The 70,965-nt window shown below is 47.1% G+C and overlaps 2 protein-coding genes across 5 annotated transcripts; both read right to left on the reverse strand.

Moving 5' to 3' along the window:
• Positions 1–16,445: 16,445 nt before the first annotated feature.
• SLC27A5 (solute carrier family 27 member 5) lies at positions 16,446–25,425 on the reverse strand. 3 transcript variants are annotated; one of them, XM_004472726.5, is made up of 10 exons: positions 24,556–25,425; positions 24,085–24,294; positions 23,523–23,681; positions 20,821–20,945; positions 19,549–19,743; positions 19,369–19,459; positions 18,444–18,642; positions 18,087–18,184; positions 17,742–17,872; positions 16,446–17,654 (listed from the first exon to the last, which is right to left on the reverse strand). In XM_004472726.5, exons 1-10 carry the CDS (start codon positions 25,223–25,225, stop codon positions 17,478–17,480), a joined length of 2,055 nt encoding a protein of 684 aa, XP_004472783.2. In that variant the 5' UTR covers positions 25,226–25,425; the 3' UTR covers positions 16,446–17,477. The 3 variants fall into 3 exon arrangements, with proteins under 3 accessions (XP_004472783.2, XP_004472784.2, XP_004472785.2); XM_004472727.5 differs by having other exon boundaries at positions 18,444–18,738; XM_004472728.5 differs by lacking the exon at positions 24,085–24,294 and having other exon boundaries at positions 18,444–18,738.
• Positions 25,426–26,259: 834 nt separating this feature from the next.
• ZBTB45 (zinc finger and BTB domain containing 45) lies at positions 26,260–32,032 on the reverse strand. Of its 2 annotated transcripts, none has more exons than XM_004472725.4 (3): positions 31,914–32,032; positions 28,651–29,920; positions 26,260–27,038 (listed from the first exon to the last, which is right to left on the reverse strand). In XM_004472725.4, exons 2-3 carry the CDS (start codon positions 29,918–29,920, stop codon positions 26,782–26,784), a joined length of 1,527 nt encoding a protein of 508 aa, XP_004472782.1. In that variant the 5' UTR covers positions 31,914–32,032; the 3' UTR covers positions 26,260–26,781. The 2 variants fall into 2 exon arrangements, with proteins under 2 accessions (XP_004472782.1, XP_023438631.1); XM_023582863.3 differs by lacking the exon at positions 31,914–32,032 and adding an exon at positions 31,730–31,798.
• Between the last annotated feature and the right edge of the window lie 38,933 nt (positions 32,033–70,965).

The raw sequence follows: 70,965 nt of genomic DNA on the forward strand, positions 1-70,965 counted from the left end.
CTAGGAATCTGTCCATTTCATCTAGGTCGTTTAATTTGGTGGCATACAGTTATTCAGAGTATCCTTTTATGATCTTTTTTATTTCTGTGGGGTCAGTAGTAATGTCCCCCCATCTCATTTCTGATTTTATTTATTTGCATCTTCTCTTTTCTTTGTCAGTCTAGCTAAAGGCTTGTCAGTTTTATTGATCTTTTCAAAGAACCAACTTTTAGTTTTGTTATTGCTTTGTACTGTTTTTTATTCTTGATTTCATTTATTTCTGCTCTAATCTTTATTTATTTCCTTCTTACTTTGGGGTTAGTTTGCTGTTCTTTTTCTTGTTTCTTCAAGTGTGAAGTTAGGCTCTTTCTCCTTTGTTCTTTTTATTTTTTTTTAGGTACCAGGGCTGGGGATTGAACCCAGGATCTCATATGTGGGAAACTGCCACTCAGTGAGGGAGCCAATCAGTACCTTACATTGTTGTGAAACATTTGTTACAAATTATGAAAGAATATGATCAAAATCTTACTACTAACCATAGTCCACATCTTATATTTGTTGTATTTTTCCCACAACCCACCTTATTCTTTTTTAAACATATTTTTATTACAGAACTTGTAAACTTACAAAATAGTCATGCACATGTGTAGAATTCCATACAATACCCCTTCAACAATACATGACACCACGGCCCACAGTGTACATTTGGCACACTTTTTCCATACTCCCCCATTATCAACACAGTATATCTTTGCCACAGATGCATGAATATTACAGTATTGCTGTTAACCAGTCCATCGGTGTAGAAGTTTGATATTGTTTATGAATTAAAAAAAATAGATATTGGATTGTGTTTGTAAACTGTTCTGTTCCTCTGGGTGTATTAGGTTGTATTAGAAACAGAAGTTCCATTTTTACTTTATTAAATCAAGATTAGGACTTTTATTTGACCATGTCATTAGAGCGACTTGGTTTCAGTGCTGGCCTACAGCTAAGCTATAGCTAGCCTACATCTGTGGGCTATATAAATGGATGCTCAATCAAAGAGGGGAGTAAATACATGGAGAATGAGAACACAGAAGCAGATATGCAGGTAGAGAAAGTGCTCCATAGACATAGCTCCAGGAAGAGAGATGAGCTTGGTAGTCTACAGCTGGCCCTGTGGAGAGACCAGAGCAGCTGAGCCTGGAAAGAGCCTGGGGAGAGTGATGAGCCTTATGCCAGCTGACAGCTGAGATCAGAAGCTGGGACCAGGAAGCCTTAAGAGGAAGGAGGAAGGCTGAACCCACACAGACATCACCCACCATCTTGTATCAACAAGTGGCAACAGACTTTGGGTGAAAAAGTACCTCTTTTATTTATTTATTTATTTTTTACATTTAATAATTGAAAGTGTAAATAATTAAAAACTAAAAAGAAAAACACAGTTGAATAAAAATGTACTTTCTCAATTAAATGCACTGGGTATGTATAAAAATTTTTTTAACCATACAATATTTTACACAATATATTTGGTACATAGTAATGTAGTCATACAGTATTTGTACTTTTGTGTCTGGCTTCCTTTGCTCAACATAATGTCCTCCAGGTTGATCTATGTTGTCATGTGTTTTTTGACTTCATTTCTTCTTACAGCTGCATAATATTCCATCGTGTGTATACACCACAGTTTGTTTATCCATTTATCTGTTGATGGATACCTGGGTTGTTTCCAACTTCCGGCAATCATAAATAATCCCACTGTGAACATCAGTGTGCAGATTTCTGTTCATGTCACTACTCTCAGTTCTTCTGGGTATATACCCAGTAGTGGTATTGCAGGGTCATGTACTAAGTTTATTCAATTTTTTAGGAAATGCCAAACAGTCCTCCACAGTGGCTGTACCATTCTGCATTCCGACCAACAGTGAATAAGTGTTCCTATCTCTCCACATCCTCTCCAACACTTGTAGTTCTCTGTCTTTTTAATAGTGGCCATTCTGATAGGTGTGAAATGATAATTCTCATTGCAGTTTTGATTGATTTGCATTTCTTTAATCATTAGTCATGTTGAGCATTTCTTCATGTGTTTTTTTTTTTTTTTGCCATTTGTATTTCTTCTTTGGACAAATGTCGATTCAAGTCTTTTGCCCATTTTTTAATTGAGTCGTTTGTCTTTTTATTGTTGAGTTGTAACATCTCTTTATATATCCTGGATATTAAACCTTTATAAGATACGTGATTTCCAAATATTTTCTCCCATTGAGTTGTCTGCCTTTTCACCCCTTTGACAAAGTTGTGAGGTGTAAAAGTGTTTAATTTAGAGGAGGTCCCATTTATCTGTTTTTTCTTTTGCACATGCTTTGCGTGTAAGGCCTAAGAAAACATCATCTACTACAAGGTCTTGAAGATGTTTCCCTACATTTTATTCTAGTAGGTTTATGGTCCTAGCTTTTACACTTAGGTCTTTGATCCATTTTGAGTTGATTCTTTTATAAGGAGACATATTGGGATCCCCTTTCTTTCTTTTGGTTATAGATATCCAGTTGTCCCAGGAAGGACCATTTGTTGAAGAGACTGTTTTGTCCTGTTAATATTAACTTCGTAGGTTTTTCAAAAATCGCTTGACTGTATAGGTGAGGGTTTATTTCTGGATTCTTAGTTCCATTCCACTGATTGATGAGTCTATCTTTATGTCAATACCATGCTGGTTTTTTGTGTGATTTTTTTTAAGATTTATTTGTTTTCCCACCTTCTCCTCCTCCCACCCTGCTGTTTTTGCTGTCTGTGTTGTCTTCTCTTCTCATTTTCTCTCCTCTAGGATTCACCGGGATTCAATCCTGGGGACCTCTGATGTGGAGAGAAGTTCTGCTGTGCTTTACCTTGACTCTCCCCTTGTCTCTCTTTCGATGCGTCATCATCTTGCTGTGTGACTCAGTTGCGCAGGCATTGGCTCACCACACAGGCACTCTTGTGGGCACTGGCTAACCATGCGGGCACTTGCTCACCACACAGGCACTCACGCAAGCACACTTTCTCTTTTTCTTTTTCACCAGGAGGCTCTACGGATCAAACCCAGGTCCTCCTATATGGTAGGCAGAAGCTCTATCACTTGAGCCACATCTGCTTCCCAATACCATGCTGGGGTTTTTTGTTTGTTTGTTTGTTTTTTAAAGATTTATTTTATTTACTTCTCTTTCCTTCATCCCCATTGTCTGCTCTCTGTGTCCATTTGCTGTGTGTTCTTCTGCGTCCACTTGCATTATCCAGTGGGACTGGGAAACTGTATCTCTTTTTTGTTGCATCATCTTGCTGCGTCAGCTTGTGGCGTCACTCCTTGGTGGGCTGCATTTTTTTCACGCAGGGCAGCTTTCCTTGTGGGGCACACTCCTTGTGCATGGGGACCCCTTGCCCCTGCATGGCACGGCACTCCTTGCATGTGGCAGCACTGCGTGTGGGCCAGCTTACCACACTGGTCAGGAGGCCCTGGGGATTGAACCCTGGATCCTCCATATGATAGGCGGATGCTCTATCAGTTGAGCTCCGTCTGCTTCCCAACCATGAGGTTTTGGCCACTGTAGCTCTGTAATATTTTTCAAGGTCAGGCAGTGAAATTCTTCCCACATTGCTTATCTTTTTTAGAATGGTTTTGGCTATTCAGGTGCAGAATTCCCTAAGTACAGGATCATGTCATCCACAAACAGAGTTTTACTTCTACTTTTCCTATTTGAATGCCTTTCATTTTTTTTCTTGTCTAATTACCCTAGCTAGAACTTCTAGTACAATACTGAATAGAAGTGGTGACAGTGGGCCTCCTTGTCTTGTTCCTGATCTTAGAGGGAAAGCTTTCAACCTTTCTCAATAAGTATAATGTTGACTGTAGGTTTTTCATATATACCTTTTATCATATTGAGGAATTTTCCTTCTATTTCCATCTTTTGAAGTGTTTTCATCAAAAAAGGATGCTGGATGTTGTTGAATGCCTTTTCTGCATCAATTGAGATTGCCATGTGGTTTTTTTCCCTTCAGTTTTTTAATGTGGTGTATTATGTAGTATGGTTTTCTTATGTTGAATCAGTCTTACATACCAGAAATAAATTCCCCTTTGACATGATATGAAAGTCTTTTTTTTAAATTTTTTAAAATTTTCTTTCTTTTTTTTTTTATTTTTGGTTTTTAAAGATACATAGATCACACACAAAAAAATTACATTAAAAAAGTATTAGGGGTTCCCATATACCCCAGTAAAAGTATTTTGATATGCTGTTGGATTTGATTTGCAAGAATTTTGTTGAGAATTTTTGCATCTCTGTTCATTAGAGAGATTGGTCTGTAATTTTATTTTCTTGTAGTATTTTATCTGGTTTTGGTATTAGGATGATGTTAGCTTCATAAAATATGTTGTGTAGAGAACCAGCAAGATGGTGGCAGAGTAAGGAGCTCCTAGAGTCAGCTCCTGCTACAGGGCAGTTAGCAAACACCCAGAGCTCTCTGGAACTAGCTGAAGCACCTGTTTGGGGGCTCCAGGAGGCCAGAAGAGCATCCTGCAATGTCCTTGGGGGAGTGGAAGGAGGAGACTGCCCTTCTGCAGAGAAGACTCATAAGTAGAGCACTCCATGCCATGGAGGCTGGTGCCCATCCTCCACTGGAGGCACAAGCTGCCTTGGGAGCCGTTCTGCATCTGGAATTGAAAGCGCCACTTCCCCAAAATGGGGGAGGGAGTTATGATGAGGAAATTCAGTGGGCTACAGTATGATCCTGAGAACAGCTAAGGTTTGAGCCTGTCCAGGTCAGAAAGAGGCTGGGAGCTGCCATCTTAACTCTGCACCTGGCACAAGGGGAAGTGGGGCAGACTGAGAATCCCAGTGCTGGTGGGAACCAGCTTCTTCCCATCCAGATCATATTGCAGGTCTAGCCTAGGCCCCAGTGCCACCTCCAGCAGGGAGAAAGCTGCAGGGACCTGTGCAAGCCTCTCTAGGAAATTACCAGCCAAGCCACAGAGGCTGGTGATTGTCCTACTCTGGCGGCATAAGCCGCCCCAGGAGCTGCTCTGTGATGGGAATTGGAAGCTCCATTTCCCAGAAACAGGGAAGGAGGAGACAGTTGGCTGCCAATTTTGGCTACTGATTGGGAGACTTTGCTGGCTAAGAGATAACCCTGGGAACAGCTGGGGTGAGAACCAGCCCAAGTCAGAAAGAGGCCAGTAGCCACCATTCTGACTCCGTCCCCAGTGTGAGGGGAAGCCGGACTGACAGTTTCACACAGATCAGCCTGCAGCCGTAGCCTAGGCTGCAGCCCCACCTCTGGCAGGGAGGAGGCTGAGGAGCCCTGCACCAGCCTATCTAGGTAACTGCAGGGAACCGTGGCTGGCATAGACTGAAAATCAGAAGTCTACCAAGGTAACTACAGTCATCTGGGACCCACACTGCATAGAGTGCTGCCCACACCTGCAGCTCCATCCCTGTCCGAGGCAGGGGAGAAAGGGGCTTGAAGCTTCATCAGTCTCTCTGGGCAACCAAGGTCTAGGGCCGCACATGGATTATGTCTCATAGCTGTGACTCTGTCCCTACCCCTGGCAAAGGAGAAAGTTGGAAGAAGCTTCGTTGGTCTCTGGTGCAATGAAGGCAGCTTGAGCCTCCACAGCTTATAGCACCAACTACATGCTTGGCTCCTATCTCATAACCAGCAAGGGAGAAATGAGAGGAAGCCCTAAACTAAAGAGAAAAACTGCACCCAGAAAAAATACTCTAGTAAGCCAGATGCAAAGACACCAACAAAAAATTAAAATCCACACCAGGAAACAGGAAGCTATGGCCCAGTTAAAGGAACAAGATAAGCCTCCAGATGACATAAAGGAGTTGAGACAACTAATTATAGATGTTCAAACAAATCTCCTTAATAAATTCAATGAGATGGCTAAGAGATTAAGGATATTAAGAAGACATTGGGGGAAGCGGACGTGGCCCTGTGGATAGGGCATCCATCTACCACATGGGAGGTCTGTGGTTCAAACCCTGGGCCTCCTTGACCCATGTGGAGCTTGCCCTTGTGCAGTGCTGATGCACGCAAGGAGTGCCGTTCCATGCAGGGTTGTCCCGTGTAGGGAAGCCCCACGCGCAAGCAGTGTGCCCTGTAAGGAGAGTCGCCCAGGGCAAAAGAAAGTGCAGCCTGCCCAGGAATGGAGCGGCACACACGGAGAGCTGACACAGCAAGATGATGCAACAAAAAGAAAAACACAGATTCCTGTGCCGCTGACAACAACACAAGTGGACAAAGAAGAACACGCAGCAAAATGGACACAGAGAGCAGACAACTGGGGTGGGGGGAAGGGGAGAGAAGTAAAATAAAATAAAATAAATAAATAAATAGAAGACATTGGATGAGCACAAAGAAGAATTTGAAAGCATACATAGAAAAATAGCAGATCATATGGGAATGAAAGGTACAATCAATGAAATTAAAAGAACATTGGAATCATATTATAGCAGATTTGAGAAGACAGAAGAAAGGATTGGTGAGCTTGAAGAAAGGGCCTCTGAAAGTGAACATACAAAAGAACAGATGAAGAAAAGAATGGAAAAAATTGACCAAGGTCTCAGGGAACTAAATGACAGCAAAAGGCGTGCAAACATACATGTCATGGGGGTCCCAGAAGGAGAAGAGAAGGGAAAAGGGGCAGAAAGAATATTTAAAGAAATAATGGTAGAAAATTTCCCAACACTATTGAAGGACATAGATATCCATGTCCAAGAAGAACAACATACTCCCATCCAAAAAAATCCAAATAGACCAACTCCAAGACACATACTCATCAGAATGTCAAAGGCCAAAGACAAAGAGAGAATTCTGAAAGCAGCAAGAGAAAAGGCATGCATAACATGTAAGGGATATCCAATAAGATTAAGTGCTGATTTCTCACCAAAAACCATGGAGGCAAGAAGATAGTGGTCTGATATATTTAAGATACTACAAGAGAAAAATTATCCATCCAAGAATCTTATATCCAGCAAGACTGTCTTTCAAAAATGAGGACGAGGTGGCAGACTTGGCCCAGTGGTTAGGGCGTCTGTCTACCACATGGGGAGGTCCGCAGTTCAAACCCCGGGCCTCCTTGACCCGTGTGGAGCTGGCCCATGCGCAGTGCTGATGTGCACAAGGAGTGCCCTGCCACGCAGGGGTGTCCCCCGCATAGGGGAGCCCCATGCGCAAGGAGTGCGCCCATAAGGAGAGCCGCCCAGCACGAAAGAAAGTGCAGCCTGCCCAGCAAGGGCGCTGCACACACGGAGAGCTGACACAACAAGGTGATGCAACAAAAGAAACACAGATTCCCGTGCTGCTGACAACAGAAGCGGACAAAGAAAGAAGACGCGGCAAATAGACACAGAGAACAGACAACCGGGGTGGGGGGGGGGAGGGGAGAGAAATAAATATTAATTTAAAAAAAGGAGGGGGGCAAAATTAAAATAGTCACATATAAACAGAAACTGAGAGAATTTTGAAGCAAGAGACCAGAATTTCAGGAAATACTAAAGAGTGTGCTAGAGCCTGAAAAGAAAAGACACGAGATAGGAGCCTGGAAGAGTGTCTAGAAGCGAAGATTATATCGAGAAAAGTAACTGAAAGTGTCAAAAGAGTGGTGAAAATAAAATGGCAGATAAAACTCAAATAGGAATAAACTTAACCAATGATGTAAAGCACTTTTATTCAGAAAACTGCAACAAATCAAAAAAGCCCTAAATAACTGGAAGAACATTCCATGCTCATGGACTGGAAAACTAAATATCATTAAGATGTCAATTCTACTCAAATTGATATACAGATTTAATGCAATCCCGATAAATATTCCACCAGCATTAAAGAAAAAATTGAAAACCTGATCATTAAATTTATTTGGAAGGGTAAGGAGTCCTGAATAGCCAGAAACATCATAAAAAGGAAAAGTGAGCCCTCATCTCCAGACTTTAAATCATAATACCTACTTATAGTGGTAAAAACATCACGGTACCAGCCTAAAGACAGACACAATAGATCAATGGAACCAAATTTATGGTTCAGAAACAGACCCTCACATATATGGTCAAGTGATTTTTCACTAGCCTGTCAATCTCACACAGCTTGGGCAGAACAATCCATTTAACAAATGGTACTGAAAGAATTGGACATCCATAGCTGAAAGAAGGAAAGAGGACCCCTATCTCACACCTTATCCAAAAACTAACTCAAAATGGATCAAAAAAACTAAAAATAAAAGCAAAAACCATAAAACTTCTAGAATAAATTATTGGAAAATATCTTCAAGACCTGGTGGTAGATGGTGGATTCTTAAAGGAGATAAAAGAAGTACTGAGTGGACTACTGATGTTTAATGTATGTAGAAGTTTTAATTAGCTTTACTGTAAAATTGTGGAAATGAGTGGATGGTAACACACAGTAACAGTTTATAAATGGGGATGTGATTGAAAATGGTAGTCTAGTTATGTAAGTGCCAATTGACAGAATGCTTGAGAATAATCTAGGAACTGGATAGCACAGTGAACCAAGAGGTGGGTGAGAATTGTGGTTGATGGTACAGATGTAAGAGTGTCCTTTGTTAGCTAGAACAAATGTATATCACTACTGCAGGGTGTTGGGAATGTGGAGAAGCATGGGAAAACCACAGGAGAAGCATGGGGGAAATACAGCTGGAGTGACCTATGGACTGTGGTTAGTAGTAATAATATAATATCCTTGCATCTATGCAAAAGATGTACTGTGTTGATACTGAGGCAGTATAGAAAATGTGAGCCAAATGTACACTATGGACATGGCAATAATCAGATAATATTATTTTATCTGTAGCAAATGCCACACCACATTGTGGTATGTTGATGGAGGGGTGTTGTTTGGGAATTCTGCACATGGGCACGATTGTTTTATAAGTTTACAACTTCTGGGAAACGGACTTTGGCCCAGTGGTTAGGGCGTCCGTCTACCACATGGGAGGTCCATGGTTCAAACCCTGGGCCTCCTTGACCCGTGTGGAGCTGGCCCATGCGCAGTGCTGATGCGCGCAAGGAGCGCCGTGCCACACAGGGGTGTCCCCTGCGTAGGGGAGCCCCACGCGCAAGGAGTGCACCCGTAAGGAGAGCCACCCAGCGCGAAGGAAAGTGCAGCCTGCCCAGGAATGGCGCCGCCCACACTTCCTGTGCCGCTGACGACAACAGAAGCGGACAAAGAAACAAGACGCAGCAAAAAGACACAGAAAACAGACAACCGGGAGAGGGGAGGGGAATTAAATAAATAAAAATAAATCTTAAAAAAAAAAAAAGTTTACAACTTCTGTCTTAAAAAATATATTTAAAAAATAATAGGGTGGGTTGGGGGACAAACACACCAAATGTAAGAGAAGAACTATGGTTATTAGATTTTGGCCGTGTTCTTTCATAGTTTGTAACAGACATCTCATGACAATGCAAGGTGTTGGTGGAGAGTTGATGTATGGGACCCCTGTATGATGTTATGCATGTTTGCTTTGTAAGTGCACAACTTTTACTATGTACTTATTTGTTTATGTATGTTCATATATAAATGATATAAAGATAATAATCAGATTGGTTAGGGGAAAATACTTTGTTTAGTAGTAATATGCTCTTTAATCATTAGTTAAAAAAGGGTTTAAAAACAATGCAAGTTATTGGTGGTAGAGTAAGATGTTATATATGTTTGTTTTATTTTATATATGTTTGTTTTGTAAGTTCACAACTATTATACATTTATTATTTATGTATGTTTATGTATGAGTGATATATTTCAATAAATTTTTAAAATATATGTAATTTTCCCTCCTTTTCAGTTTTTTGGAAGAGTTTAAACTTTTCTGTTCAAGATTTCAAATTCTTCTTTGCTTTCACTCAATGTGTTCTTGATGTCATTTATCTCTTTAGTCATATTGTATTTCAGATCATTAATTTGACTTTGGAAATTTTTGTGTATCTTGCTAATTCTCTCAAATCCTGTGTCTCTTCTGGGGCTTTGATATATTCCTTTTCTTAGGCCATGTCTTCCATTTTCTTAGTATGACTTGTAATTTTTTGCTGATGTCTAGGCACCTGATTATGATGAATTTTACTCAGCTGCTCAATTTCTTTCTTTTTTGTTGGGATTTAGTGGCAGGAGGCTGTGTGTTACCACCGCTCTTTGATTCTTGGCTCAACCTGGATTGTTAGGCTTGTCCCTGCTGGTTGCTCAAAACTTGTCACTGAACCCAATAATTGGTTGTAGACCTTCTTCCTAGGGCCTTGAGGAGAGAGGCTATAGAGGCTGGGAAAAGCCTCTTCTAATTTTTAATTTTTTCACATGCATTTCCTTGCTCTGCCAGCAGGTGGTGATCTTTGGCAGCCCTCTCAGTTCAATGCCTGGTTGGAGTGTATTTGTTGCAACACAGAGTGGATCAACATGATAGAGCTTCCTGTCTGGAGGCTAAGAGCCTTATAGTTACAAACTTTCTCTGAGTCAGTTCTCCAGCCTTCTCTGGCAGCCCCCTCCCTTTTCCTGGCTAGGAAATATTTCCACTCCCCTCTGAGTCCCCAGAAATCAGTCTTGGTTAGTAGAGAAGGAGATTGGGAGGGTTGTATATCTTTAGTCCCTTGCTGTCTCCAAAGGTAAACAATGGTGCGGCCCCACTCGCCCTGGAAGGGCTCCTGGGACACAGCAGACCAAATTTGTGAGTCAAAAGCAGAGTCAGCCTTAGGCTATGTCCCTCTATTTCCCCTTTCCTGAGGCACCCTTAACATTCAGTCCCATCTAGAAGAGAGGGAGATTACAAAGGTCAGATTTCTCCAGTCTTGTGCCAGTTTCCAGGGCAAACCACTCTGGCCGCACCTGGCCTGGAAGCGCTCATGGGGCACAGCAGACCAAATATGTGGGTCAGGAGCTGAGTTGGCCTTAGGCTGGGCCCCTGTCTCCCCTTTCCTGGGGTGGTGGGTCCCTGGAGCCCCCGTTGTCTGTAGTGACAGACCCAGAGGCCTGAGAATCTGGTGTCTTTAGTGTGGGGGAGGGTGCCAGCAGCAGCCATCGCTGGTCTAAACTCACAGTTCTGTTGTCGCGATTTCCCTCCTTTGTCCCTCTCTCCTCTGGGCAGTGTCCAGCCTTCACCTGGTGTCCTAAACCCTAGAAGATCTTTTTCTAGGCTGTTTCAGCCTATCCTCTAGCTATTTTTCTGGAGGAGAAGAGAGTCCTGTGCCTTTCTAGTCTGCCATCTCCCCAGAAGTCCAGTAATAGTTTTATTATATGATTAATAGTAGAAAGTACCTCTTATGGTACCTTGTGTTGGACTCTTTAGGGCCTGGTAACTGTAAGCTTCTACCCCAAATAAGTACCCTTTATAAATGCCAACAGAGCTCTGGTACTTTGCATCAGCACCCCTTTGGCTAATACAATAGGTCACACCAATTGTAGTTTTCCCATGCTTCTCCACATTCCCACCACCTTGCATAGTGATGTACATCTGCTCTAGCTCACAAAGACACTCTTGCACCTGTACCATCAACCACAATTCTCATTTACCTCTGAGTTCACTGTGTTTTTCAGTGCCTAGATTATTCTCTAGCTTTCTTTCAGTTGACATTTACTTCCCCAGACTGCTATTTCCAGCCACATTCCCATTTATTTTACAATCAAGTTAATTAAAATTTCTACATACAGTAAGCATCAGTAGTCCTTCTCAGCCCTTCTCCTATCTCCTAATACCCTATACTATAGGTTCTAACTCCATGCATTTATTCTTTGTATTTAGTTCATATTAACAAGACCATGTGATATTTGTCCTTTTGTGTCTGGCTTACCTCACTTAGCATAATGTCTTCAAGATTCATGCATGTTATCATATATGTGTCCCAATTTCACCTTATTGCAGCAAAGTATTCCATCATATGTGTATACCACATTTTACTTATCCATTCATTGGTTGATGAACACTTGGTTTATTTCCATCTCTTGGCAATTGTGAATAATGCCCCTCTGAACATTGGTGTGCAGATGTCTGTTTGTGTCATAGTTTTCAGTTCTTCTGGATACATTTCCAGTAGAAGAATTGCTGGATCATATGGCAGTTCTATATTTAGCTTCCTGAGGAACTGCCAAACTGTCTTCCACAGAGGCTGCACCATTTCACATTCCCACCAACAGTGAAGGAGTGTTCCTATTTCTCCACATCCTTTCCAGTGCTTCTTGTTTTTTGTTTTTAAATAATGGCCATTCTATGTGGTGTGAGATGATATCTCATTGTCATTTTGATTCGCATTTCTCTAAAAGCTAGAGATATGGAACTTTTTTTTTTTCATGTGCTTTTTGGCCAATTCTTTGGAGAAATGTGTACTTAAATCTTTTGCCCATTTTTAAAGTGGATTGCTTGCTCTTTTATTGTTGAGTTGTATGATATCTTTATATAGAATGGAAATCAAACCCTTATCAGATGTCATCTGGAGGCTTATCTTTTCCTTTAACTGGGCTATATCTTCTGGTCTCTTGGTGTCGCAGTTTGAGATTTATGAATCCCCAAAAAGAGGAATTATATTTGTAAACTGGTCTTTTCCTCTGGGTGTAATGCCCTTTGATTGTATTAGATTCAGTGAGGGGCCTCTGATTAAGTCTCCTTGATAAAATCAATTTAGGGCTTCTGACTGGGCTACAGTAAGGTATAACTTGAATTATGTCCCTGCCCCCTTTGGCCTATATAAACACACTCAAGAAGATACACAGAAGAAGCTACAGAAGAAGGAGGAGGAGGGGGGAGGTCAATTTTGATCTTGGAGCCCCCCCTCCCCGTGAGAGAAGAGCCATTTGACCGATAGTTTGCAACTGAGAAAGCCTGGAAAGAAATGAGCCCTGTGCCAGACTGATATAGGAAACCCTGAGAAGAGCCCTATGCCAGCCCACAGCTGAGATCAGAAGCTGGGCCCACAGAGCCTTAAGGGGAAGAAGGAAGGAGAGACCAGGCAGAGATCGCCCTTCATCTTGCTTCAACACATGGTAACTGACTTTGGTGAGAAAGCAGTCTAGGGTTGAACTCTTTAGGGCCTTGTGACTGTAAGCGTCTATCCAAATAAGTACCCTTTGTAAAAACCAACAGATTTCTGGTACTTTGCATTAGCACCCCTTTGGCTGACTAATATATTTGGAATGGATTGTAACTTTTTGTTGGTGCCTCGGCATCTGGCTTACTAGATGTGTTAATTCTGGGTGCAGTTTCTCTTTAGTTTAGGGCCTTCTTGCCCTTTCTCTCTTGCTAGTTGTGCAGTAAGAGTCAAGGATGTAGTTGGTGCTGTAAGCTGTGGAGACTGAAGCTGCCCATGTTGCCCCAGGGACCAAGGAAGCTTCTCCCACCTTTCTCCTTTACCAGGGGTAGCGACAGAGCCACAGCCGTGTGTAATAATCCATGTCATGCAGGCCAAGACTGTCTGTATTTACCCGGAGAGACTCATGAGGCTTCACACCCCTTCCTCCTCTGCCTGGGGCATGGATGGAGCTGCAGGTATGGGCAGCAATCTATGCCATGCAGGTCCAAGATGACTGCAGTTGCCCAGGTAGACTCAAGCAGCACTGCCCCTGCCCCCCTGCCAGTTGTGGGGATGGAGTGCCCAACAAGCTAATTCATGTGGGCCAAATGTGTCTGCAGTTGTCCTGAGAGGCTGAGGGAGTGCTGTCTCTTCTGCCTTTTAGGGGGTGGGAATGGAACCACTAGCGCTTAACAGTTCAGTCTGTGTAGGTCGAAAGTGCCTGCCAAAGCCTAGAGAGGCTGAGGAAGCACCAGCCCCCTTCTGTCCTGTTGGGTGGTGAGGGTGGAACCACAGGCATCCAACAGTTCAGTCCCTATAAGCAGAGAATATCTGCTATTGTCTGGAGAGGTTGAGGAAACCGCTCCTCTCCTATCCTATTGAGGGGCGGGAATGGAGTCCCAGCTGTCCAACTATTCAGTCTGTGCTGGCAGAATGTGCCTGCAGTTACCAGGAGAGGTTGGTGCAGGTCCCACAGCTTCCTCCCTGCCACAGGTGGGCTGGAGCCTAGGCTAGGGTTGCAATCTGATCTGGGTGGAAAGAAGCCAGTCCCTACCTTCACTGTGATTTTTCGGTTTGCTCTGCTTTGCCTCATGTCTGGGTTGGAGTTAAAATGGTGGCTATCAGCCTCTCTCTGACTTACGTTCAAACTTTAGCTGTTCTTAGGATTATACTTTAGTCAGCCAAGGTTACTAATCAGTAGCCGAAGTTGGTGCCCAACTGTCTCTTCCTCCTGTTTTTGGGAAATGGAGCTTCTAATTCCAGCCATGGAATAGCTCCTGAGGCAGTTTTCATCATGGGCACTGGTGTCCATGGCATGGAGTGCTCTACCCACAAATCTCTGCAGTTGGGCAGTCTCCTTCAATTCTTCCAAGGATGTTACAGGATCCTGGGGCCTCCAAACAGGAGCTTTAGGTAGCCCTGGGTGATTACTAACTGCCCTGTACAATGAGGTGACTCTTCACACTTCTTATTCTGCTGCCATCTTGCCCCTCCTCTGTTTCTGTAAATTTTTAAAACTTTCTTGGTTGTTATCCGAGGGTTTGTATTCTATAACCTATGTCTATAACCTACTAATTTGAAAAGATACCAACTTAGCTCTGATAGCATACTTGTTCTCTATTCCCATATCACTGTCCCTCCCCCCCTTTTTTTTAAAGGAGGTACTGAGGATTGAACCCAGGAACTCATAATGGGAAGCAGGTGCTCAACCACTGCACTACATCTTCTCCACAATGAGAGCTGTTTTTACAAAGTACTGGGGACCTCATATATGGAAGCAAGCACTCAACCCACTTGAGCTACATCTGCTCCCCTTAATATTGTTTATTCCCATGTTATCCACAATGCCCCAGGAGCATTTCTGGTTTTGGAGCAGATCAAACTACCACTTCCCAGAGGTCTCAGCTTCTGCTCACCACTGCTTACAACTCCCACAGTGGGTCAGGAGGCACTTCCAGTCCTGGAGATAGCATGGACTCCAATTCCAGGAGTTCTCAGCACCTGGTCTCCACTCTTCCTAAATTACAGCTCCCACAATGACTAGTCAGCATTTAAAGCACCAGGCAGAGAGCAAACTACATTTCCTGGAGACTGGGCTCCTATAAGACCTTGCCTAGCCTACAGCACCCGTAATGCCTGGCCAGCACTTCCAGCCCCAAGGCAACACAGACTATATTTCTAGAGGTCTCAGTATACGCTTGCCCCTTCCTACAGCTCCTGGAAGCTTGACTGTATCTCCCACAAGGCCATGGATGGCACTGCCAGCTCTGAGCTGGCATGGACTACAATTCCCAGAAGCCTCAGTGTCCCCTTAATCGTGCCTGCAGTTCCCACAATGCCTGGGGGCACTCTTGCCCCTGAGACAGCAAGGACTCCTTTATTAGAGGATTTTACAGCCCAACTAGAGCTCACGGTGCCACAGATGGCAACTCCAACTCAGCTGAGCCAGAGGGGACTATACTGCCCAGCGACCTCAGCACCCACTCACCCCTGCCTACAGCTCCCCCATGTCCCAGATGGCACTTCCAGTCCAAGCTGGCATGAACTATAGTTCCCAGAAGACTCAGGTCTGCTTACCCCTGCTACAGCTCCCACAATGCCCTGGGGGCACTTCCGGCCTCTTAGGCTGCATGAACAACCTTTCCAAGAGGTCCTGGCGTCCGCTCACCATGCTGCCCCCAGTACAGTCCACACAGGGGGCAGCACTTAAAGCCCCTGATAAGGTGCAGACTATACTTCTAGAGGCCTTGGTGAACACTTCTCTCACCTACAACCCTTGTCCCAGGGCCTTTGCACTTGTAAAGAAATTATTTTAAAGAGGCAGGCTCTCTCAGCAATGTTCCTCTCCTAGTCACCTCCTCTTCCATTTGACCTCAAGCCAGCATGCCTCCCTCTTGTCAGACTGCCCATCAAAGCGCTTGTGCCACCTCCTCCAGGATTACAAGTCACCGGGGTAGCAACTGTTACCGATTTTATCTAGGTTCTTGGCTATGCTGCAGAAATGAATTTCAAGAGCACACCAGGTGAGGGAAGAGGACTTGACCCAATGGATAGGGCATCCGCCTACCACATGGGAGTTCCGTGGTTCAAACCTCGGGCCTCCTTGACCCGTGTGGAACTGACCCATGTGCAGTGCTGATGCATGCAAGGAGTGCCCTGCCACGCAGGGGTGTCCCCCGCATAGGGGAGCCCCACGTGCAAGGAGTGCGCCCTGTAAGGAGAGCTGCCCAGCGCGAAAGAAAGCACAGCCTGCCCAAGAATGGCACTGCACACATGGAGAGCTGGCACAAGATGATGTAACAAAAAGAAACACAGATTCTCGGTGCCGCTGATAAGGATAGAAGCGGTCACAGAACACAGTGAATGGACACAGAGAGCAGACAACCATGGGGGGAGGGGGGTAAATAAATAAATAAATCTTAGAAAAAATAAAAAATAAAAGAGCACACCAGATGAGTTAGGTCAGTAATTTATTCAGTTAGGGAGGGAAGAGAAATGGGAGAAAATAACAGAGTAGGGGTCCCAGGTAGAGAGGAAGGGGGTGAAAAGGGATAAAGAGGGCTGATTTACAAGCTATAATTCCCCATTATAAATTATAAATCCCCAAGTTTACTTGCATGGCCATGTGGCAGAGGAAAAATGGCAAGAGCAATGCACAGAGGGCAGGAGCGGGTCCAGAAGCAAGACAGCAGGGTGAGCGCATGCTGTCTTTATAAACTATAAGTTATTCCATTCCTTTGCTAATGGCAGGGGAGGGGTTCCAGCTGTTTGCTGTTTTGATTGATGACTCCACCCATCAATCCCCTAGTGAGGACCCAATGATAAAGTCCCTAGGAAACATCCAGGGCTTTTCCTTGTTCCCAGAAGAAGTCTCTGTTCTGGATTGCAGAATCTTGAGGTTGGGGGTCTTCCAGCAGCCATCTTGGGGGTTACTGATGTCCACGTGGACTCTCTGCCAGGTTCCAGATCCATCTCTTAATTCCCTATCTTACTAGCCTGCTTCACAATTGTTTCCACTAACCCACCCTGGGCTTGGGCCCAGCTTCAGGCCCAGTGCCCTTGTAGTCCCCAAAGACCCACAGGTGGAGGCACCTCTGGTGTTTCACCAATCGGGTGGCTGCAAGGCTGGCTGGCTCCTCTCATGCCTCTGGCTTTGCCGAGCTGAGGTCCCTAGCTGGGAGACTGAAGGGCCTCCTAGGTAAGGAAGGCATCTGGGAGTTGGGGGTGGGGGAAGGCAGGAAGCTGCACATGCATGCATCCCTTGTTCCTCCACATGTGCAAAACACTGTGTACACACATCTGAATTTATTCTTGCTCAGGGCTATAGTACCACCCCTCATGTCTCATCCAGGGCTGCTGGGAAATGGTCGAGTTGTGATTCCTGATGATCCCATGAAAGTTGAGGGCAGAGGAGATACTACAGGCTGGGGTGGTGGTTGGCATGAGGGCCTGCCTCTCCAGGTGTCCTGTGGACTGGCATGCTGGTTAGAGCTTCCAGGTTCCATCGCACACAGACCGGTAGGTTTCTGGTGTCAGGGGCTGGAAGGCTTGGGCTCGGTCATCCAGTATGAACAACGGGTCAGAGATGGCATCTACGTTGAAGCCCTCATGCACCAGCCGGGATTTCACCAGCTTGAAAGTGCCTGTGACCTCCAGGACGTCCTGCCAGGATGGTGTCCATGACCCCATGGCCATGACTCCCCCAGGCCATGATCACCCACCGGCCCAATCCCACCGACCTGAGCTCACCTGGATACGGATGAAATGGGGAACAGCATAGACAGGAAGCCACGCACGGACGTGCTGGTACAGCTGCTGCCCGTCGAAGGTGCGGCCGGGGACCAGCTGCACGGCCGCCATCCCCACCTTGCCCTCACATCCTGGAAAGCAGACCGGCCCCGCTGGTCCCTTCCCTGCACCCACCCACCCTGCCTGACCCACTGCCGACACTGCCTGGCCCAGCTCTGTTCACAGGCGGTGCCCCTGGGCAAGTCTCCACACCTGTCTGGACCCCCAGTGTCCCCTCCTGTTTAATGAGGTACAACCAGCCACCCGCACGGCTGGTGTAGGATCATGAACAGGTGTCTTCCGCACCTGGCACAGACACTCCGTAGACGTTCACCTCCTGGAAGAAGTCCATGAGCGACAAGACGCCCTCCACCTCTCGGGTAGACACGTTCTCCCCCTTCCATCTGCGGGGGTAAAGCCAGGGATTGGCGGCCCCCGCCCCTGCCCACCAAGCCCCACCTCCCACGGGGTGGAAAGTTCTGCCTTCCCAGCCCCGCCCTCCACCGCAGGGGCCCCGCCCCACGGGAGCCCCGCCCCACGGGAGCCCCGCCCCACGGGAGCCCCGCCCCACGGGAGCCCCGCCTTCCAGCGCCACTCCCCGAAGAGCAGGAAGGCCGGGCCGCCCGCCCCTGCCTGCCAGGGAAGCCCCGCCCCGCCCCTGACCGGAAGGTGTCCCCAAGCCGGTCCCGGAAGTAGAGGAAGCCCTCATGGTCCATGACCAGCACGTCCCCGCTGTTGTAGTAAACGTCGCCTGAGCGCCGAACGTTCCGCATCAACTTCCGTTCGGACTGCTCTGGGGAGCCGCGGTAGCCCAGGAAGGGGTTTTGGCTCGTCACCCGGCTCACCAGGAGCCCCGCCTCCCCTGGGGGTGGGATATTAACCGTGAACAAGATCCCCAGGAACCCACAAATCTCCAGCCGGGATTCCCGCACCTGTGGACTCTTCATTACCTGGAACCCTGCCAGAGACAGAGACAGTTTCAGAGACAGAGAAAGACATCCAGAGTCAGGGAGGTCTAGAGATGGGAGAGACCAGAGACCCAGAGATGGGGAGATAGAGAAACTCGATGAGGTACAGAAATGGAGGGAGACCCAGAGATGGGGAAAGATATAGAGACTCAGGAACAGAGAGAGTCCCTGAGAGACAGGCCACAGAGGCAGGAGAGAGAAGGCATCAGAGAGGCCCGTGAGGGCCATGAGCAATGCAGATGGGAAGAGAAAGACATGCCAGGGCCTTACAAGGCCCCAGGAGAGAAGATACAAGAAGGTAAAGGTGAGAGGGGACTGATGCCTGGGAGGATGTGACCCCCAAAGAAAGCTTCAGAGAACAACTCAGAGACGGATGCTAAGTGAGACCATAGTGAGAGGGTAGGCAGGGAACCTGGGGAAGAGCTGAGAAGCAGAGGGGTAGAGGGTCCCAGAGCAGTGGTCAGGGGGGACTCAGAGGCCAAGTGAGGACTGCAGACACTCCACTGGGCAGGTAGGTGTCCAGGCACATACCTCTAGGCTTTGGGTGGCTTGTTCCAGCCAAGGAGAATACTGAGGGTTCACCCCTCTCTCACCCAGGGAAGGTTCCTCAGCAGCCATACCTGGTGCCACCGGGATACAGAAGCCCTGCTTGTCCCTAACAGGCTCCTCGGTCTCTGTGTCAAACTGCACAAGTTCAAAGGGAGACAGCATCTGGGGTGGAAGGTCGGGGTGTCAGCAGGGGTCCTGTGGTCCCAGCCACAAATAGGGCCACTGTCATGCCTGGCACCCAACCCACTCACTCGAAGGAGGCAGCTCGTTTTGCCCAGGGCCCCACAGCGCCCTGGATAGTTGACAAAGCCAGCGTTGCCCTCTGTGGAGCCGTACATTTCCAAGATCCGTATGGGGCCAAAGCGCTGCTGGAAGGTCTTCCACACATCTGCCCGGAGTCCGTTACCCATAGCCAGGTGGACCGTGTGTGTCCGGTCCTCAGGCCGCTGCAGAGACATACAGAGACAAGTGAGGAGAAGGCATCTAAGGGGCATGCCCTGGAATCTTCAACTACCGGGGGTGGATGGGGCAGACCTTGGGTCCTTAACTGGACAGAGTTACCTAAGGATTGCTGGTGGAAGAGGGGGTGAGGTGCAGCGGCTGGGGAGCCACTGCTCCTAGGGAAGCTACCTGGGGTTCTTACTTGAGTTAGTAACCTGCAGCCTTTACCTAAAGGGTAAAGGCATTACCTGATGAGTTTGCCTGAAGGGAGTTTCCTTGGGGGTCCTACTTGAGGGTTACTAGGTTATTTTTACTTTTATCTGGGGGTGTCTGGAGGCTCATCTGGGGGAAATACCTGGGCTCTTTCCTGAGGGCAGTTACCTGAGTCTTTTACCTGAGGAATTGCCCCATAGCCTTACCTGGAGGGGTCACTTAGGGGCCTTTATCTGGAAGTTACTTGGAGGGTGACTGGAAGCCCCACTTGGGAAGAAAGATTGCCTGAGGGCCTTACCTGGGGATTTTCCTGGGGGTGGTTAACTAGGGAGGGGTTTCCTGAAGGCTCTTAACTGGAGGGCATGTCTGGCGTCCTTATCTGGGGGTAGTTACCTGGAACTTTTACCTGGTTGGTTACCTAGAGGCCTTACCTGGAGCCAGTGTTATTTGGGTGCCTTGTCTGGAGACAATTAACCTCGATTTTTCTGCAGGGATGAGGTTGGCTCACACCTAGTGATTTTACCCTAAGTCATACCCTGTTCTAGGCACTTTACATACAATTAGTTTATTTAATCTTCATAGCACCCTCTTGAGGTAGGAGCTATGATTCTCTCCATTTTCCAAATGAGGACAGTAAGACTGAGAAGTGAAGTCATACGCCCAAGACAGCACAGCTGGTCAGCCAAGGAAACATCAGGAACCTTATTTGGGACTCATTATCTTGGACTCTTGATCCCTACGGGTGCTTTATCCGAGGGACCTTGTTTGAGGCCTTTACCTGGGATGTTCGTTGGGCATCTGTACCTTGGGAGTTCAGGACGGGGTCCTAATCTTAGAGCTTCACCTAATGGCTTCTCTGAAGCGCTCACCTGAGGAGTGTTACACAGGTACCGCAAGACCTCGCCCACATATAGTATCACAGTCACACCGTGCTGCCGACAGTCATCCCAGAAGCAGGAGGCAGAGAACTTGGGGGCCAGAACGCAGGTTGCTCCTGGGGTAAGGGAGGAAGGGAGGTTTGTGTTGTGCTTCCAAGCTCTTACCACCTGACTGTGGCCTCCTGAAGCACAGCGATGATGTCGGGCTTATCCCTGAGTTCTGGCCTAGCCAGGACTGCACTCAGGGGAGCTCAGTGGACAGCTCAGAGGGCATAGGTCTGAGTTTGACTTCTGTCCCCAGGATGTGTAAAAAAAGCTTGGTGACTGTACAAAGGGATCACTGCTAAATAAGGGGCTGTGAATATTATCAGTATTGATAATGTTGAATGTTTTATGAATAGCCCAGCTGGTTACCAGGGGAAGAGGAGAAGGGGCAGTGGGAGTGTGTGTTTGGTGAATACGGTGTGTAAATAAAAGTAGTTTAACCAGTTGACCAAGATGGAGCAGTGAGATGTTCCAGGGTTCTATTTCCCTACAAAATCTTTGAACAACTAGCACAAATGGACAGAGCCACCTTTCTCAGGGCTCCAAATAACAGAGGGCTGCAGTAACTGGGAAAGTGCCAACTCAGAAAAAAAAAAAAGGCAACTTAAAAATGGTAGGTGAGGGGAGTAGATGTGGCTCAAATGGTTGAAAGCCTGCCTCCCATGTGGGAGGTCCTGGATTTGGTTCCTGGTGCCTCCTGAAATAACAGAAACACAAGCAAACAAACGAGGAAATTAACTCAGGGAAGCCCATGTGGCTCAGTGGTTGAGTGCCAGTTCCCCACATACAAGGGCCCAGGTTCAATCCCCAGACCCCAGTACTTCGGAAAAAAAAAAAAAAGGTAGGTGTGAGACTTTTATGATGTTCTGCATGTTTGTTTTATAAGTTCACAGCTTTTACTATACACTTACTGTTCCTGTATGTTCATATATGAATGATACACTTCAATAAATTATTTTTAAATTTAAAAAAAAAGTAGGAAACTCCTGAGGTGCCCCTCACTGGCTTGCTGTGGAGACAACCTGCACTTACAGGGCAGTGCGGCCCAAGGCCCCAGTTCTGGAGGGCAGAGTAGCCCCTCTGTGCTTACTGGGGTGCATGTAGCCTGTGCCAGCCTATCGGGTGGCAGTCTGAAGGACTCATCTCCTGTTCACCCTCCTAGATTTGTCCTGCAGGCAGAAATAACTTGCAAACATCTATATCGGTCTAAGAAACAATCAAATTGCATAGGAGTTCTGGCTTTTGAACATATAATAGAACTCCAGGAACCAGAAAGTCTATTTCATAGGATAATGGGGTGCATTCAGATTCCTGTTAATGGGGGAATCCCCAAGGCAAGAGCACATGTCCAGGACAAGATGCATATTCAGGAAAGACTGGAGAGGACACTGTGCTTTCTTAGGCTGTTCTTCAAGGTTCACTGTGAGGAGGACTAAGCTCCAAAGGACAGCACCAATAGGAAGTTAATCTGTAAAGACTGTGAAAGGCAGTTGTGTGTTTTTGTTAGTTCCTGGCATTCCAGGAAATCTCTGTCACATCACTAGCTGAGACAAACTTAAGGAACAGACACTTCAGGAACTAAATTCCAGACTCAACACATTAAAATATTAAAATGTAAGTAGTTGGATCAGGTGTAACCTTAATCCACGTCTGGAGTTATTAAAAGCAAAGGAAATTCAGATGCAGTCAGTAAGTAGAAGTCCAAGTCATTAGAAATCATAAATCAGTGCAATTGAGAGGAACAAACACAAGGTGAGGCAGATGGCCATGTGACAGAGGCAGAGATGCGAGCTGAGGACCCTGAGCACTGCAGCAAGCCAGCACCAGAATGCCACTGGGAGAAAGCATGGCCTACTGAGACCTCGATGTTGGGCTTCTAGCCTCCAAAATCATGAGACAATAAATTCCTGTTGCTAAGCCAGCCAGTGTGTAGTATCTGTCATAGCAGCCCTGGCACACTAAGACAGTATATGTAAAATGCAGTTGGCTATATGTTAACAGTTTGTTGAGGCTGAGTGATGATATTGACATCAAACTATTCTTTTTTCCCAATGTGTTTCTAAAATTTAAAATAGAGTAAAAACATAAGCAGCAGGGGGAGGGAGAAGCAAAGTGCTGATGGTGGCTGAAACTAAGTGGTGGGTCCATAAGAATTTAGGGTTTGTTTGAGTGTGTGTGTGTGTATGTATTCAGAAATTTTTTAGTGTATTTAGAAATTTTCATAAGAAAAATGTTAAAACATAAAGAACAGGCTGTATAGAGATCCCAGTCTGAATACTCAGGGGTCCAGGGGAGACAGCCTGAAGAAACTACTTGGCAGTCATCCCTCACCAGCACTTCCTGGGGCCATGTCCCAACTCTGGCACCAGCATCCCTGTCACCTCCCAAGCGCTCAGAGGCTTCCATGAAAGTCCACGACCACACTCCTGCAAGCCCTTGTCACCTCATGGCCAGAGCACGTGGCCCAAAGCCATTAGGGGCTGTGTAGGCATCCAAGCCTCTGTCCAGGTGGCCCTGGCACTTCCTGCTATATATCCCTTATCAAAGCAGAGACTGGGTGCTGTGTAGCCTATGGGGTCTTGTCAATGGAGAGCCCCACCGTCACACCCACTCTGGTGGTTTGGAGAGGTCCTCAGGGAAAGGCTTACCGAGATCCAGACAGCCAAGAACCCCAATGACAAGCCCCACCGCATGGTACAGAGGCAGGACCACGTAGACCACATCCTTGGCTGTGGCCCCTGCCAAGGACATCATCTTGCACATATGCAGCACCCGCTCATGGGTGAGGATGACCGGCTTCGGGAGTCCTGAGAGGAAAGGGTGGTGAAAGGATAGCACTGATGTGGAGTAAGTCAATAATGAACCCGCAGACGGGTAGACTCCCCATGATCAGGGATTGATTGGGTTTCGAGGTTCCCTGAGTGAGATCAAATGTGGGATTCACAGTGGGGTTAGGGAGAACAAACTGGGCTTGAGGTTCAGAGGTTGACTTTCAACTGGAATAACAGGTCAAAGATCAGAGGGTTTCAGGGGCTGTTTACTGGCAGTGGCAGGATTTTGGCATTGAATGCGTGAATCACACTGGGAGTCAAGAGTTCAGGCCAGGCATCAGGATCAGAAAGCGGGTAGGATTCCAGAGATCAAGTTTGAGACACAGGTCAGGCTGGGGGTCGGATCAGGGTGAGAGTTCAGAGGCTGCTGGGCCCTCACCGGTGGTCCCTGAGGTGTAGATGTACAGGGCAGGGCTTCGTGGCATGATCCCGGCCTGGAGGTCAGCAGGCACAGGGTCCGAGGGCGCAGCCTCCAGGGCAGCCTCCAGGGCCCCCACGCCCGGGGTTGGCGAGGAGTGACTGAGATAGAAGCAGCAGATGTTCTTAGCCTGCAGCTCGGGCAGTATGTCCTCCAGGCTCTCGCGGAGGTCTGCAGGGGCCAGAGTGGGAAGTGAGGCAGGCCCACCTCCGAGATGGGAAGGCTGAGGAGGGCGTGAGCCCCGGAGAAGGGGCAGAGGCAAATTACTGCGTGCCAAAAAGGGATTGAAGCTGCCTTTGTGACACCCTCAGAATTATTTTCCAGGGAGGGAGGGAAGTGGGGAGTGCTCCCACCATGACCTCTGACCTCCTAACCCCTAGTCCGCACCTGTCCTGGTTCCCCTCACCCTCCACTGGCCCCTGGGGTCCTCACCAGGATCCACCACGAGTATTCTGGCGCCGGAGCTGAGCACAGCGTGCGCCAGCGGTGCCCCACGGTTGTGCGGGTTGATCCAGACCGTAGGGCAGCCCAGCTTGGCCAGCCCCAGCCACACGCCCAGGGCGGGGATGGCCCGGGCGGCCTGCACCAGGAGGGCGGCAGACTCCCGGGTGCCTCCCACGTCGGCCTTGAGGGCCCAGGCCGCCTGACAGGCGCGGGCGTCCAGCTCGCCGAGGGAGACAGCACGCTTCCCGGGCCCCGTCCACACCACAGCCGCGAGGTCTGGCTGGGCTCGCGCCCGTCGCTCGAAAGCAGCGACGAAGGTGTCAGGAGGCCGGCGCCTCAAGCGGGCGTGGACCCCTAGTCCCAGGCAGATGATGCGGGCCACGTAGGTCACGTCGGCTGGGAGCCAGCGCAGTGCTGGGGGCAGCCGTGCTGGCAACAGGGCCAGTGCGAACACCGCGGCCACCAGGCCCAGCCAGTGGGGCGTCCAGGGGCCGAGCCAGGGCCAGGCCAGGCCGGCCAGGCCGAGCAGCGCGCAGCACGCAGGGTCCCCCAGCAGCCAGCGCAGCGCCAGGGCCACGGCTGCGGGCCACACGGGCTGCCCCAGCACCCACAGCAGAAAAAGCAGCGCCAGGAGGGCCTGCTGCTGTCTGAAGCCCATGGCACTGGCCCCTCCGCAGAGAAGTGGCCACGGTGTGTGCCGGCTGGCTTCTGCCGCCCAGGCTGGCCGTCCCTGACCTCGGGCTCCCCAGGGCAGCCTGCCTGGCCTGCCCCCATGGGGTGGCCCAGGGACTGGTGATAGTGGCCCCGCCTCCCCCTCCTGTTTGTTTTGCTCTGCCTGGCTCCAGCCTGGGGAGCCCTGTCCTCGGGTGCCAGCCGCCTTGTCCACTAGACCCAGGACCCTGTGCTCCAAAGTAGCAAGACGCGGGAACTCAGCCCCCTGCCAAGTAGGCAGCAGGGACTCAGCAGATACCCATTGGCACCGTGGCCTGGAGCTCAGCACCTATATGGACGGGCCAGCTCTGGCACGGCATGAACGGAAGGCCTTGGCCCCTCACCTCTGGAAGCAGTCATAGGTGAGGCTCAGAGACCCGCTGCCATTGGCCCAGGACACAGCAGGTCCCACTGGCACCTGTTCCTTCAGGTGGCACCACACGTCCAGGTTCCAAACCTTGGGGCAGGGGCAGGGAATCCAGGCCAGGAGCCCTGATACGCTGGATGTGTAAGACAGAGTTGCTGGGCTGGCGGCTGGGCACATGCTAGCTGGCCATCGGGGGACTCTGTCTTCAGCCCACTTCACAGAGGGCTAGCCCTGGAACTCTCCTTGAGCCCCCGAAAGTAAAGTGCTCAACCATCATGCCTGTCAGAAATGGAGGGCGCGAGTGGGACGGTAAAGGGTTGGAGTCTGGCAGGAAGACCTGGGATGTGGGGGATGACGTCTGCCTCCTGGACAGCAGAGACGAGGAAAGGAGCCTCAGACCTCCTGATCGCCAGGCTCACATGCGGCCACCCCCTCCGAGACCCACGGGACCCAGGGCTCTAGAAGAGCCAAGCGCCTGCCGTAGGCTCACGCGAATCCCCACCCCCAAGAGGCCTCGATGGTCTAGGCGACTGGCCGCAGGAGGAGAGGTCGAGCGGCCGAGCTCTGGCGCGCACAGCCCGCTGCGGGGTTGACACATGCACGGCCCCTGGAGCTCATGGCTTCGGGCTCACGCCACGACCCTCCATCCTTTATTAGGGGCTTCCCGAGGCGCGATTCAGGTCCTTGCCGGGGTCACCTGAGCTCCTGGGGCACCGACGAGAAGGGTTGTTGCTGGATAGGGAGACGGGAAGTCCTGCCCAGCGGGGCCGAGACTCCCCCCACCTACGGGCCGGGTCGGGGGAACGTGAACCAGCCGCGGGGCCCCGGTGTTTTCAGAGGTGGTCGGGTCCCTAGCTATCCCCACCCCCAGCCCACCGCCACCTGGAGGTCCCAAAAATAGGGAGGAGAAAGGGAGAGTTGCAGGTCTTGGTGAGGTCTGGAGAGGAGATAGGGTCAGGGCAGAGGGGCCCCGAGTCTGGTAGCCCGAGGGCCGTCAAGGGGCCGCGGTGGGCGCGGCCACCCCTGGAGTCACCGGCAATGCTACGAGGGGCCGTGCTTCAGCAGCCGAGACGCGAGTAGGCGGGGCCGCAGGTGAGGGCTTGGCCTGGGCGGGTGGCGTGGGTGGCCGGCCCGGGTCAGGGTGCCGGGTGCGCCGCCAGGTGGCGCTCCAGCAGCGCGCGGTGCGAGAAGACCTTGCCGCAGGCGGGGCAGGGCGCGCGTTCCGGGCGGTGGGTGCGCATGTGCACATTGAGCGAACTCTTCTGCGTGAAACGCTTGGCGCAGACAGCGCACTGGAAGGCGCGCACGCCCGTGTGCGTGACCATGTGCTTGAGCAGGTAGTCGCGCAGCGAAAAGGATCTCCAGCACACGGCGCACTGGTGCGGCTTCTCCCCTGCGGGCGACAGGGCGAGCGAGCGCGTCCGCACGTCAGCCAGGCTGGGGTGGGCTCGGGGCGCCCTTCACTCCCGGACCCCCTGCCCGACATTACTGACCAGCCACATACGCCCCGGCATCCCGTAGCCCGGCAGGGAATCCCCTTCCCTTGCGGACCACTCCTCATTCCAGGATATTCCTGCCTGCCTGAGGTCCCTCCAACTTGCGGCCACTTCACACGTGGCTGGAGATACCCAGTCCAGCAAGTACTGTCACCCTCTCATGTCACAGTCCTTTCCCATTTGGACTCCCCATGTCCTTGGGACAGCTGGTCATCCCTAAACCACACCGTGCCTGGCACAGGGAGACGCCCGAGCCTCATTCGTCTCCCCCTCCCCCTATGCCTGCTGTGCCCGTAGAACCTCTTCCTGAGCGCTCAGATCGCCGGCCAACCTTCTGGGGACAGTCTGGTAAGGGCCTATGTCCCTACAGGAGGAGAGAACTGGACCCCTGCCCCTTTCGTGCCCGAAGCGCCCACTGCCCAGAACCCCGCTGGCTGCTAATGTTCCTGAGGCAATAGCGCAGGCGGCCCTGCCCCGCCCTACATCGGAAGACGGACACTGGAGCTGTTCAGTGTTGACTTCTCAGCAGGCTGCAAGTCCCCCAGGCCAGCCAGGTCCAGGCACCTGGCTCAGGCCGCATCCTTGGCCTCTCCCATCCCCCCCCCCCTGCAGCGGAGATGGCCAATTTAGGCTGGAATCCGGCCCCCACTGTAAAAATATACGGTGGTTTCCCTACCACTCACAATAAAACCAGGTGTTCGTGTCTGGTTCCCTTTCCTCCCCCTGAAACGTCTTTGCTTGCCTTGATCCCCTTCTGAGGGCACACGCGATCCACACACCCCTGTCCCAGCGCCCTCCCTGCACACACTGGGGCCCTGGCTCTCTACCACCCAGCCTACTTCTAAGGGTGGCTCCATCCTCCCCATGCTGCAGAGTGGTCTCCACAACACGCACACGCCTGGCAGAAGTTGGAGGGGCCCTCTCTCTTCGTAGGGCCCCCATTCCTGCCTCCCCCACTGTGCACCCCCCCCCCCCCCCCGTCCCCTCCCTCCTCAGGTAAGAGGGCTTCTTGGACTATTATTGGGCCACCCATCTGCAGGGCTTTCTGGAACACTGTTCTCCAATCTGGTCATGTCCCCCTAGATTCCTGCCATCCCAGACCTGCTGCCCCAACCCAGGCGCAGGATCCCCACTTAAAAGAGAGGTGAGCAGGGAGCACTGGCTCTGTGTGGAGGAGCTTTCCCGGCTTGGTCTCCCTCCCTCCCAGGCAGCCACACACACAGGGAGGAGGGGGGTGTTCAGTTTCCAGGACCTCTGGGGACACCAAAGAACTACAGACTGGGGCTACTCCCCAGTTTACAGAGGGTGCAGCTGAGGCCTGGAGCCCTGTGACCCTCTGGAGGTCACACAGCCAAGACCTGAGGTCCCCAGGAACCCACTGACCAGGACCGGGAGGGGCCCCGCGGGCCAGGGCCACCCTTCCTGGGGGAGTGAGTCTCCAGTGACCAGGGACCAAGGCCCTCCGACACCTGCGGTAAGGGGGCTCCCTCCTCACTCCCCGCTGCTCACCCGAGTGGATGAACATGTGCTTGGTGTAGTTTTTCCGGGAGCTGAACGTCTTGCGGCAGTGGCTGCACTCATACGCGGGTGGCTCCGCACCCACTGCCCGCGCAGGGATGCCCGATGCGGCTGGGGTGGGAGCCGTGGGTGTGGCCGGGGCCTCTCCCAGCTGTGAGCCAGGGGTAGCATCGGACTGGAGCGCCGGGTAGAAGGCAGGCGGAGGCGCAGGGGCTGGCCCTGAGGGCGCGGGCGGCCCGGGAGCCCCCAGGTGAAAGGGAAAGAGCGCAGAGGGTGGCCCCGGAGTTTTCACACCGGGCTGGCGGGGAGCCGCCAGGACGCAGTCGGGCTGGGCGGGGGTCTCGGCAGGACAGCCTTCAGCTGCGCTGTCTTCATCGTGCCAGGCAGAGATGTAGCTGTCGGGAAACACGTCCTCCTCCGCCGCCGCCCCCCGGAGGAAGTCCCTCCCAGCACCGCCGTAATCAGGGGGGCCGGCAGGTGCAGGGGGGTTCTCCCGCCCGCTGTCTGCAGCTGCAGTGAGGAAGCTGGCTGCGCAGTCGGGGAAGGTGTGGGGCGCCTGGGCTCCGCCCGGACCCCCGCCTCCTTCCCCATCATCACCGTCGTTCTCGCCTTCGGTCTCGCCGTCGTCGTCGCCTCCGGTGTCGTCGGTGGGCGCAGGCAGTGCGGAGTCGACATCGGGCTCTTCAGCCTTGGTGGGCCCTGGGAGCGCGGGCAGCTGCAGGCGCGCCGGCTGGCGCTGCTTACGGCTGTGCGCGGGACCGGGGTGGCCCGGGGGACGCGCAGCCAACAGGTGGCGCAGGCGATGGCGCAGCTGCGCGGGCGGGAGCGGCGGGGGCACTGGGGCAGGAGGGGGCGCTGGCGCTGGGGGGCCAGGGCCAGGGGCGCGGGCCCGCGCGATGATCTGTGTGCACTCGTCGATGACCGTCTGGATGCGCAGCACCGACGCTGCGGTAAGTACCTGCAGAGCTTCACCCTGTGCCACCACCAGGGAGCCGCTGTAGAGGAACTCAACGAGCTGGCGCACCGTCTGGGCGGGTACCACCGGTGGGACGCGGATCTCCGAGTGACCGAGCAGTAACTTGTCCTGGAAGAAGGGCGAGCCGGCGGCTAGCACGCAGCGGTGCGCGCGCAGCGAGGCCTCGCGGATGCGCACCGTCACATCACAGAAGTGCCCGCCCAGCCGCTGCCCATTGAGGGTCTCAAGCAGCGAACGTGAGAAGTTTTGCAAGTGGATGTGGTGTACCGCCTCCGCCGCCGCCATCTGCACAGGACGAAGGGGAAGTCAGTTGGAAACGCCCCTCCACTCTAGCACGCGTCCTCACACAACGCCACAGCCTCCTAGGCCCATACCGCCAGGCTGGGCCTAACGGTGCACCGCTCTTCCAGGTTTCGTAGTCCCCAACCATAATCCTCCCCAGCGGCCCCTGGCAGTCCTGTTTCCTACCTGCAGGACTGGGCAGGAACCGCTTCCCCTATGTCTCTGCAGCGCCCTCCACCTCCGCAATACCTGAGCACACGTTTGGGGGAGGGTCGCAGACATCCTCCTCAACAAGGTCCTCTGTCCCTTTCCAGCCTCGCTCATAGCCTCCCCATCCCAAGCCCACACACTCCCAGTATCTGTAGGCTTCCAGCACACTCTCTTCCCAGGAGGCAGTGCCATGGTAAAGGGCTCAGGACTTCCATGCAGAACTGGTTATCCAGAGAGCAGACACCCTGTGGAAACACTGGACTCTGTCATCACTTGGCTGGCTGCAATACCCCCCACTCACTGCTTCTTTTCCATCTCCCCTCACCTTACCTCCAGCCTTAGAGCACCTCCAGCCCTATGCAGACCCTGGACTGCTGCTAGTTACCAGGTTATGGTAACTAGTGTATGGGGAGGTCCTTGCAGGAAGGTCCCCCGACCTGCCTCCTAACTGAGCAACTCTGGGTGTGTGGATGCAGAGGGTGGAGGATGGAAGTTTGGGCATTGGCCTGGCAGGTGCCCCGCATGAGGCAACTACATAGTCCCTAGCAGGGCCCAGGCCTCCTTGCAGGGAGTACCTCCCAGGGGCTGGGGTTTCCTGGGGTCTCAGTGGGTCTGTGGGGCACAGGGTGTGGGTGCAGCAGAGAGGGTGTGTATGGACCTGCATGCTCAGGAAGGTGTGATGGTGGTCCAGGTGGGTGAGCAGCATCTGCGAGGCCAGCTCTGCTGAGCACTTGGGCATTTCTGGGGAACCCGCATCCCTTGATCTGGGCAGTGACATCGGGCACCAGGAATGGAGGAGGTACCCACAGGGGACTCTGCAAATCTGCAAGGCCCAGTTCCCCTCACTGGGCCACTGGCCAGGCAGGTGATGGCCCAGCCTGCACCCCCTTCTCTCAGTCAGGTACCGGCACGTGGCTTCACAGACTTTCAGGTCTCCCCTACATGGCCTAAGGGAGGTCAGTCAGGAAACAGGATGCACCCTGAGATCCGCCCCTTCTCCCCAGCCTGGCTGTTGCGTGAGGTCACAGCCCAACAGCCCTGCTGAGTCCTGTGCCTACAGTCTCGGAGTCTCAGACCCAGCCCTCTAGCTCCTTCCCTTTGCTCGGGCTAGACACACTTTTTCTTGCACCTCACCCCCCCCCCCCCCCCCAATCTGAGCCCTCAGTCATCTTCGCAACACAGTGTCCACTACCGCTGGCCTGTTGCCTCCTCACCCCACCCTCTGCGCCCGCACAGCCACGTTTATCTCCCACGCGGCAGACAGAGGGAGCCCATACAGACCCCACTCCTCTGCACAGAGCCCTCCATGGCGATTATCGTCTCTAAACGGGCCGTGCCTGTCCTCTGCTTGCGCCGTTACCTCTGCCAGAAGCACCCTCCTCCGTCCTTACACACCCAGCACCTGAAGGACTGAAGTGGACGCCTGCGCGCAGGGGGCGGAACCTGTCATCTGCCCGCCCGGCCTGAGCCCCTGCATTCCCGCCTGCTCGCCCTGCTCCCTGCGGGCTGCGATGCCCCGGTCGGACGCAGGGCCCTCACGGACACTGGGGACAAAGGCCCGCCTCGGGGCTCCGGCGCCGCGCCCCTGCCCGCGCCATGCACCTTGCTGCGGCACCCTCGCCCGTGCCCTGCGTCGCTGCGAGCGCCGCACCCCGCGCCCTGAGCCCCGCCTCGGATCCGCTCCCGCCGCAGCAGCCCCGGCTTGGCCGCCCCGGGTTTCCCGCCTCGGCGCCCGGCCCGCGCGGTGCCCCGGGCCGCAGCGCCCCCTCGCGTCCGCCGCCCCCACCTCGTGCAGCTGCTCCGGCACCCGGCAGGGTCCTGGCCGCCGCCTGCTCTCCACCAAGGCCGCACTTCCGGGCCGGGCCGCGGAAGGAACCAAGCCGCGCGGCGCCCGCGGCGCTAGGGAGGGCCGGGTGGGAGCACGTTTCCGGCGTCTCCAAGGAGATTCTCCGCCACCGCTGCTCCACCGGAACCAAAGTCTCGGTAGCTTGGGGCGGCCGGAGCGCGGGGAAGCTCGGGCCAGAGCGCGCTTCCGGTACGCGCGGGGCGGGGCGGGGCTCGGCTGTCAGCCCGTGGGCCTCGCTCTGGTCAGCAGCGATGACGTGCGGCCGAAGCCCCGCGACCCTCCCCTGCCACTTAGACCCCGTTGCAGCGGGTGGGCGCAGGGATCGGGCTCTTCTGTTCCTGGGGCCGCAGCCGCACGGAGGTCTGGCCCAATTCCTCCCACCCCTGGAGACCACCAGGCCCCGTGTCTCCAGGCGAGCAGTGAACGCGTGGATGAAGGGAACTGAACAGCGCGCCCTCTGCACGCCACACCCTAGTGTAGAGCGCAGAAAAGAAGGGATGTGGGGTGTGAGACGGGGGCTGCTTCAGCCAGGGCCAGACCCCAAATACCAGAAGCACCAGACGGTGTGAACTCTGGGAATGGCAGCGCAGGCAGAGGGGACAGCTGTCTGCAAGGGCCCCGAGGTGGGGCCGGCGGTCCGCTCACCCATTGACCAGGCCCACCTAGCAGTGAGGCCGTAGTGGTGGGCCGGCGGGGCTTTGTGCTCTATGCGCAGGGGCAACCCCTTAGCAGCTGTGTTGGGGAGGGCACTAGGGGGCCAAAGGAAGGCAAGAGTGCCTGGAGCTCAGTTCAGAAAATCGTGGGGTCTCTAGGGACCCCATGCCATGTAGAGCTGTGTGGATCCAGCATGGGGGCTGAAGTGTCAGCCTCTGGCAGGGAATGGGTCAGGGTGCCTTCCCCTCACCCTAGGCAGCTGCTGGGTGGCCATGTTGCAAATTAGGTGTCTGAAAGTCAGGGAGAAGAGAGTATATGCCAGGTGGGGAGTCCCAGCTCATCCTCTGACCCACACCTGGAGGAACTGCATTAAAACGTGAATCCAATGGGCGATTGTAGCTCATTGGTTGAGTACATGCCTCAAATGTAGGAAGTCTTGGGTTCAATCCCTGGTTACCTCCAAAAAAAAAAAAAATCCATTGGCACTGTTTAGAATCTGAGCCCCAGCCTTGCCAGCCCCCTCTCCTCCCCTTTCCGTGTTGCTGCTCCATCCTCTCCAGCCTCCCAGGCATCTTGCTGTGACTACTTCATGACCAGCCTGTGCAGTTCCCTCTGTCTGTAGCACCTCCCTGACCTCACGGCTCCCCTGTCTTCCATCACAAGGCCTGCAAGGGTGGGGGTTGGTCAGTGTTCTCACCATGGCACACATGCTGCATATAGCACACAGAGAGGGATGAAAGCAGCAATAGCTGCTTCACCCTACCCCCAGCCTTCATTGGGCATGACCCCATAGGAAGCTGGGACCTTGCAAGTGGAACTGGTGTGGAGGGCAGTGTTCTAAATAGGACACCTACCCTCAAGATTCCAAACCTTTATCCCTGGGAACTGTGAATATGATGAGATACCACCTGTGAATCGTTTACAGTGCATGGCAAAAGGGATTTTGCACATGCAATTAAGATTACTAACCTGTTGATCTTAAAATGAGAGGATGATCCTGGATTATTCTGGTGGGCCAGCAAGGCAGAAGGGGAAGGCAGAGAAATGTGAAGTAGGAGGACTCCTTGGCTTTGAAGGTGGAAGAGGTCACATGACAGTGAAGGCAGGTACTGGAGAAGCTGCAAATGATGCCTGGCCTAAAGCCAGCAAGAAAACAGGGAAATCAGTCCTACAACCTGCAATTTCATGGAACCAAATTCTGTGAGAACCTGAATCCATTTGCCACCTTGATCCCTGCTTTGTTACCTAAGCAAAGGGCAGTGCTACTTGGCTTCTGGCAGGAACTGTGAGTTCATTAGTAGGTGTAGCTTTAAGGCTGCTGAGTTTGTAGTAATTTGTTAGAGTAGCAACAGAAAATGAAGACAGCTGGCAGAGACCCAGGGCCTCCAACCCAATAAGTGCTGCTATGTTTGTCTTCACATCTGAGGAACGAGTTCCCATCACTTCCTCTTGCCGAACACTCCTGTTTTTGTTTTTAGAGAAGTTGTGGATTTACAAAATAATTATGCAGAAGATAGAGTTCCCATATACCTCCCAACACATACAGATTTCCCTCTTATTTATTATTTTTAAAATAACTTTATTTCAAACTAAAAAACAAAACAGGAAAAGGCAACTCAACAAGTTATGGAAACACTACTCCTAAAAAGTTTTTAAAAATTATTTCTTTCTTTCTCTCCCTTTCCCCACCCCCAGTTGTCTGCTCTCTGTGTCCATTCGTTTTGTGTTCTTCTTGTGTCTGCTTGTATTCCTGTCAGGAGCACCCGGAATCTGAGTCTCGTTTTGTTGCATCATGCTGCATCAAGCTCTCCATGTGTGCTTTTTGAGCTGGGCGGCTCTCCTTGCAGGGCGCACTCCTTGGGCTTGGGACTCCCTTATGTGGGGGACACCCCTGCGTGGTAGGGCACTCCTTGCGTGCATCAGCACTGCATATGGGCATCAGCACTGTGCGTGGGCCTGTTCATCACACGGGTCAGGAGGCCCTGGGTTTGAACCTGTGACCTCCCATGTGGTAGGTGGACGCCCTATCCATTGGGCCAAATCTGCTTCCCCCTGAAAAGTTCTTTAAAGACACTTTCATCCTCTCTAATTCCAGCTACTAACTCAGTTGTTTCTCAGTGTTCACAAAGATACACAGATGAATGCAGATTAGTTAAATGACATAGTCAAGGTCTCTTTATTAATGAAAAACATGAAGAGAAAAAATGCTTAATGGTATTCATACCTCACAAAACCAAACCCCATGTTCTTTTTTTACCAGTAGCATTAATGTAGTACCAACTTTGCTTTTGCTACAAAAACATTACAATGTTGTTAACTATAGTCCATAAATTACATTAGTTATATTTTCCCCATGTATCACCACATTCTTAACACCCCATAGTAGAACATTCCTGTATTCATATTATTAACCACAATCCTCATCTACTGCCAAAATCATTGTTATGTTTTCCCAATATTGTCCTCCAGCTGCCATCCAACTAACATGAACCTCCCTACTCATTTCAGTCATGATCATATCCATAAATCAACAGTGTTTGTTACACTCATTATGATGTGCTACCATCAAGTCCACCCATTACCACATATTTACATTTGACCTTTTTTTTTAAAGATTTTATTTATTTATTTATTTATTTATTTATTTATTTATTTATTTATTTATTTCCCCCTTCCCCTCCTCTCACCCTGCTGTTTTTGCTGTCTGTGTTGTCTTCTCTTCTTATTTTCTCTCCTCTAGGATTCAATCCTGGAGCCCTCTGATGGGGAGAGAGGTTCCCTGTCAATTGCACCACCTCAGTTCTTGGTTTCTGCTGCACTTCATCTTGACTCTCCCCTTGTCTTTCTTTTGATGCATCATCATCTTGTTGTGTGACTCACTTGCATGGGGCACTGGCTCATCATGTGGGCTCTTGTGCGGGCATGCATGTGGGCACTGGTTCACCACACGGGCACTGGCTTGCTATGTGGGCACACTTTTTCTTCTTCTTTTTCACCAGGAGGCCCCAGGGATTGAACCCAGGTCCTCCCATATGGTAGGCGGAAGCTCTATCACTTGAGCCATATCTGCTTCCCCCACACCAGGGACTGAACCTGGAAACTTCTATGGGGGAGGCTGGTGCTCAACCACTGAGAAACATCAGCTTCCCTGAGTTGGCTTTTTCATTTGTTTTGCTTGTTTGTTTGTTTGTTTTTCAGAGGCACTGGGAACCCAATCCCAGATGTCCCATGTGGGAGGGAGGTGCCCAATCGCTTGAGCAATGTCCATTCCCTAGATAATTTGCTTTAAAATCTGGAAGTGAGAGTTCTGCAAATTTGGTCTTCTTTTTTAAGATATTTTTGACTGTTTAGGGACTCTTACCCATCCAGATAAATTTGTTAATTGGTTTTTCCAATTCTACAAAGAAGGATATTGGGATTTTTGTCGGGATTGCAATAAATCTGTAGATCAGTTTGGATAGAATTGACATCTTAATGATATTTAGTCTTCCAACCATGAACCCTGGAATATCATTTAATTTATTTAGATCATCATTGATTGGTTTTAGCAATTTTTAAAAGTGTTTAATTAAAAATATTTTTCTAGATTTGTTTATTTTTATTTATTTCTCCCCCCCGCCCCCCATTGTTTGCACTCACTGTCTGCTCATCTTCTTTTTAGGAGGTACTGGGAACCAAACCCGGGGCCTCTCATGTGGGAGGAAAGTGCTTAATAGCTTAAGCCACCTCCACTCCCTGTTCATTGTGTCTCTCATTAATGTTTCCTCACTGTCTGCATGCCAGCCCATTGTGTCAGCTTGCTGTCTTGCTTGTCTTATTTAGGGGGCATTGGGAACCGAACCCAGGACCTCCCATGTGGTAGGTGGGTGTCCAGCTGCTTCCCTTAGCAATGTTTTTTTTTAAAGATTTATTTATTTATTTTCCCCCTTCCCCTCCTCCCACCCTGCTGTTTTTGCTGTGTTGTCTTTTCTTCTCATTTTCTCTCCTCTAGGATTTGATCCTGAAGACATCTGATAGGGACAGAGGTTTCCTGTCAATTGCACCACCTCAGTTCCTGGTATCTACTGTGCTTCACCTTGACTCTCCTTGTCTCTCTTTTGATGCATCACCATCTTGCTGTGTGACTCACTTGCACAGGGCACTGGCTTACCATGTGGGCACTTATGTGGGCACTGACTTGCCACGCGGGCATGCTTTCTCTTCTTTTTTTTTTTCTGCAAGGAGGCCCCAGGGATCAAACCCAGGTCCTCCCATATGGTAGGTGGAAGCTCTACCGCTTGAGCCACATCAAGTGATAGAGCTTCCTGTTAGCAATGTTTTATAGCTTTCTGAATACAGGTCCTTTATGTCCTTGGTTAAGTTTATTCCTAAATATTTGATTCTTTTAGTCACTATTATAAATAGAATTTTTTCTGACTTCCTCCTCAGATTGCTCATTAGTGCATAGAATAACTTGATTTTTGCATATTGATCTTGTATCCTGCCACTTTGCTGAAATTTTCTATAAGTTCTAATAGTTTTGTTGTGGATTTTCCGGGATTTTCTAAGTATAGGATCATATCATCAGTGAATAAGGAAAGTTTTACTTTTTCTTTAATTATTGGGGTCACTTTTATTTCTTCGTCCAGCCTAATTGCTCTAGCTAGAACTTCTAGCTCTATATTGAATAACAGTGGGGGAAGTGGGCATCCTTGTCTTGTTCCCAATCTCAGTGGGAAAACTTTCAGTTTTTCTCCATTTAGTACAATATTAGTTATGGGTTTTTCATATATGCACTTTATCATATTGAGAAAGTTTCTTTCTATTCCTATCCTTCAAAGTTTTTTTAGTCAAGAAAGGGTGTTGTATTTTGTAAAATGCCTTTTCTGCATCAATTGAAATTATCCTGTGATTTTTCTTTTTCAATATATTAATGTGGTGTATTACACTGATAGATTTTCTTTCTTTCTTTTCTTTTTTTTGGGATAGATTTTCTTATATTGAACCATCCTTGCATACCTGGTATAAAGCCCACCACTTGATTGCAATGTATAATTTTTTAATGTGTTTTTGGATTTGGTTAGCAAATATTTTGTTGAGGATTTTTGCATCTATATTCATTAAAGAAATTGGTCTGTAATTGTCTTTTTTTAGTAATATCTTTATCTGGCTTTGATATTAGGGTGATGTTAGCTTCATAGAATGAGTTTGGAAGTGTTCCTTCCTGTTCACTGTTTTGAAAGAGTTTCATCAAAATTGGTATTAGATCTTCTTTTAATGATTGGTAGAGTTCACCCATGAAGCCATCTATTCCTGGGCTTTTCATTTTGAGGAGTTTTTTTTTTTAAATATTTATTTATTATTATTATTTTTTAATTACATTAAAAAATATATATGAGGTCCCATTCAACCCCACCGCCCCCGCCCCCCACTCCCCCCACAGCAACACTCTCTCCCATCATCGTGATACATCCATTACACCTGGTAAGTTCATCTCTGAGCATCACTGCACCCCATAGTCAATGGTCCACATCATAGCCCAGACTCTCTCATGTTCCATCCAGTGGGCCCTGGGGGGATCTACAGTGTCCCGTAATTGTCCGTGAAGCACTATCCAGGACAACTCCACGTCCCGAAAACGCCTCCACATCTCATCTCTTCCTCCCGTTCCCCACACCCAGCAGCCCCCATGGCTACCGTTCCCACACCCATTCCACATTTTCTCTGTGGACATTGGATTGGTTGTGTCCATTGCACACCTATGTCAAGTGAGGGCTTAGATTGCACATGGGTACTGGATGCACTCTTCCCGCTTCTAGTTGTAGACACTCTAGGCTCCATGTTGTGGTGGTTGACCTTCTTCAACTCCATGTTAGCTGAGTGGAGTAAGTCCAATAAGTCAAAGTGTAGGAGCTGAAGTCTGTTGAGGCTCTGGGCCTGGGTGTCATATTATCAGTCCAGAGATTCAAATCCCCTACATATATCTTAAACTCAGCACCAACTACAATTCCAATAAAGTAGCATGCAAGTCTTGTGAAAAGAGATCCCCTCTGAGTCCATTTCCATCACGCAGAAACACCAGCTCCAAAGAAGGGCCATCTGTCATGGCAGTGAACCCCTTCTGTCATGACCATAGAACCCGTGGGTCTCTTTATCCCTCAAAAGAACCAATACAACCTGGGGTTGTATCTACCTTATCTGTCTCTTAGACTCTGTTCAGTTGTACATAGGGGTATTCCTTCTGACAACCTCCAGACTCTTTTTTAGAGACTCACAGCCTTATAATCTCATTTCTCCTTTCCATTTCCCCCTTACATTAGGTCAAACTGCTTCCCGAAGTCATGTTATTATATGTAGACAGGTATATTCTGCTGTTCCGCATTGAATCTTTAATTCAAGGTCATTTTCTAGTTGCTTCTTCAGCTGGTATGTGGTAGTGATCCCTCGGTGCCAGGGAGGCTCATCCCCGGGTGTTGTGTCCCACACTGGGGGGAATGCATCACATCTACACGCTGAGTTTGGCTGTGAGAGTGGCCACATTTGAGTAACATGAAGGCTGTCAGGAGGAAACCCCCAGGCACAATGCTACTCTAGGCCTTGTTCTTATTGCAGGTGCATAGGCTCAAAAGTGTAGCCATTAGTATCAAGAGCCCACTGTTGGGCCCTCCTTCCTTCCTGGTTCTTGCCGTTGCACCTGGAGGATTGCCGCTGCTCTCCCAGGGCCCACAACAGTGACCCCCCGGCCAGGAGCCCAGTACCCCCCCAGCTGTTGTTTTTAATTGTTTCCACTATGAGTATATATAGACATTACCATATACCCTGGGCATATGCCCTGTATAACTCCCTGTCAACCATATATATCCTGTCAATAACATCCCATATCAGTATTCCTCCGCTGCCATTGTTGAACCACTCTGTGATCCAAAACTTCCCGTAAAGTGAGTCCCAACATAATGTCAGCTTCAGAAGAGTCTTAGATCACCAAAATTCATATATACAATATACAATATTTCCCCAGATCCACCATAAAACCTTTTCCCTTGCACAGCAATAATCTTTTAACTTATTCATATCATATTTCCTGAAACTGATGTACAGATTCCGAAACTATAGTTTTCAAGCAAGGTAACATTTGTGCTTACTATGTGGTCCATACTTTAGGTTGTACAGTTTTCTAAATTTTTTAGTTATCCTATGTTTTGTCTTATGGTTTTCATTATTAGTCTGTCGTCCCCTATATGTTTTTGGTGTAATATTAGCTGTTTTATATTCATCCTCGTGTACTCTCACATAACTCCTCTTTTGCCCCCTTATTTACCTTTGTTCTATCCATTGCACGTCCATTTTCCCCTCCCCTTAGGGCCCACAACGCCTGCCAATCTAATGCCCTGGGAGCCGTCCTTTCTCACGAGAGATACAGTTCTCTCTATTCGACGGCATTAGTCTTCCCCAGGATATGGGTCCACCCCACCCAATGGTAGAACCCACCTTGGCAAAATGAGCCTTCAGCTATTCCCTCCGGAGTCCGTCCCGCATCAGACCATACCCCCTGAGCATCCTAACCAGGTGACCCTCCTACTTATACTTTGATACGTTTTACTCAACATTTAGTTCTCAACGAACTTCTGGCACTCTCCCATGTTTGTATGTTGCCCCTCCCTCCCACCTATTTCTTGGACCATATTACCCCTCTTCCCATCCCCAGCCCCCCTCAAACCCAGAAAACCCCACCCGAAGGTAACCCCTTGCCCCCATTTTGTCCCTTCTTTGTGCTCATACTTACCCCCAGCTCATCACAGATTCCACCCCTACAGACATTAACTCACATCCTTCCTCCACCCCCCGATTTTCAGTAAGCCACTTTTCCAGACTCTAGCTCTCTGAGGCAGTTAACTTATTTCATATCATTGAGGTCATATAGTATTTGTCCTTCAATGCCTGGGTTGCTTCACTTAACATAAGATTCTCAAGGTTCATCCATGTTATCACGTGCGATTGTAGTGTATTGGTTCTTACAGCTGAGTAGTAATTCCATTGTGTGTATATACCACATTTTATTGATCCACTCATCTGTTGATGGACTTTTGGATTGATTCCAGCTTTTGGCGATGGTGAACAATGCTGCTATGAACATTGGTGTACATATATCGGTTTGTGTCCTTGTTTTCAGATCTGATGGGTATATACCCAGCAGTGGTATTGCTGGGTCATATGGCAAATCTATGGATAATTTTTTGAGAAACTGCCAAACTGTTTGAGGAGTTTTTTTAATGACTGTTTCAATTTCTTTACTTGTGATTGGTTTGTTGAGGTCTTCTATTTCTCCTAGGGTCGGTGTGATGTGTTTGTGTTCCCAGAAATTTGTCCATTTCATCAGTGTTGTCTAGTGTGTTGGCATACAGTTGTTCATAGTATCCTCTTATGATCTCTTTTTTTTTCCTGCTGGGTCAGTGGTAATGTCACTCTTCTCATTTCTGATCTTATTTGCATCTGCTCTCTTTTCTTCTTTGTTTTAATCTAACTAAGCACTTATCATTTTGTTGATTTTCTCAAAGAACCAATTTTTAGTTTTGTTGATTTTCTCTATTGTTTCTTTATTCTCCATTTCATTTATTTCTGCACTAATCTTTTTTATTTCTTTTCTTCTGCTTCTTTGGGATTGGTTTGCTGTTCTTTTTCTAATTCCTCCAGGTTGGCATTTAGGTCTTTGATTTTAGCTCTTTCTTCTTTTTTTAAAATATAAGCATTGAGGGCTATAAATTTCCCTGTCAACACTGCATTTGCTGTATCCCATAGGTTTTGGTATGTTATATTCTTGTTTTCATTTACCTTGAGGTATTTACTGATTCCTCTTGCAATTCCTTCCTTCCTTCCTTCCTCCCTCCCTCCCTTCCTTCCTTCCTTCCTTCCTTTTTTCACGTACTGGGGGCTGGGGATTGAACCCGGGATCTCTTATGTGGGAATCCAGCACTCAACCACTGAGCCACACTGGCTTCCCTGAGTTGGTTTTTTCATTTGTTTTGCTTGTTTGTTTATTCAGGAGGCACCGGGAACTGAACCCATGACCTCCCATGTGGGAGGTGGGCACTCAACTGCTTAAGCCACATCTGCTCCCAATTTCTTCTTTGACCCACTGATTATTTGAATATATTAATCTCCATAAATTTGTGACTTTTTCCTTTTTCTGCCTGTTATTAATTTCCAACCTTTTCCATTGTGGTCAGAGAAAGTGTTGTATATAGTTTCAATATTTTTAAATTTATCAAGATAAGACTTATGTCCCCACATATGATCTATCCTGGAGAAAGATCCATGTGGACTTGAGAAGAATGTACATCCTGTTGTTTTGGGGTGTAATGTGCCATAAATGTCTCTTAGGTCTAGTTCATTTATCTTATTATTCAAGCTCTCAGGTTCCTTATTTTCTTTCCTCTGTCCAGACCTACCTAATACTGAGAGTGGAGTGTTGAAGTCTCCAGCTATTATTGTAGAGATGGCTATTTCTCCCTTCAGTTTTGCCAGTGTGTGTCTTATGTGTTTTTTGGGCACTTAAGTTAGGTGTATAAATATTTATTACTGTTATTTCTGCTTGGTGAATTGTCCCTTTTATTACTATATAATAACCATCTTCATCTCTTATAATAGTTTTGCATTTAAAATCTATTTATCCAATATTAGTATTGCTACACCTGCTCTTTTTTGATTGCTATTAGGTGGGAATATCTTTTTCCAACATTTCACTTTCAGCCTTGTGTCTAAGGTGAGTCTCTTGTAGACAAATACATGACTCATGGCTTCTTACCCATTCTATCAGTCTGTCTGTTTTTGCTTTTCTTTTTTTTATTCTCTTATTTTTTTGTCTTTAGTCTATTTCTTTTAATTGGGAAGTTCAACCCATTAACATTCAGTGTTATTACTATAAAGGCGTTAGTTTGTCTGTTTTATCCCTTGGCTTTCTGTTGTCATATCTAAGTAATTTCCTCTTATGTTCTTCATTTCTACACTCTTCTCCAGGGCTCTCTCCATTCTCTTTTCCCTTCAGGCACTCTTTAATATTGCTTGTAAATTCAGTTTCTTGGTGACATACTCTCTCAGTTTTTGTCTGTCTGTAAAGATTTTTAACTCACCTTCATTTTCCAAATGATAGTTTTGCCAGGTAAAGCATTCTCAGCTGGCAGTTTTTCTCTTCCCATACTTTAAATATATCATACAGCTGCCTTATTGCTACCATGGTTTCTGATGAGAAATTTGGCACTTAGCTTTATTGAGGACCCCTTTTAAGTAATACAAAATTTTTCTCTTGCTGCTCTCAAAATCCTCTCTTCATCTTTGGCCTTTGACAATCTGAATAGTAGATGTCTTGGAGTATGTCTGTAGGATTTATTCTGTTTGTGGTACATTATCCTTGAATATTGATATTCATGTCTTTCATAAGGGTTGGAAAATTTTCAATCAATATTTCCTTGGATATTCTTTCTACCCCTTTATTCTCTTTTCCTTCTGGAACACCTGTAATGTGTATGCTTGTGTGTTTCATGTTGTCATTCAATTCCCTGAGTTCCTATTAAATATTTTGCAATTTTTCTGTCTGTTCTTCTATATTTTCAAGTTCAAGTGTTCTGCCTTCAAATTCATTTACGTTTTCCCTATTATTCACTTTTTGCATTAGTATGGTACCTTTGTTATGATGGATGAAACAATATTATTATAATTATACTATTAACTATAGTCCATAGTTTACATTAACATTCACCATTTGTATTGTACAGTCCTATGTTTTTTGTTTTTAATTTTTTTATTCTAGCAACATATGTATAGCCTAAAATTTTCCCTTTCAGGCACATTCAAATATATAATTCAGTGGTGTTAATTACATTCACGATGTTGTGCTACCATCACCATCCATTACCAAACTTCTTCCATTACTCCAAACAGAAATTCTGTACCAATTAAGCATTAACTTCCCATTGCTTACTCCCATCGTGGTCCCTGGCAACCTGTGTTCCAGTTTGTGAAGCTATGAATTTGCTTATTCTAATTATTTCATATTAGTAGAACATATGATATTTGTTCTTTTGTGTCTGATTTATTTTACACAACACCGTGTCCTTAAGGTTCATCCATATTGTCCCATGCATCAGAACTTCATTCCTTTTTATGGCTGAATAATATTCTATTGTACATATATACCATGTTTTGTTTATTCATTTTTTTTCATGGACAGTTGGCTTGCTTCCATCTTTTGAAGATTGTGAATAATGCTGCTGTGGACACTGATGTGTAAATATTTCTTCTAGTCCCTATTTTATTTATTTATTTTTTTAAAAGATTTATTTATTTATTTATTTAATTCCCCTCCCCTCCCCTGGTTGTCTGTTTTCTGTGTCTTTTTGCTGCGTCTTGTTTTCTTTTGTCCGCTTCTGTTGTCATCAGCGGCACGGGAAGTGTGGGCGGCGCCATTCCTCGGCAGGCTGCTCCCTCCTTAGCGCTGGGCGGCTCTCCTTATGGGTGCACTCCTTGCGCGTGGGGCTCCCCTACGCGGGGGACACCCCTGTGTAGTACGGCACTCCTTGCGCGCATCAGCACTGCGCATGGGCCAGCTCCACATGGGTCAAGGAGGCCCAGGGCTTGAACCGCGGACCTCCCATGTGGTAGACGGACGCCCTAACCACTGGGCCAAAGTCCGTTTCCCTAGTCCCTATTTTAATTCTTTGGGAAATATACCAAGAAGTGGAATTGCTGGATCATATGCTATTTTTTGGTATTTTAACTTTCTGAGAAACTGCCAAGCTGTTTTCCACATTTTACATTCCCACCAACAATGAATGAGTATTTCTATGTCTTCACATATTTCCAATGCTTATTTTCCTATTTTATTTGATTATTTTACTTTTTCAGGAGGTACCAGGGATTGAACCTGGGATCTCATACATGGGAGGCAGGCACTCAACCACTGAGCTACATCTGCCCCTTTCCATTTTTTAAATACTAGCCATTTTAGTAGTGTAAAACAGTATCTCATTGTGTTTTTTCTTTAATATTTTATTTTGAAATAATTTCAAATTTCAGAACAGTTGCAATAATAACTCCAACATATCCCCTTGCTTTAGTTTCCTTGGCTGCTCAAGCCAATGCCATGCAATAGGTTGGCTCAAACAACAGGAATTTATTGGCTCATGGTTTTGAGGCTAGGAGAAGTCCAAATCAAGGCATCATCAAGGTGATGCTTTCTTTACAAAGACTGGACTTCTGGGGCCCACGGTCAGTGGTCTTTTGTCCTGGGCTCCTCTGGCCCATGGCAATACACATGGCAACCTCTCCTGGCCAACCCCTTCCCTTCTGGTTCTCTGACCTTCAGATTTTTGCTTCTCTTGGCTCTGTCTGTCTGAATTTCATTCTGCTTATAAAGGACTACAGTAATAGGATTAAGATTCATCCTGATTGAGTTGGACCGCACATTAATTGAAGTAACCTCATCAAAAAGTTCTACTTAAAATGGGTTCACACCCATAGGAATGGATTAACTTTAAGAACAAGTTTTTCTGAGGTACATAGCTCTAAACTACCACACTCCCGATACCCCCAGATAACCAGATTCACCGATTTTAACATTTTGCCAACTTTGCCATATCATTCTATAATTGATCTATTTCCTGAACATTTGAGAGGTTGTACATATCATACTCCCTAAACATATACTTATATGCCCATTTCCTCTAAGCAAATTCACTTATGTAATCACTGTAAGTTTAGGGAAGATATGGGCCAAGGAATGATTTTTTTTGAGGGGATGAAAGAGATTTGATGATGTCTTAATGATGATGAGGAATGGGAAAATGTAATAGTCAGAAGATAGAAGGTATTATTGATATTGGGGAGAAGTCCAAAGTACGGGTGTAGTAGTTAGGGTTCTCTAGGGAAACAGAATCAATAAGAGATATCTGTCGATAGTAAGAGATTTTATCAGAATCTCTCACGTGACCATGGGGATGCAAAAGTCCAGGTTCCACAGGCAGTCTGCAACCAGGGGGTCCAATGAAAGTCCAATGAAGGTCCTTGATGAGTTCTGGGAGATGCTGACTGTCCAACAACAAGCTGGGAAATTCTCACTCAATGCTGGAATCACTTCCCCTTTTAAGGCATTCAACTAATTGGATAAAGCATTACCCATTGCTAATGGCAATCTCCCTGATTGATGTAATTGTAATCAGCTATGATTTACCATTACAGTAAAGTCATTGGGGACTAAAGTTCATAAATGCCCTTGTATTACAATTAGCCCAGTGCTTATTTGACCAAACAACTGGGCACAATTACCTGGCTGAGTTGACACAATAGCCTAACCATCACAGTCCACCCCTTGTCCACTCAGCAACCATATACATTACCTTAAACCATACCTAGTCTCTAAGTAAAAACAAAAAGACATGCATATATATATATTTCCACCTAACAATGTTCAACTCTCCTGCATGCAACTAAAAACACATTAATTCCCTACAGAATAGGGTGCAAGTTCTTGGGTATATTCACTCTTAAACTTGACATCCTCAAATATCATGACATGAGACTGATACAACTTGTTATATGATATGGGAAAAGGTTGGGGAAGAAGACAAAGAAACTCATTTTGTGTATAGATACAATCATCATCATAATGAAACAAGGAAGAAAGATTCATGACGATTACAATCCTTGTTTCTGTAACTGGTCATAAGTGGTCATGTGGTCAAAGTTCATATTTATCACTACCTCCTTCCACTACCCACACCCATTCCATTGCCCTCAGCAAGCACTTCAGCAGGCCGTGGTTTTTTGCCTGGTGGGGTGACACACATTTATTCCTGAAGATTCTCGGCCATTGTTTGTCCTGCTTGGATTGGGTTGTTGCAGTCTTCCATTGACTTTAATCATAGGGCATGGCAGTATTCGGAGATGCCCTAGAGGATTTCCTGTATTCCAGGCAAACTCTTCTCTACCCCCATTATGTAGAGGCAGCCCTATTTCCCCTTGATAATCAGGAGCATTCACCCCAGCCAGTATAGTAATTCCCTTCTTTGCCTGTTGATTCAGAGGTAAGAGGAGCCCAAGGTCGCCAGGTGGCAGTCTTAACTTCTAGTTCAATGGAATCATTGTTGTGTTCCCTGTGGCACGCCTCCTTTTGGGACTAAAACCTGTAGACCAGCAGAGCTTGAGGTTGCAGGGACAGGAAGGAAAAATTTTCCCAGTGGGCCATTAGGGGTAATAGTGAGTGCCACTCCCATTTCCACCCTTTGACTCCTGGAACCCATGGATCCTGGATATGGGAGAAACAGCACTGTAAAGTGGACGCTGATTTAGAGCATACACATCCTCCTGGAGAACATTGCCCCAGCCCTGCAAGGTATTGCCACCTTGTGGACACTATAATTGAGTCTTCAAAAAGCCATTCCACCATTCTATCAATCCAGCTGCTTCAGGGTGATGGGGAACATGGTAAGACCAGTGAATTCCATGGGCATGTGCCCATTCCTGTACATCATTTGCTGTGAAATGTGTTCCTTGATCAGAAGCAATGCTCTGTGGAATTCCATGGTGGTAGATAAGACATTTGGTAAGTCCACAGATGGTAGTTTTGGAAAAAGCGTTGTGTGCAGAAAATGCAAACTCATATCCAGAGTAGGTGTCTATTCCAGTTAAAACAAATTGCTGCCCCATCTATGATGGAAGTGGTCCAATGTAGTCAACATGCCACCAGGTAGCAGGCTGGTCACCTCGAGGAATGGTGCCATATCAGGGGTTGAGTATGGGTCTCTGCTGCTGGCAGATTAGGCACTCAGCAGTCGCTGTAGCCAAGTCAGCCTCGGTAAGGGGAAGTCCGTGTTGCTGAGCCCATGCATAACCTCCATCCCTACCTCCATGGCCACTTTGTTCATGATCCCTTTCAGCAATGACAGGAGTAGCTGGGGAAAGAGGCTGAATTTTAGCCACAGAGCGGGTCATCTTATTCACTTGATTATTAAAATCTTCCTCTGCTGAGGTCACCCTCTGGTGAGCATTCATGTGGGACACAAATATTTTCATGGTTTTTGCCCACTCAAAAATCCACATGTATCTTCCCAAGACCTTTGTCACCAATTTTCCAATCATATTCCTTCCAATTCCCTGACCATCTAGCCAAACCATTGGCAATAGCCCATGAATCAGTGTACAAATGCACCTCTGGCCATTTCTTCTTCCAAGCAAAATGAACAACCAGGTGCACTGCTCGAAGTTCTGCCCACTGGGAGGATTTGCCCTCACCACTGTCCTTCAGGGATGTCCCAGAAAGTGCTGCAGCTGTCCATTTTTGGGTGGTACCTGAATATCATGCAGAACCATCTGTAAACCAGGCCCAAGTTTTTGCTTCCTCAGTCAACTTATTGTAAGGGACTTCCCAAGAGGCCAGAGCTGTGGGCTGGGAAAGAGAAGGTAACCTGGCAAGGGTGGTGACCATGGGCATTTGGGTTACTTTCTCATGTAACTTACTTGTTCCTTCAGGACCTACTTGAGCTCTATCTTGTATATACCAGTTTCACTTTATTATGGAGTACTGCTGTGCATGCCCAGCTTTATGATTTCATGGGTCAGACAATACCCAGCTCATGACAGGCAACTCAGATCTCATGGTAACTTGATGGCCCATGGTTAAGTGTTCAGTCTCTACTAAGGCCCAGTAGCAGGCCAAAAGCTTTTTCTCAAAAGGAGAGTAGTTATCTGCAGAGGATGGCAGGACTTTGCTCCAAAATCTTAAGGGTCTGCATTATGATTCCCCTGTAGGGGCCTGCCAAAGGCTCCAGACAGCATCTCTATTTGCCACTGAAACTTCCAGCACCATGGGATCTGCTGGATCATATGGCCCAAGTGGTAGTGCAGCTTGCACAGCAGCCTGGACCTGACACAGACCCTCTTCTTGTTCCAGTCCCCAATCAAAACTAGCAGCATTTCTGGTCACCTGGTAAATGGGCCAGAATAGCACACCCAAATGAGGAATGTGTTGTCTCCAAAATCGGAAGAGATAAACTAAGTGTTGTGCCTCTTTTTTGGTCATAGGAGGGACCAGATGCAGCTTATCTTTCATGTTAGAAGAGATATCTCAACATGCCCCACACCACTAGACACCTAGAAATCTCAATGAGGTGGAAGGACCTTGTATTTTAGGTGGATTTATCTCCCATCCTCTCTCATGCAAATGCCTTACCAATAAATCTAGAGCCTTTGCTACTTCTTGCTCACCAGATCTGTATTAGGCAGCCAAAGGATGCTGATGCAAAATACCAGAAATTTGTTGATTTTATAAAGGGTATTTATTTGGGGTAGGAGCTTACAGATACTAGGTCATAAAACATAAGTTACTTCCCTCACCGAAGTCTATTTTCACATGTTGGAGCAAGATGTCTGCCGATATCTGCAAGGGTTCAGGCTTCCTGGGTTCCTCCTTTCCAGGGACTTGCTTCTCTCTGGACTCAGGTCCTCTGTTTTCTCCACAAGGTGAGAGGAAGCTCTCTAGGTTTTGCCTCTATCCACAAGGTCAGCTGTAGATTATCAGGCAAACAGATCTGTCTCTCTTCCTGGGGTTTCTGCCATGTCTAAGGAGCCATCTCTATTCCTCTGTGTTCTTCTCCTGGCTCCAGCTTAAGGCTTCAGCATCAAACTCCAATGTCAAAACTCCGACATCAAAAACCTTGCATCAAAAGCTCCAACTCTGTCCTTTGCCATACCTTTTATCTCAACACCCTAATGATGTGACCTAATCAAAGCCCTAATCATAACTCAATCATGCCCAGTAATAGATCAGATTACAAACACAATCCAATATCTATTTTTGGAATTCATAACCATATCAAACTGCTACAAGGTCCTATCAATGTATAATCAATATAATGGACTAGTGTGATGTCTTGTGGGATGGAGAGATGATCAAGAGCCCTACAGACAATATTATGACAAAGGACTGGAGAGTTGATATACCCCTGAGGCAGGACAATGAAAGTATACTGCTGACCTTGCCAGCTGAAAGCAAACTGTTTCTGGTGGTCCTTGCTAATAGCAATTGAGAAAAAAGCATTTGCTAAGTCAACAACTGTATACCACATATGAGGGGATGTGTTGATTTGCTCAAGCAATGATACCACATCTGGGACAGCAGCTGCAATTGGAGTCACCACCTGGTTAAGTTTATGATAATCTACTGTCATCCTCCAAGACCCATCTGTTTTCTGTACAGGTCAAATAGAAGAGTTGAATAGGGATGTGGTGGGAATCACCACATTTGATCCTTCAAATCCTTGATGGTGGCACTGATCTCTGCTATCCTTCCAAAATTGTTTTTGGTTTACTATTTTGCTAGGTAGGGGCAGTTCTAGTGGTTTCCACTTGGTCTTTCCAACCATAATAGCCCTCATGCCACAAGTCAGGGATCCAATGTGGGGATTCTGCCAGTTACTGAGTATGTCTATTCCAATTATGCATTCTGGGACAGGGGAAATAACCACAGAATGGGCCGGGGACCTACTCAACCAATTGTGAGATGGAGCTGAGCTAAAACTCCATTAATCACCCACCCTCTATAAGCTTCTACTCTGACTGATGGACCACAGTGACATTTTGGGTCTCCTGGAATTAATGTCACTTCTGAGACAGTGTCTAATAATTCCTGAAATGTCTGATCATTTCCTTTTCCCCAGTGCAGTTACTCTCATAAAAGGCCATAGGTCTCTTTGGGGAAAGGTGAGAGGAAGATTTTTTTTAAAAATGCAAATATCTTTATTTTTTTCATGTTAACAGTATCTGTGTTCCAAAAACATAAATTAAGGGCTCTTATTTGGAGTTGCAGTGATGCAATATAAAAAGACCCTGAAATAAAGGCTGAGGTAAAAAAAAAAAAAAAGAAAAGGAAACATTTAAGGATCATAGGTGTGTGGAAATGTTATTTCCTCATACTCATGTTCAGGTATGACTTCTGATTGCTTGTTGTCAGCAGGTGCCAGGTGAACCACAACCTGGGTGACAAAGCATGTCACCTTGCATCCAAAAGCAGAGAGAGTCAAAGCAATGCATACTTCCAGCAGGGAGAGGATCACACTGGGAGAGGAAGATTAACAGCAAAAAAATTTTTGGCAGTTTAACAGGATCCTTCCCCAAGGGGACCTGGCCTTCTCCTGATTCAAGGGGCTGTAGGTCTGTAAACTGTCTCAAGTCTGGGAATTGATTAAGGGGCTGTGATTCTTTGTGTCTGTAATTTGAGTTAGGATTTTGTTCACTCAACCTAGGAATCTTCTGTTTATACAGATCCAGAAGAAATTTAGTATACTGCCTGTCTATTTCACTGCTAGGTACACCATGATGTAGCAGCCAACACCATAATTCTATGTGACTCAGACTATTTTGAGTGCTGCTTTGAATCTGCCTTTCATTGTGGTAGCCCTGCCCACCTTGTCTTTGGTGATTAACTGCCCATACTTTCAGACTGACATCCAATCATCCCCATAATGTTTAAGGATTCTAATTCCATCACAGCCCCCCCTTCAGTAATATCTGGACTACAGAGAAGAGCAACCAAAGAGCTCTCCAGGGAAGAGGGAATTAGTCTTATAAATTTATTCCTCACAGTCCCGGTTAAAGGTGTGTCCTCTGGAGATTCCTGGGGTGGGTGGGCAGCTCTCAAATGCTAAATCTACTCTAGCATTCCAATCTCCCTGAGTTCTTTCTTCTACTGTATACCACGGCAAATCAGGCACCTCAACCGCAGACATGCTAGGCCAACTTTTGGTTCATGTTTCAGTCAGCCATGAGAACAAACTCTTAGAGCCCTTTCTAACCCCTTGAACTACAGCGCTGAATCCAGAATTCCTGCTTAGTGGGCCCATATCAATAAATTCAGCTTGATCCAACTTTATATTCCTTCCACCATTATCCCATACCCTTAGTATCCATTTCCACACTTATTCCCCTGATTTCTGCCTATATAAGTTGGAAAACTCATGCAGTTCTTTCAGAATATACTTTACTTCCTTATGGGTTACACTTAGTATTTCACATTTGGGGGCCTGTTGTGATTTTAATCTAGTAATAGGTCTCAAAGATGAGAGAGGTGGTGGGGGTGGGTAAGGAGAAGGATTAGAAATGCCTTGCAAGCTACTGACCTCAGGGCATTCCCTTGCATTTTTTTTCTGGTGAGACAGGATTAATATCTTCAGGCAGGGTTGGAAGGCAGTTTCCTCAGGGCAGATTGGAGGCTCAGGAGTGCATGCTGGAGTTTGATACATGCCTCATTGGCTGGTCCCCACCTCAGGTTTGGAAGTTGTTTCAGGCTACCTGGGGCAGGCTGGAGGCTGGATGATATGAGGTTGGTAAGGTGTGGTCTGGACAGCACTTTGATAAGCCATTGCAGGCTTATCTGGTAAAGTCTCAGTAGAATTCAGGGTTCCAATGTCTCCATCAATATCATCATCATCCCAGATGTCTCCATCCCAATTCTCTGGGTTCCACTCTTTTCCAATCAATGTCTTCACTTTAACAGCAGAAACCCTGTAGGGTTGAGATTTTAGTTTCCTTTGTAACTCCACTACTTGTACAATGAGAGTCTGAGTTTGGTTCTCAGATATTTTGAGTCTGTGGCTACAGGAGACAAGATTTTCTTTCAGGGAAGCAGACTTGGCCCAATGGATAGGACATCCGCCTACCACATGGGAGGTCCATGGTTCAAACCCAGGGGCCTCCTTGACCTGTGTGCCGCTGACCCATGAGCAGTGCTGATGTGCGCGGGGAGCCCCAGGTGCAGGGAGAGCACCCCATGGGGAGAGGCACCCAGCGTGAAGGAAAAGTGCAGCCTGCCCAAGAATGACGCTGTACACACGGAGAGCTGACACAGCAAGATGATGCAACAAAAAGAAACACAGATTCCTGGTGCTGCTGATAAGGATAGAAGTGGTCACAGAAGAACACACAGTGAATGGACATAAAGAGCAGACAACCTGGTGGTGGGGGGGAGAAATAAAAAATAAATCTTAAAAAAAAAGATTTTCTTTCAGAGCATACATAGAAACTTTTGTGTCATTCATGTGGTGTTTAAGTTTCAAATTGGAAGCCTTTAACTCATCTTTCTTTTGTAACTGTATCCAGAGTGTCTAGAAGGAGCCAGCCAACATCATTATACCATTTGACTCCACAAAACTCTGTTAAGGTGTTGAAAACACTCTCACCCAGAACCTAGCACCTTATAAGCATGAAAGTAGGGGAATTCAGTGATGATATTTTGCATATCTTGATTGCCAACCTGTGCCATGAACTGTTAGCAGCCTTTTCATTATTGGAAAGGGAGTCATTAGTACCCTTGAGTCCAATTAAAGTAGAGAGCCAATTGCAAAACTCCCAAAACCACCTTGGACACCCCATGTTTAAGACTCTGTTCCCCAAGAACCACTCCCAGTACCAAACTGTATTAGTCAGGGTTCTCTAGGGAAACAGAATGAACAAGAGATATCTGTCAATATTAGGAGATTTTAAGTTTCTCACATGACTGTGGGGATGCACAAGTCCAGGTTCCACAGGCAGGCTGCAACCAGGGGCCCCAATGAAAGTCCAGTGAAAGTTCTTGATGAGTTCTGGTAGATGTTGGCTGTCCAAAGATGAGCTGGGGAATTCTCACTCAATGCTGGAATCACTTGCCCTTTTAAGGCATTCAAATGATTGAATAAAGCATCACTCATTGCTGATGGCAATCTCCCTGATTGATGTAATTGTCATCAGCTATCTATGATTTACCATTACCATAAAGTCAATGGTGACTAAAGTCCATAAATGCCCTTGTAGTACAATTAGCCAGTGCTTGCTCGACCAAACAACTGTGTACAATTACCTGACTGAGTTGACATATTAGCCTAACCATCACAGCAGGTAAAGGAAGTGGCCTGATCCTTGTTTGGGGCTTGGGCCATTCAATGTCTCTAATGCAGCAGGAGGGCAGAAGGAGGGGTTGGCTGCAGATACACTTAAGGTTTATAGGTTTTTAAGGAGATGTTGAAGAACCTCTCTGGGAAAGTTATCTGCCAGGAGAGTGTTGAGGGGAATTGAGGAAGGTTGTAGGTTTAAGGATATTGGAGAAGGTTTGAAATAATCATGACCAAGGGCAGGAGATCAAGTTAATTAGAGAAATACAGAGCCATGTTGAGGGCTGTAATGAAGCTGGTGATGAAAATTTTATAGTGGAGCCTGTCTTCCCTGTTATTTGACTTTCTTCTGGAATGCCTGCTGCTCAGGTTACACACAGAAGTCAAGGAAAGTTGGGTTTGCCCTGGTTTGGGGATCTTTCAAGGCAATAATATTGAAATGACAGAAGAGCAAAGTAATTTAGGTGCAGGTTATTTAAACTGAATTAGGACAGATGTGAAGAGAGGAGGTTGCTGATGGGCTGGGAGAAAAAGTTTCCCACTGGCTTCGAGGTCCAAGATTAGTCCTTTTAGGTAACATTGAAGAAGAAAGCTGGACAGATGGGAGGTTGGGATCAAAATTAGTGATTTCTGAAGGCAGAAAAGCTTGGAGAGATGATAAGTTTTAGGGTCAGTTGAGAAAGAGAGAAGATGCCTGAGATGAGAGGGTCTGGAGCAGCCAGCCACAGTGCGGCACAAAGGCTGCCTGCATGATGGAGAAGAGAGGACAGCTGTGAGCAGGGCCGGTGTCCTTGACCAGCAAGCAGTGGAACCAGGAGGTCCTGGGGGCAGCACTCAGGACAGAAGAGGGCGCCTAGTGGGATGGCTTGCACCATGGAGAAGGATTTTTTTTTTTGCATGCTAGTAAATATTTTTTTATGGACACTGGCATTAAATTTCATATAATTTTCACATGTCATGAAACATAATTCTTTTGATATTTAAAAAAATCTATTTAAAAAGATAAAATCCATCCTGGGCTTGGAGGTCCTACAAAAACAGGCAGCTGGAAACATATTGCTGAGAAGCACCAGCAGAACAAAGGTCGTCAGAGCCATGCCTTGGAGGTGCCTTCCAGGAAATGTGAGGTACGACGACAAGGACACCCACATTTGATGGTAGGTGAAGACAGAGGGACCAGGGAGGTGGGCTGGGAAGGAATACCAGAGAGGATCTCCTCCCTCAGTTTTGAAAGACAATTTTGCCAGATACATAATTCTTGGTTGGCTTTTTCTTTTGCTTTTGCTTTCAGTGCTTTTAATATGTCATCCTGCTGCCTTCTTGATCCCACCGGTTTCTGACGAGAAATTCGTCCTTAACCTTATTGAGGTTCCCTTGCGTAGGACACATTGCTTTGCTCTTGTGGCTTTCAGCATTCCTCTCTGGCATTTGATGGTTTGATTATAATATGATGCAGTGTGGGTCTATTTGGGTTTATCAAGTTCATTGAGCATCTTGGATGTGTATATTCATGTCTTGCATTAAATTTGAGAAGTTTTCAGCTGTTATTTCTTTGCATAGCTCTTCTTCTCCTGGGATTCCCACAACGTGTATATTAGTATGCTTGATGGTGTCCCACAAGTTCCTGATGTTCTGTTCATCTTTCTTCATTCTTTTCTTCTTTCTGCTTCTCAGACTGAATGATTTCAATTATGTTATCTTCAAGTTCATGATTTCTTTCTTATGCCAGTTCCATTCTGATGTTGATCCTCTCTAGGGAATTTTAAATTTTTGTTACTATGTCTTCAAGCTCTGTTTGGTTCCTTTTCATTGTTTCTCTCTCTCCATTGATATTCTCTTTGTGTTCTTCTACCATTTTCTTGATTTCCTTTACTTTTTGTTCATGTTTTACATTAGCTCTTTGAGCATATTTAGGGCCTTTTTTTGTACAATTTTTAAAATTGAAGTATATCATTCTTTTTTTTTTTTAGATTTATTTATTTATTTATTATTTAATCCCCGCCCCCCTGGTTGTCTGTTCTCGGTGTCTATTTGCTGCCTCTTGTTTCTTTGTCTGCTTCTGTTGTCGTCAGCAGTACGGGAAGTGTGGGCGGCGCCATTCCTAGGCAGGCTGCACTTTCTTTCGCGCTGGGTGGCTCTCCTTACGGGTGCACTCCTTGTGTGTGGGGCTCCCCTACGCGGGGGACACCCCTGTGTGGCGCGGCACTCCTTGCGCACATCAGCACAGCGTGTGGGCCAGTTCCACACGGGTCAAGGAGGCCCGGGGTTTGAACAGCTGACCTCCCATGTGGTAGATGGATGCCCTAACCACTGGGCCAAGTCCGTTTCCCATAGTATATCATTCTTAATGAACATGTATAAACAACAAATGTATAGTAAAGACTATGAATTTATAAAATAAACATATATAACATCACACAGAAGTCTCATACATCACCCCTCCACCAGCTCTTTGCATTGTTGTGAAACATTTGTTACAAACTATGCAAGAGCATCATCAAAATATTACTACCAACTATAGTCCTTATCTTACATTTGGTGTATTTTCCCCCCAACCCATACTATTTTTTAAAAATATGTTTTTGTTACAGATATTGTGAACTTGCACAACAATCATACAGATGTGTAGATTTCCCATACAATTCCACATGCTGGTGGAACATTTGTTTCAGATTATGAGACAATATCATCAGATTATTACCACCAATCATGGTCCATAGCATACATTTGGCACACTTTTTCCATACACCTCCATTATCAACACAGTACAACTTTGGCATTGATGCAAGAATATTATAGTATTGCTGCTAACCACAGTCTATAGGTCACACCAATTGTGGTTTTCCCATGCTCCATATTCCCATCACCTTACAATAGTGATGTACATCTGCTCTAGCTCACAGAAGGACTCTCTTGCATTTGTACCCCTAACCACAATTCTCAACTGCCTCTGGGTTCACTGTATTATTCAGTCCCTAGATTATTTTTTAGCTTTTTTTCTATTGACATTTACTTCTCCAGACTACCTTTTTCAGTCACAGTCCCATTTATAAACCAGTTGCTACTCACTATAATTTGTTACTGTCAACTCTATCCATCTCCACACTTTTACAGTTAAGTAAAACTTCTACATACATTAAGCATCCATAGTTCTTCTCAGCCCTCCTCTTATTTCCTGATAACCAGGAATTTTACTCCAGGTTTTAATTCCACATGTTTATTATTTGTATTTAGTTTATATTAATGAGACCATGCAATATTTGTCCTCTTGTGTCTGGCTTACTTCACTTAGTATAATGTAGGACCTTTGTTTTTTTTTTTTTTTTTTTTAAGTGGGAAATATTTTTTTGGACCTTTGTTTTTTTAAGTCTTTGTTTGGTATGACCCAGGTCTGGTCCTTCTAGTTGGTGGTTTCTAATGCTTTACTCTTTTATTTGCTATTTCCTTGTATGTTCTGTCATCTTTTTTGAAACCTCAATGTTCTGATATTTTAGTGTGTTATTGCTCAAATTTAGACTCTGGATCTCTGTTCCTTAAGCTTGTATCCAGCTAGTGTTTTTTATTGTGTGCGTGTGTTTTAGCTACTAGGGTGATTGAACCCAGGACCTTCTGTGTGGAAAGCTGGCATTCAGCCACGGAGCCATGTCAGCTTCTGTAAATTGGTTTCATCATTTTTTTTTTGCTTGTTGTTTGATTTTAGTTTTTAAGAGGCACTGGGAACCGCTTGAGCTACATCCACTCCTCTTGTTGTGGTTTTGTTTTGTATTTCCCTAATGACCAATGATGTTGAGCATCTTCTTATGTGCCTTTTGACCCTGTGTGGGTCTTCTTTGGAGAAATGTCTATTTAAGTCTTTTGCCCACTTTTCAATTGGATTTGTTGTCTTTTTGTTGTTAAGTTGTAGGATTAAAAAATATTCTGGATATTAAACCTTTATTGGATATGTCATTTCTAAATATTTTCTCTCACTCCATAGATTGCCTTTTTACTTTGATGATGAAGTCATATGATGCACAAAAGTTTTAAATTTTGACCAAGTCCCCATTTATCTACTTTCCCCCCATGTATCTACTTTTGTTGTTGTTGCTCATGCTTTTGGTGTAAAGTCTTAGAAACCATTGCCCAACAAAAGGTCCTGAAGGTGCTTCCCAGATTTTCTTCTAGGAGTTTTCTGGTTTTGGATGGACAGTTCACTTTTTTTTTCAGCAGCATTTATTGGGAACCTTCATGATCTCATTTCCCATGGAGCAGAACTCACTTCCCCTTTCTACAAACAGGAGCTCAGTGTGGAGAGAAGGAACTGACTGTTCAGAAGCAAGACTGGGACAGGCCCAGTTGAGAGGGGCAGGGAATGCATCAGATCATGTGGAAGGGCATGTGTGAGTGCTCTGAAGGGTGTGGGACAGTCGCCCTCCCTTGGGTAAGGCAGGTGAGGGACTGTGGGGTGGGTATAAGGCTTGGAGTGTGTGTGGGAAACCCATGGTCCCACCTGCACATTTAAAGGGTGGTGGGTGAACAGCACACCCAGTGGGGTGGCAAACGTGGGAGGTTAGGCAGGCAGTGATGACAGCCTGGACCTAGGCAGGGACAGGTTTGAGGTCGGAAGGAGAGGACATGGGCGGCTTTAATGCAGGGGCTCTTAACCAGGGGTCCAGAGCCCCCAGGGGTCTGTGGAAAGATTTCAGGGGGTCCACAAGCTTGAACTGAAAATTCAAAATAACATTATTCTTGCGGGGACATGTTGGTGCAGGTGTGATCTATCTATTAAATAATACACAGTACAGTGTGGACTCAGTAAGGGGTCCGTGGTTATCACCAGACTGGCAAAGGGGTCCATGGTGAAGAGCCCCTGCTTTAAAGAAAGTCTCAGTCCTGAGGGTGAGTGAGATGTGGTGCCTGGTCCAGGCAGCCACAGTGGGCCCAGGAGGCAGAAGGGTGAGGCTCCTGACCCCTCTCGGGCAGCCAAGAGAGACTGTAGCTGAGGCTCTGAGAAAACGTGTCTTCTGCTTTTCTCCCCAAAGGCCTTGTCATGGTGGTTTGGGCGTCTGCAGGAATAAAGCATGTAGCTGAAGACAGGTTCAATAAAGTGGGGTTGGGAGGATGTGGCCTGCAAATTTGAAACTCTGGGCCATGGCCTAGAATCTTGGGTGCAGTGAGTGATGGCAAGGGGCAAGTCTCACTGTCTGGGCAGCTGTGCTGGTTCACGACTGCAGACATCACCGTGGGCACAGGGACACACGAAAGGAGCTGAAGAATGGGCTGGGTGGCTGCAGGGGGAGCCCCAGGACAGCAGTGTCAGAAGGCTGGTCCAGCCCCAGGGCTCTTGCCCTGCCTGCTCCCAGCACCGTCAGGGTCCCAGCTTCCCTCCCTCCTCCAGCACCGCAGGTGTGCTCTTCATCTGGGGGGTCCCTCTGGCATGGTCTGGTGTGAATTGTGTCCCCCACAAAAGGCCCCTGGCCTGTGGGTGTGAACCTGTTTGTGCGTATGGCCTCTGAGGATGCCCTCAGTTAAGGTGCCAGATGGAATGAGGATGGGCCGTACTCCATTGGCCTGAAGTTCTTATAAGCAAAGGAAACAGCACATGGAGAGAAGCCACAGGAGCAGCCAGAAGCTGGGAGTAAACAGAACGGAAGAGGAAAGCGAGGGTGTGCCACGTGCACTGCCGGGGGAAGAGGAGCTGACAACCAAGGAGGCCGCAGCCGGCCCAGAGCCCGCCGTCTTTGGGGAGTGAGCACTGGCTGGCTGATGCTGCGATTTAGGGCTTCCCCTAGCCTCAAAACTGTGCCAATAAATTCCCAGTGATTAAGCCAACCCATTGTATGGTATTTGTTTTAGCAGCCGAGAAATGAGCATACCCACTGCCCACAAACCTGTTGTCCCCTGTGTTTCCTGAAGGTTCTACCTATTCCAGGGGTAGGATGCAGGTCCTGCTACCCAGGCACATACCTCAGCCAGGTAGAGGCTTCCACCAGCCCAGGGCACAGACGCTGAACACAACCCCTGAGAAATACTTTCAGGTGGGAGGTAGGTAAGATGGGAGCAGGAGCAGAGTGGAATTGGGACCCACATCAGAAGTGAGAGGCAGGGCAGTGAAGGGCCCCATTTCCACTCCCGGAAGGCTTCAGTTTCGTGTCAGGAGGGGCTCCAGGTAGAGCTGCTAGAGGCATGAGAGCCACGGCCCCACGCTGGGTGCCTTTGGGACTTACACTTACCATAGCCAAGGTCACCACTCAAGAAGGGGGTGCAGGCAGGATATTTGACATATAGAAAAGGTTTAATGCTTCTCACAGCCCAAGGCTGCAAAGACCAAGGAGAGCATCTCTCCAGGGAGTAAGTGAGAGGAGCCTGAAGACAAAGCAGAGATGATGCTAGCACAGCACAGCAAGGCAGCCTCCTCAGAGACCAGCACCCTGGCCTGTATGTGCCCATAGGTTATTTTTTAAAAAAATATTTTTATTGAGTTGTCTTTTTTCAGATACATAGATCACAAAAAATGTTACATTAATAAATATAAGATGTTCCCCATATCTCATCCCCCACTCCTCCCACATCGACAACCTCTTTCATCTTTGTGGCACATTCATTGCATTTGGTGAATACATTTTGGAGTACTGCTGTACCACATGGATTATAGTTTACATTGTAGTTTACACTCTTCCCCAGTCCATTCAGTGTGTTATGGCAGAGTATATAATGTCCAGCATCTGTCCCTGCGTAGGTTCTTTTTTGTTTTTGTTTTTCAGGTTCTGGTGCTAGGGATCGAACCCAGCACCTTGCATGTGGGAAGCCGGCGCTCAACCACTGAGCACATCAGCTCCCCCTTAGGTTCATTTTGAAAGGAGAATAATATAGCACAAACTGGGGCCTCCTGGGCTGAAGCATCCACTGAAGCTGGGTGAAAAAAAGGTAAAGGTCTTCCTTGTCACATTCTGGGGTATCCCCCGCTCACCTGCAGACCTGGCATAGCATTCCCGCCTCCACCTCCAGACGCCAGCTCTCCCTGAGTTCACCCATTTCAAGTGAGCAACCTCCGCCCCATTCTCTCTTAGAATGTTCCCTCCCTGTCCCTGGCAGCCGCTAATCCACTGCCCTCTACACCTACCTGCTCTGAACATTTGGTGCCAATGTGCTTGCACATCTGCACAGGCCTTGTCACTCTGCCTTGGACTCCTGTGCCACCCATACCCAATTTTGTCCACTCAGACCCTTCCATGTTTTTCCTTAGGAGCAGGGTCCTTCACATCTGGTCCCTGAAGCACTTTTTGCCAAAGTGGAAAACTGAGGCAGAATGGCTCGCCGCCCCAGTCTTTCTGACCATCCTCCTGCTGGGCCCCCATGGCTGAGGCTGCAGGCCGGGGGACCAGCCCAAACTGGCCCGCCCCACCATGCCCCTCCTGACGACACCCTGCCCTGCTCTCTTTATGATTAAGACACTGAGTAACTTACTTGATGTGTCTGTTTTTACATTTTCTTTATAGAATCCCAGCTACACAAAGTTAAATTCAGGTTGAACATTGAATTTCTTGGAGAGTCCCTACTATGGTTTGGTGGGAGACTTGCTTGAGTTGGTTGGTTGGTTTGTTTTGTAGTAGCCATAATTTTTTAAAATTTTATTTTTTAGTTTGAAATACCGTCAAACTTATAGGACAGTTACAAAAATAATACAAACCTCATATAGAAAACTCCAATATCCTCCTACCCACTCCCCTAGATAAGCAGATCCACACATTTTAACATTTTGGCACATTTTCAGTATTTATCTATCTATCCATCCATCCATTTTCTGAACACTTGAGTGTAGGATGTGTACATCAAGCTCCTTGAACACTTATTACTTCCATGCACATTTCCTAAGAACAAGAATATTCACTTATGTTACCACCTTAAGTGCAGTTATCAAGTTCAAGAAATTTAAGAAAATAACAAAACACTAAAAAAAAAAACAAAAAAACAACACAGAACATAGAGAAAAAAAGAAATTTCACATTAATATAAATATTATAGACTATACTCCAATTTTTGCATGTGACCTAATAATGTCCCTTTGAGCCCTTTTCCTCCCTTGCTACATCCCATTCAGGACTATATGTTGTATTTAATTGTTGCTGTCTTTTTAGTTGTTCTTTCTTTTTCTTTTTTTCATAGTGGGAACATATTTACTACATAAACTTTCCCATCTCAACCACCCCCAAGCACACCATTCAGTGGGATTCATCACTTTCACTCTGCTACGTACACTTACCACCGTCCTTTACTAAAACTTTCCCATCTCCCCAAACAAAAACCCTACACCCATTATGTATTAAATTCCCATTCTCCCTGCCCCCCAACCCTAGTGACCTGAACTCTAACTTTTGTCTCTATGAGCTTGCATATGTTCTAAGATTTTCTTTGTAGTTTCCATGGGGTTTAGATTTAACATCTTAAATCTTGTAGCAAAACTTTTGCTTTGATATCAACTTAATTTTGATAGTGTATACATATACCCTTTGGTCCCCCCACCTTTACGTTTTTCTTATCACAAATGACAAATTTATACATTATGAGTCCAAAACCACTGATTTATCATTACATTTTATACATTTTCCTTTTAGATCCTATCAGAAGTAAAAAATGGAGTTATCAAAAATACAATAGCACTGACATTTACATTTACTTGTCATTACCCTCACTAGAGGTCTTTATTTCTTCATGTGGCTTTGATCTGTTGTCTGGTGTCCTTTCCTTTCAACCTGCAGAACTCTCTTTACCATCTCTTGCAGGGCTGGTCTTGTGGTGATGAACTCCCTCAGCTTTAGTTTATCTGGAATGTCTTAATCCCTCCCTCATTTTTGAAAAACAGTTTAGTTGAATACAGAATTCTTGTTTGGCAATTTTTTGCATTCAGCCCTTTAAATATGTCATCCCACTGTCTTCTTGCTTCCATGGTTTCTGATGAGAAATTAGTGTTTAATCTCATTGAAACTCCTTTGCATGTGACATGCTGCTTCTCTCTTGCTGCTTTTGGAATTCTCTATCTTTGGCATGCGACAGTTTTATTATATCATGGCATGCTATGGGTTGTTTGGGGTTTATCCTGCTTGAAGTTCTTTGAGCATCTTGGATGTATACATGTCTGTGGCAGTTTGAGTCTATTGTGGACCCCATGAAATTACGTTCTTTTTTTTTTTTTTAAGATTTATTTATTTATTTGATTCCCCCCCCTCCCCTGGTTGTCTGTTCTTGGTGTCTATTTTCTGCGTCTTGTTTCTTTGTCCGCTTCTGTTGTCGTCAGCAGCACGGGAAGTGTGGGCGGCGCCATTCCTGGGCAGGCTGCACTTTCTTTCACGCTGGGCGGCTCTCCTTATGGGTGCACTCCTTGCGCGTGGGGCTCCCCCACGCGGGGGACACCCTTGCGTGGCACGGCACTCCTTGCGCGCATCAGCACTGCGCATGGGACAGCTCCACACGGGTCAAGGAGGCCCGGGGCTTGAACCGCGGACCTCCCATGTGGTAGACGGACGCCCCAACCACTGGGCCAAAGTCCGTTTCCCTACGTTCTTAAATTACTCCATTCCTGTGGATGTGAACCTGTTTTGGTGGGACTATTAGATTACGTCAGTTAAAAGCCATTTGATTAGATTACTTCAGGAAGATGTAGGCCAGGGTGGGCCTTAATCATTTTATTGGAGTTCTTTATAAACAGGATGAATATACAGGGAAAATGCTGTAGACACAGAGAAAGTCACAGGATCAGAGAAAATGCCATGAGAGCAAGAAGCTGAAGCTGAGGGAACCCAGGAGAGAGGAAACCAGAAGCCAAAGTCACTAGACCTGGAGGAGAAGGGAGATGCCACCATGTGCCAGTCTTTAGGGAGAAGGCATTGCCTGATGATGCCTTGATTTGGACACCTCCATGCCCTGAGAACTGTAAGCTTGCAACCTAATAAACCCCCATTGTAAAAGCCAACCCATTTCTGGTATATTGCCTTGGCAGGCTTTAGCAAACTAAAACAATGTCTTTCATTAAATTTGAGAAGTTTTCAGCCATTATTCTCCTTCTGAGACTCCCACAATGCATATATGGATATACCTGATGGTGACCTACAGTCTCCTGAGGTTCTGTTCACTTTTCTTCATTCTTTCTTTTTTCTGCTACTCAGACTGAATGATTTCAATTGGCTTATCTTCAAGTTCACTGGTTCTTTCTTCTGCCAACTTTGATTCCCTCTAGGGAATTTTTAATTTCTGCTACTCTAGCCTTCTGTTGCTTTTCACAATTTCCATCTCTCTATTGATATTCTTTGTGTTTGTCTATCATTGTCCTGATTTTCTTTCTTCATTCATGTTTTCCTTGAGCTCTTTGAGCATATTTAGGACCATTTTTAAAAAGTCTTTGCCTGGAACGTCCCAGGTCTGGTCCTCCTCACTGGTGATTTCTAAGGTTTTAAGCTTCTTTTTTTGCCTTTGTTATCACTTCCAATTTCTTTGTATGTTTTGTAACCATTTTTTGAAACCTGGATATTTTGATATTTCAATTTGTTATTGTTTGAATTTAGACTCTGAAGTGTCTGTTCTTTAAGCCTGTATTCAGCTAGTGTTATGATTTTTCCTTGAAAGTCAGGAGCTAATGTAAAAGAAAAAAGAGCCATCTTGCTCCAACACGTGAAAATAGACTTTGGTGAGGGAAGTAACTTATGCTTTATGGCCTGGTATCTGTAAGCTCCTACCCCAAATAAGTACCCTTTATAAAAACCAACCCGTTTCTGGAATTTTGCATCAGCACCCCTTTAGTTGACTAATATAGGGGGTAAAAGATTATAGTTCCAAGGCCAAATCAAGGTTTCAGCAGAGATGCTTGCTCATCAGAGTCAGCCACTGTTGGTCCTGCTGGGTTGCCATGTGGTGAAGCAAGATGGCTCCCATCTCTGTGGGGCTTCAGCCTTCCCCCTGGGCTGTGGGCTTCCTTGCTCAGGCTCAGCTATTCTGCTCCCTTCCCGATTTCAGCTGTAACCATCAGGCAAAATGGTTCATCTCTCCCCAGGGTCTCAGCTGTTTGAGCCTTCTCCTTTCCGTCACATGGAGGGATGAAAAATGACCAAGCTCTCTCTTCCTGTGTGGCTGGCTGAGTGTCCACTTATATCAGACCCAGCAAGGGGGTGGGGACTCAGCCTGAGTCACACCCACTGACATAGTCGAATCCAAAGTCCTAACTTTAACAGGTACTTTAAGCAAAGATACCTCAGCTGAACGTAATGCAACAAAGGGTCTCATACCCAGAGGAATTAGATTAGTTTACAAACATAATCTTTCTATTTTTGGGAGTCATAAAATAATCTCAAACTGCCACAGATGGCTAGTCCCTCTGGCCACCCAGATCCCACCACTTTTCAGTAGCCTATTTCTTGATTCGGCACTTGCCCTGGTGCTGCCATCCTTTAACTGTTTTCTGGAGCTTTGACAAAGATGTTTCCACCAGTTCCTGCTGGTTCAAAGCTTGGGGGGTTGGAGGAGGCAGAACACTGAGGCATCTCACTTTGCCATCTTGTTCCTATTAGTTACATCATGACATTTTTGGTGACAGGATTGAATATTTGACCATTTGCTGTTTTTGTTTGGTTTTGCTGGCACAGTATATAAACATGCTTTCTTTTGAAAGTAGACTGAATCCAAAGTTGACCTGATCACAGCAAGGCACTGATTAGCTTTTGTTTTAATCTCAGGATGTCTTTTTGAAAAACAAAGATGGATTTCCTAGTAGCTTCCTCACTCCTTAAGGTGTCACATCCACATGCCCAAATCACCAGCTGCCTCCAGACAGGCCCTGGCTGCCAGTCTCTCGCCAGGGACCCACTCACAATTGCTTGGCATCTGGTATGTCCCTCTGCCACTGTGGATCCATGCACCCTGCCTTTCTGATTATTGAGGTGAAAATCACATAATGTAATACTAACCATTTTAAAGTGAACACTTCAGTAGCATTTAGTACACTTGCATTGTTGTGCAACTACCAACTCTACCTAGTTCCAAAACATTTTCATCATCCCAAAACAGAGCCCAATAATCAAGAGCAGTTGGTTCCTACTCCCTCTCCTTCCCAACCCTGTCATTCCATTAATTTGTTTTCTGTCTCTGTGCATTTGCCTATTCTGGATTTTTTACTTGAATGAAATAATGCAATACATGGTCTTTTGTGTCTGGCTTCTTTCATCTACCTTGAGCACACATCAGAACTTCATCCCTTTTTATGGCTGAATGAAACCACATTTTGTTTATCATCTGCTGATGCACCACCACCCCCTTTTTAAGAGTTTTATTGAGGTAGACTTTCCATGCCATGAAATATGCTCATTACAGGCACCCCCTCAGTGATTTTTAGTTGGGTAGAATGTATCCTGGTGCAGCCACCACCAAATCCAGCCTCCATTTAAAGTTTTGTTCATGCCCGTCGCCCCTGCTCCAGCCCCAGCCCCCACAGCCACCCATCGTGTGGGCAAGAGAGATTTACCGTGCCTCCTGTGGCTGCTGTGGGAAGACCGTGGACCCTGGCTTTTGGCAGAAGACCCCCTTCCCTGGAAGGGCCCCGGCCGACCTGTGGCGTCCCTGATCCCTTGCTTGCCCCTATACTCTGGGAATGGGAAATGAGATCCAGGCCAAACCCCAGGGGTGCGGCGGGCCCCCTGCATCCACGGCAGATCTCAGGTGGACTGTCCACTGCCCACACACACGCCCTGAGGCAGCTCGTGGTGTGAGTATCAGCAGAAAATCCTTCCTTGGCAGGGATTTCATCAAGAGCTGGGAAATGATGTCTTCTCAACCTAACCTCTAATTATGAGCTGGCATTCTTCCACAGGGGAGAGCTGGAGCCATGTGTTCCCCTAAAATACAGCTTCCCTTGGGAGGACAGAATTAATGTTGAATTCTCAGAGTGAGAGGCTGACTTATGAGCTGCCTCCAATGCTGACAGATGGGCTTAATTTTCTGACTTTCTCTTCTTTTGAGAACCATTATGGAGTCATGGATGGCTGTGAATTCCCTGTGTATCCATCAACAACAGTCATTCTTTCTGGTTGTTGTGTTATCATATTTGATTTCTGTGTCCTTTAAATTATTTTTTTAGGGTTACTTTTAAAAAAATATATTTTTATTCCAGAAGTTGTTAACTTGCAAAACAATCATGCTCATGTGTAGCATTCCCATACAACAACCCTTCACTGACATACCCCACCATTGTGGAATATTTGTTACAGATTATGAGATAATATCATCACGCTGTTACCACTAACTATGCTCCAGAGCATACATTTGGCATATTTTCCCCATACTCCCCTATTATTAGCAAAGTACACCTTTGACTTTGATGCAAGAATATTACAGTATTGCTGTTAACTATAGCCCACAGGTTATATAAATTATATTTTTCCCATGCATCTCCACATTCTTACCACCTTGCGATAGTGATGGACATTTGTTCTAGTTCACAGGGGACATTCTCATATTTGTACTATTAGCCAAAATTCTCATCTACCTCTGAGTTTACTGTGTTATTCAGTCCCTAGATTATTCTCCAGCTTTCTGTCAAGTGGTATTTAATCCCTAGACTACCCTTTTCAGCCACAATCCCATTTATAAACAAACTATTTCTCACTGTTAGCATCAACTCTATCCATTTCCTCCTGTATCCTTTTTACATGTCCCATGATTCTTTGTACACTTCCTTATTTTGTGGCAAATGAAGGTATTCCAGGCTTACCTGGGATTTTCCTGCTCTAGCCCTAGGACCAGCCATTTCTCCCAGGAGCCCTGGTCCCTCTCAGCAGGGAAAGGGAGTTGCCTCCATGCTCAGGTGCCTTCCATACCCCCCCCCCCCAATTCTTATCCCTGTAACTTCAGATGATGGGACAGGGTCGGCCTTCACCTCTCTCCCCTGCCTCCCCTGGGGCAACAGGGTCCCATGGAATTCAGCAGCTGGGAGGTGTGAGGGCATCTGAGAGTCGGGGTGGACACATACAGGCCGGCGGGCTCTGGACAGCCCTTCACCTCTCCCAGGATTGTTTTTTCTATCTTTGAAATGGGAACTGAAGGAGGATGAATATTGGCCTCCAAAGAAATCCCTGTCCTAACCCTGGAACTGTAGGTGTCACTGTGGAGCCATCTGGATTACTGAGGGTGGGGAGGTGGGGGGTGTGATGAGGGGTGTGGGGTGGTGGTGGCTAAATGCCACCTCAGGTTTCACCCAGAGAGAGCACCTCTGGCCTTAGAGAGTCCAGGGAGCGGCCACGAGCCCAGGAATGCCAGCAGCCTCAAGGGCCTGAGAGGGAGCACAGCCCCAGAACTTGGCTCTGCCCTGCTCAGGATTTCTGCCTCCAGGACTGTGAGAGAACAGTCCGCTGCTCCATGCCCAGCTTGGGGTAATTTGTTACAAGGGCCTTGTACCTAATACTTCCCTCCCAGGCATTCCTCACTGGAACCTTGAAATGGGAATTGCTCACCCCGCCTCCTGGTAGAACCTTCTGTTATCTCCACATTATACTTAAAGAAAAGCCAGCCAGACCTGCCTGTGGCAGTGTCCTCAGCAGGGGTGTTTGACTCAGCACAAGGCAGGCCGACCTGTCTGTGATGCAGAAACCAACAGTGGGTGTTCGCACTCCGAAGCCCACCCAGGGAAGGGGCGCAGCCACAACCCACCCATGAATGTGCTCCTGAGAGGCCAGGCCGAGAAGCAAACCCTGATCGTAGCCCAGGCAAAGCTCATCTGTGGTGGAGGCAGGTGTGCAGTGGCCTGGGTGGGGCATGAGGGGCTTGGGTGCCTGCAGGGTTCTCCTTCTTGATACCACTAGGCATGATAGTACTGTATGTATGACATGTTTGCTTTTTCCTACGTATGATAAGCTTTCATGAAAAGTTTACAAAATCTGTACAGACAGGGAAGATTAGTGGATGCCAGGGGCTAGGTAGAGGGGGTGATGGGAACGAGTGCTAATGGGTGTGGAATGTCCTTTTGGGTACATGGAACCAGACAGAGGTGATGGATGGCCACATGACACTGTCTGTGTACCAAACACCAATGAGTTGTACACTGTAAAATGTTATGTGAGGAGAACCACACACCGCAGCAAGACAGCGGCAGAGTAAGGAGCTCCTAGAGTCAGCTCCTGCTATAGGCAGTAGGCAATCACCCAGAGCTATCTAAAGCACCTGGTTGAGGGCTCCAGGAGACCAGAAGAGCACCCTGGAACATCCTTGAAAGAATGGAAGGAGGAGACTGCCCATGTGCAGAGAAGAGTCATAAGTAGCGTGCTCCACGCCATGGAGGCCAGTGCCCATCCTCCACTGGAGACACAAGCCTACTTAGGAACTATTCTGCAGCTGGAATAGGAAGCTCCACTTCCCAAAAATGGGGGAGGAAGATATGTTTGGGCATCAACTTTAGCTACTGATTAGTAAATTTGGTGGGCTAAAGTATAATCCTAAGGACAGCAAAAGTTTGAAGCTGCCCAAGGTGTGAAGAGGCCAGTAGCTGCCATTTTGACTCTGTCCCCAGCATGAGGGGAAGCCTGGCTGACTGAAAACCACTGTGAAAGGTAGGGACCAGTTTCTTTCACCCAGATCAGCCTGCAGCCCTAGCCCAGGCTTCAGCCCCACCTCTGCCAGGGAGGAGGCTGGCAGGCCCTGCACCAGCCTATCCAGGTAACTGCAGGTACATCTGGCTAAAAAGAAAAATACACTGGCATCATATAATAGCAGATTTGAGGAGGCAGAAGAAAGGATTGGTGGGCTTGAAGAAATGGCCACTGAAAATGAACATATAAAAGAACAGATGGAGAAAAGAATGGAAAAAATTGGACAAGGTCTCAGGGAACTAAATGACAGCAAGAGACTTGCAAACATACATGTCATGGATGTCCCAGAAGGAGAAGAGAAGGGAAAAAGGGGCAGAAGAAATATTTGAAGAAATAATGGTAGAAAATTTCCCAACTCTATTGAAGGGCATGAATATCCATGCCCAAGAAGCACAATGTACTCCCATCTGAATAAATCTGAATAGAACAACTCCAAGACACATACTAATCAGAATGTCAAATGCCAAAGACAAAGAAAGAACTCTGAGAGTTGTGAGAGAAAATCAATGTAAAACATATAAGGGATCCCCAATAAGAATAAGTGCCGATTTCTCATCAGAAAACATGGAGGCAAGAAGACAATGGTATGATATATTTAAGATAGAGTAAGAGGAAAACTTCCAGCCAAGAATCTTATATCCAGCAAGATTGTCTTTTAAAAATGAGGATGAGTTTAGAATATTCACAGATAAACAGAAATTGAGAGTTTATAACCAAGAAACCAGCTTTGCAGAACATACTAAAAGGTGTGCTACAGTCTGAAAAGAAAATACAGGAGAGAGAGGCTTAGAAGAGTCTAGAAATGAAGATTATATAGTAAGAGTAACAAAGTCTCAAAAGAGTAGTAAAAATAAAATATGACAGATAAAACAAAATATTTAGGAATAAACTTAACCAATGATGTAAAGTACTTGTATTCAGAAAACTACAACTCATTGTTAAAAGAAATTTTAAAAAGACCTAAATAATTGGAAGAACATTCTATGCTCACAGATTGGAAGACTAAATATCATTAAGATGTCAGTTTAGTCAAATTGATACACAGATTCAGTGCAATCCTGATAAACATTCTACCAGCATTTAAAAAATAAATGGAAGGCATGATTATCAAATTTATTTGGAAGGGTAAGGGGTCTTGAATAGACAAAAACATCTTAAAAAGGAAAAGTGAAGTTGGAAGACTCTGACTTCTAGACTTTAAATCATATTATCCAGTTTCAGTGGTAAAAACAGCATGGTACTGGCCTAAAGACAGACAAAATGGACTAATGGAACCAAATTGATGGTTCAGAAACAGACTCTTATATCTACAGTCAAGAGATTTTTAACATGCACATCAAGCTCATCCCACTCAGGCTGAACATTCCACTCAACAAATGGTGTCGGAAGAACTGGATATCTATAGCTAAAAGAAAGAAGACCCCTATCTCACACTTTATACAAAAATTTACTCAAAATGGATCAAAGACTTAAATAAGAAAGCAAGTACCACAGAGCTCCTAGAACAAAATGTAGGGAAACATCTTCAAGATCTGGGGGTAGGTGGTGGATTCTCAAAGAAGATAAGAGGAGGACTGAGATGGACTACTGGTGTTTAATGTATGTAGAAGTTTAAATTACCTTTACTGTAAAAGTGTGGAAATGCATAGAGTTGATGGTAACACATTGTAGTAACAGTTTGTTTATAAATGGGATTGTGGCTGAAAAGGGTATTTAGAGATGTAAATGCCAACTGACAGATAGCTAGAGAATAATCCAGGGACTGAATAACACAGTCAATCCAGAGGTGGATGAGAATTGTGGTTGATGGTACAGATGCAAGAGTGTTCCTTGTGAGCTAGAGCAGAT

This window comes from Dasypus novemcinctus, chromosome 18 (assembly GCF_030445035.2).
Source record: "Dasypus novemcinctus isolate mDasNov1 chromosome 18, mDasNov1.1.hap2, whole genome shotgun sequence".
NCBI classification, from domain to species: domain Eukaryota; kingdom Metazoa; phylum Chordata; class Mammalia; order Cingulata; family Dasypodidae; genus Dasypus; species Dasypus novemcinctus.

What these genes read in the sequence shown, in the direction of transcription:
- ZBTB45 (XM_004472725.4), bottom strand. Translation starts at nt 29,920, where the DNA reads ATGGCGGCGGCGGAGGCGGTACACCACATCCACTTGCAAAACTTCTCA. An exon ending in GCACATGTTCATCCACTCGG is followed by an intron (nt 27,039 to 28,650) that starts GTGAGCAGCGGG and finishes TGTCGCCCGCAG; the next exon opens with GGGAGAAGCCGCACCAGTGC.
- SLC27A5 (XM_004472727.5), bottom strand. Translation starts at nt 25,225, where the DNA reads ATGGGCTTCAGACAGCAGCAGGCCCTCCTGGCGCTGCTTTTTCTGCTG. An exon ending in TCTTGGCTGTCTGGATCTCG is followed by an intron (nt 20,946 to 23,522) that starts GTAAGCCTTTCC and finishes CCCTTACCCCAG; the next exon opens with GAGCAACCTGCGTTCTGGCC. An exon ending in AAACGAGCTGCCTCCTTCGA is followed by an intron (nt 19,460 to 19,548) that starts GTGAGTGGGTTG and finishes CTTCCACCCCAG; the next exon opens with ATGCTGTCTCCCTTTGAACT.